Below are 70,821 nucleotides of genomic sequence, written 5' to 3'. Positions count from 1 at the left end.
TTTAACTAACCATTAAATTTTTTAAAATGGAATCACCTATTCATAATCTCTGTCAATTTTTATCTATATTGCATATTTGGTCTTTTCTAATTGATTTTAGGTTGTTGCCTGGAGGCCCAGATATTAATCCTTCATGTGTTATATATATTGGAGATATGTCCTCCCAACTTCTCACTTGTTTTCTTTGTTTATAAGTCTTTTATTGTACAAAAGTTTTAATTTATAACTTGTCACATCTGTCAACTATTTTCTTTATGATCTTCAGGTATTATGTTTTGCTTAGAAAGGCCTTTCTCAGCCCTACATGACATACTTTTCTATTTTCATGTGATATTTTAAAGTTGTTGTTCACCTCTGGCATTTGACATACCTGGAATTAATTTTGGTTGGTGGCACGAATCTATTATTAATTTGCTGTTGGAACATGTTAATGATGTGGACGGACAAAAGCAAAGAAAATTCCAAACAGCAAAGAAATATTTAGCTTTGAAATCATGTGATTATATATTTTTATTTTGGAAGGTCGCTTTTAAGACATATTTCTAGAGGCACCTGGGTGGCTCAGTAGGTTAAGCATGTCTGGGACTCTGGCTCTCAGCTCAGGTCTTGATCTCAGTGCTGTGAGTTCAAGTCCTGTGTTGGGCTCCACACTGGGTGTGGAGCCTACTTAAAAAAATTTCTAAAATGTTTGTGATAATAAATATAAACAATGCAGAAATACATAATGTAAAAACTGAAGGTCCCTCAAGCTTTCCCATCCAATCCTCCTTTGGGTGAATTGAATTTTTTATGACAAGCATGTCTCACAAAAGTAGGACATACATTTGTTGGCTATTTGTATCTCTTCTATGAATTATGTCTTTGTATCTTTTATCTGTTCTTTTTTTCTATTGGGTTATCTTTTTTGTATTGATTTACAGGCAATCTTTGTATATTAAGGCATTAGCTCGTTGATTATTATATATGGTCCAAATATTTTGGACATTACAGTCTGTAATGATTATCTGTTTCAGCATTTATTATCAATTTTTGTTTCATTCATTCATTCATTTCTGCAGGGATGAACAATATAATGAAAAAGAGCACTGAACCAGGAATAAAAACAGTGGGGTTTGTGACTTGACACATCCACAAACTACCTGTGTAACTCTGTGTAAGTCACTCAAGAGCAGTGCCTCAGTCTTCTCTCTTGCAAGATAAAGATAGTGCATTAAGCTCAGGATCCCTAACTTCTGTGATTTTTATTATTCAGCTGCTGTATTTACAATGGCCTTATTTTCTGGACAGGGGTATGGCAGATTCACATCCTGAATATGTTGTGCCCAAGTCCGTAGTAGTGATTCTGATTCCCCAGCAGATACACTGACCAGAAAACTGGGAAGTGGGGTGAATAATAGCTAAAGAGCAGAAAGGCACTGACATGGTGGGTACAGTCCCCCAGAGATGACATGGAAGGGCTGGAGAAGCAGAACATGAGGCTTGGCATCTTAGACAAGTCATATTTTCTATGTTGGCCTCAGATTTGCATCTGGAAAGTGAGAATGGGGAAGAACAGGAGACTAGGGGCTTCTGAGCTCCTTTCCAGCTCTGCTCTTCTGTGATGGCCCACAGAAGTCACAGATGGGTGCTTCTGTGGCTGCTGGGTCGGCTCTTTGTCTGGTCACCCCCCCCTCCTGCAGGAGGTGACTTCTCCCTCTCCGTCTCCCTCCCTAACACACTGTGCACAGCAGCTTTTGCGTTAACAGCATTGATCTGGCAGTTAGTGCCCCGTCTCTGTCTGAGCAACTTGAGAACAAGACTTCTCAATAACTTCTTAAAAACTTAATAAAAAACATTTTAATCCCTCCCCTTCCCTATTATTGATACATGTTCGTTGTAGAAAAAACAGTTCATAAAATAGGTAAAGTATCCTAATCATGGGAAACATCGGCTGTTAGCATTTTGTCATCATTCCTGGTTTCTTCTATGTGTTCTTTCTTTGTAAACTGTATACACAATTTTGTATTCTGAGTTTTTCACTTAAGGCACAATTATTTCCTTATTTTGTTAAACGTTCTCCATAAGCATCATTTATGATCACTATATATCAGTAGGGCAGGACATTTTATTGTTCAAAAATGTCTTCCCATGTGTATGCCATTTTTGTCCCCCAGACAACAGTGGAGAAGAACTCGTGTGTTTCTCTCTATTGTGGAGGATGGAAGTGAAGCTCATAGCAATTGGCAGGACTTCCCTGGGTCGTGGAGGTGGCCAGCTGCAAGGAGGAGCTATTCTGTAGCTGACATCTGCTTGGGACAATTCACTGTGTTTTCACACTTACCCTGGTCCCTTCTTCCAGTAATTCTGTCAAGGAGGTGGCTAGGAATGACTGTCCTCTTTACTGAGATCAAAGAGGCTCAGAGAGTTGAGTGACTCATCCAAGGACACAGAGCATCAGTGATAGGGCCAGAACTGGAATCCTCCTTTCCTTATTCCAGATTTGGTACTCTCGTGTCCCCAGTTGAGGACTCTTCCCACTAAAGTCCCAGTGCGACAGGAAATTTTAGTGATGCTGGTTGGCAGCAAGATTTCAGAAAAGAGAGGTCAGGGTTGTTGCTGGAGGGAAAGCCAATCCTCTAATCAATCCAGACATCATTTATTTATAACTGTAGAGGCTCGAAAAAGGTGCATGTCAGCAGAGGAGGAGCAGGGGAGAAGCAACAGAACTCATCCCAGAAGGGGCCAGAGGGGTCCTGATGCAGGGAGGGCTGGGCCAGAGGAGGCTGGGCCTGGGGAGGCTGGGCCTGGGGAGGCTGGGAGAGGAGAGAGGACAGAACTTGTTATGGGGGTTCCTCCTGGCTCGGGTCCTGGCAGAAAGTGCCTCTCGTGGGCCGATGGGATGGGCCTTGGAGAATCCTCCTTCCTCTGTCCTTCTGCATTAGGTTCTTTAAAAGAAATGTGCTTTCGTCACTTTTCTCTCCCAGCCCTTGACTCCTCTGGACAGAAATAGCCAGAAAGAAACTGCTCTGTTGGCCAGAGCAAATGGTGGGTTTGGTGTTTCTCCAGAAAGAACTGGTCTCAGCTTGATTTTTCCAGAGCTGACCTGTCTGGTCTGATTTTCCATCAGCATTGAGACTGCTCCGTTCTCTGGCTTAGGACCTCAGGCATGAGGGCTGGGAGGTTGTCCCTTCTCAGCCCAGTCCCTCATCCTGGGGCAGCAGATGAGCCACAGTGAGAGGTAATGGTGGGGGATGGAGAGTGCTGCCCTGGGAGTCATGAAAACTGGGTGTTTACCCAGCTTGGTCACTGCATACTGAGTGCTTTGGGGTGGATTAGCTTCTTGGATAAGCCCTCAGTTTCTTCATCTCAAAGATAGGGTGGTTGTAGTAGATGACATCCAGGGCCCATGGGGCTCTGGTGTCCCTTGGGATTCATTTAGAGATCGTATAGCTCAGAGGACAAGAGTGTGGATCCTGCAGACAGAGCTAGACTGCCTGGGCTGCGTCCAGCTCCACCACTGGCTATCCATTGCTGCTGATTGGTTAAGAGCAAGTCACTCAACCTCTTCTGCCTCTCTTTCCTCACCTATCCACTGGGGCCAGTGGATAACTTGCTGCCTTATTGGGATGATTAAACGGGTTAATTTGGTGAAGCCCTTGGAACAGTGTGTGGTACACAGTAAGTGCTTTTGAAATAAAAATGTATTACGGTTAAGTTCGAGGGAAGGTGGGACTGGATGCCGGATAAACCTCCTCCCTCCCAGAAGACACACAGCTTGGCCGTGCTCACACTAGCAGGTATTGTTTCTTCCTCCTGGAGCACAGCTGAGACTCCATGGATGTGTCAGGACTTATCAGTGGCTCTGCACAGCCAACTTCTTCCCAGCACCCAACCCATCATGCCAGTAACTAACTCAGATGCTTTCAAAAAGCCTGCTTCCTACATTATTTTATTGAATCCTCTCTCAACCCAGGGAGTCACTTGGTGGGGATCCCTCCAAGCTCACAGGTAAAAAACAGAGGCTCACAGAAGTGCACAACTAGGGATGGTGGGGCCGGAACCCACCTTGTCCTGTTTGCCTATGTAGTACTGGTCTGGGGGGAGGGCCTTCTGCCAGCTGGGGGAATCTGTGCTTGAGGTCACCTTGTAGAGCACAAAGTAGCTGAGGCTGGGAGGGCGGATGGCCATGTGCCTGGCCAGTGGACCTGATTTTTACTGATCATATAAAAAAAGTGTACAGACTTACCATGCTTCTGGAACTCACTCCCTTATTGTTGAACATTTAAACTATTTTCAATTTTCAGATATCATTATGTACCTATTAAAGTAGTAAAAAATAATTCTTTCAGAACCTTAGAAGCAGTTACATGTATCTTGCTGATGGCTCCAAAAATTGGTCCAATTTTTCAAGAGAACAATCCAGTAATATTTAAGAGCTATAAAATTATTTCTACCCTTTGACCCGATAATTCCACTTCTGAGAATATACTCTAAGGAAACAGCTTAAAAGAGAAAAAAAAAAAGAAAGAAAGTAATTTGTAGTTAGTTGCTCTTAGAAATGCTATTTATAAAAATTGGAAGCAACCCAAATGCCCAGCCATCACGGTTTGGCTTAAAACCCATGGTGTATTTACATTCTAGAATATGATAGAGCTTTTAAAAATGACAAATATGGGAACCATGTCAAGGCACAGACAAGTACACACATACAAAATAATGATAAGTGGAAAAGGGGGTAAATATGTATGTTTATATGCATTTTCTAATGACAACTACACAAAACATAGGCCAATATTTGTTCAATGAATTGATAAAGGTTAGATGCAAGTTGGCATTGCTTTTAATATTCATTAAATGGTTTAAGCTCACAGTAAAAATAAAATGAGTCCTTTTATACTCATAGATGAATAGGACCAGCTACATAATTTGCAGGGCTCACGGCTAAATGAACATGTGGGGCGCTTTGTTCAAAAATGGAGATTTCAAGATGGTGGCAGCAGAGCTTTAAACCAAGTGTGGGTCCTTTCAAGCCTTGGGTCCCGTGTAACTGCACTGTAAGCCTGTGAAGCTGGCCCTGGCTGGAGCTGTCGATCCAATCTACTCACTTCGCCAATGAGAAAAATGAGTTTCTGAAATTCAGCTTTGCAGAGAAAACCTCAGAAGCACCAACAGTCCAAAGCCCCTTGGAGCTTGGATTTAGTGCAGAGGTTACTGAACACCAGAAGGGTGTGGTCTAGAGAGGATGTGGTCACAGAACTCTGGCCATTTGTCTTTTGGCCTTGCTGCTCTAGCTGGACAGTCCATGGTGCTTCGTTCACCTGCCCATCCATTCATTTATCAAGCATTTATTCACCAGTCATGTGTCCTGGATGCTGTGCTGACTGATAGGGACACAGAGGACAAAGACGTGAGAGCTAGGGTTTACTTGCAAAGACAAAGGAGATACCTGATTAGTGGATTATACTTGGTAAATGCTATGGTAGGTTTGGACTAGTGGTTTAGACATCGTGGGAGGGTTGTGGGGGGCCAGGGCTCCTCCAGAGGAGCTGACTGATGCCTGAGTCTTGAGGAAGGAGTGCCTTGCTAAGGAAGGTGAAGGGTACCTGCCTACCTAGGGAAATACATACTCTGCAAAGCCCAGGTGAGGATGGAATGTTTGGGAACTGCCAGTAATGGCTTTGGGAGCACTGTCCTCTGATCCATTAATATGAAGACAAGTCAACTAAAGCCCTAATGTCTTTACCTGAAGACAAGCTACGAATTTCCCATTCTGTGTTTATTTAGCAGACTTTGTTACTTTGCAGACCATCGTCCCAGCCTACAGAATCTTTTAAGATGGACCCTGACATCGTTTCTGGCTTTATGCCACCTCAGGTTGGATCAACATGCTATGCATTTCCTTATCCAGGTGGTCAGTGGGCATACTGATGAGGACAGAGCCAACACCTGGGACCCAGAGCAGCTTCCATAGCCGGCCTCCATTGGAGACTTCAGTAAGTTGTCCCTAGGACTTTATGAGAGGCTCTGCTGAATGTCCTCCTGACATCGCAGCATAGTGGTTTTCTGACCCATCACGAAGAAATCTTGCAAGATGGGCAGTGTTGTTTTTGGAGAGCCTGCTTGCTTTCTCGTGGGGGCACTGCTTGCCATTCTGAAAGCTCACAGACAGACTAGCTGTGGACACTCATTCCCCACCCCCCAGAAATTTCTGCTGTGATCTACTCCTGAGAACTGGGTTGTCCATAGTGAGCTTAGAAACAGAAAAATACAGACAGAGCTCCTTCCCTTCTCTCCGCCCCCCCCCCCAACTCTCCCAACATACACACCATCCTGGACACACATCTAATCCCTGGCTCAAAGGTCAGTACTATTAGATGCCTGCCCCTAGTGTGGGGAGCCCTGTGTGTCATGTCCTTGATTATGACTATGACATGTCCTATGACTAGGACTGACTTCTCCATACGATGCTGGTACAAATGCCCAGGGAAGCTGGAACCAGACAATGACCACAGGACTGTTCAATTGATTTTCTCTTAGAACCTTCAAATATTGTCCTTTACCACCCAGCTGAGTTTGTTCTTGCTACTCAGTTTTAGGAATTAATCATCTTTTGTATTTACATGTAAATGGTTGGTAGTAAAAGAAAATATTTGAGAAAAAAGTTACCCTATTCATATTACCAAAAAGAATCATCATTAACAATCTGTGATAACCATTTTGGTCATGTCTTTATGCATATATGGAGAGAGAGAAGTAGATGAATGGGCACTTAGGTAGTTAGAGAAATAATTTGGCCAAGATGAAATCATACTGTGCAGGGCATTTTTACTAAACATGTATTAAATTTAATTTAACTGAAATGTTTAATAGCACAATAAGAAACTCAATGAACTGACACAGGATTTCTGGACATCAGATCAATTATTTTCCCCCCAAGAAACATTAGTTCCTAAAAGAGCCTTCAAAATTAAGAGCAAATACCATAAATATTAGGAGAGTAAAGTAAGTTCTAAACAAAATTTCAATTTGAGACACTATCCAGTGACTCTGTTATGAGAAATATGAAAATTAGCACATTACTCTTCTCCCCTCGCTCTCCCACAACGCAAGGTGCTTATTAAATGCCCTGCTTTCCTATTGTCCAAGTAGTAACACTTACTTTCTGTTCTATAACTGCAATTTCTAGTTCCTTAATCTATGGACCGTGGACTACTATGGAATGCTCACTGCCACTTGTCGGTTTTTTAACCACAAATGTTCTCACTTCAGATTATTTTGATTCACTATTTGGTTGAGTAGATTTATTGTCAAGTAGTTTTTCTGAGGAAGGGTTCTTATTGTGCATGTGGGATGGTGTCTGTCTGCTGACTTTATACTCGAAGTTATGTATTTCTTTTCTCAGAATGTTGTAGGCATTACTTCCCTGTCTTGAAGATTGAGTGTTGCTAAGGTGAAGTCAGGCGTCTCCTCTTGATTAGCTAAAAGGCTCTGCAAAGTTAACATAACCTAAACAGAACTCATCAAACTGTTCCTCCACCAGTATTTCCCAGTACGGTACACAGCACCACTGGTCACCCAGTGGTCCAGGCAACACCCTTCCTTTGGGGTCATTCTCTGGTACCTCATTTTCAGTCCTGAAGCAAAAAAGGTGACTCTACATCCACAATATATCCAGATTCTGACCACTTCACATTTCCTCCACTGCTTCCATCCTGGTGTAAGTCAACCACAAATCTCCCTTGCACTATTTTACTTAGATCTTAACTGACTTCTTGCTTCTACTCTATCCTGTCCTATCCTCTCCTATCCCGTTCCATCCTGTCCCATCCTGTCCCATCCCATTTTAGTTATGTGTATTTTATTTTTTATTCTGTTAATGTGGCTTTCACACCTGTGGTGTTTTTATTTGTTTCTTTCATTTCTTTCCTCAACTCTGTCAACTTAGTTTTTCTTTTTCTCTTTTTTAAAAGAGTTTATTTATTTATTTGAGAAAGAGCGTACACACTAGCGGGGGGGGGGGCGGGTGTGAGGAGGGGCAGAGGGACAAGCAGACTCCCTACTGAGTGAGGAGCCTGACTGCAACTCAGGGCTCCATCCCAGGACCCTGAGGTCATGACTTGAGCTGAAGTCAGACACTTAACCGAATGAGACACCCAGGCGCCCCAACTTAGTTTTTCTTTTATTACTTATAATCCCCATTTTTATTTTTCCAAGCATTTTATTAGATTTTGTTTTTTAAGTTTACACACAGTAAAATTCACTCTTTGTGATGTACAGTTCTATGGGTTTTGGCAAACACATAGAGCTGTATGTCCACCACTATGTCAAGATACAGAATAGTTCCATCACCCCAAATAATTCCCATGTGTTGTCCTTTTGTAGTCAACTCCCCTCACCCCCACCTCTAATCCCTGGAAACCACTGATCCGTTCTCCAACCCCTTGGCTTTGCCCTTTCCACTAAAATCATATAAATAAAGGTGTATGTTATATAGTCTTTTGGGTCTGGCTTCTTTCACTTAGCGAAATGCATTTGGATTTATCCACATCATTGTGTATATATAGAGTTAATTACATCTTGTTGCTAAATAGTACTCTGTTTAGATGTACCCGTTTGTTCATCCAATAACTGGTTGAAGGATGTTTGAGGTGTTCCCAGTTTTTATTATGAATAAAGCGGCTATAAACATTCACATAGTGGTTTTTACGTTAATATACGTTTTCATTTCTTGGTTCAATAGCTAGGAGTAGGATTGGAAGGTTATACATAAAGTATATGTGTGGCTTCATAAGACACTACTAAGCTGTTCTCTAAAGGGGTGGTAACAATTTGCAGCCAGTGATGTATGGGAGTCCAGTTATTCCACATTTCTAGTACTTGCTATTGTTAGGATTTTTTATTTTAGCAATTCTAACAGGCATGTAGTGGTATCTATACAAACCACACATAGTGTGGTTTTAATTTGCATTTATTTTATGATTAATAATGTTTCCAACCTTTTCATGTGCTGATTTTCCATCTGTATACCTTTTCTTTTTCTTCATGAAGCCCAATATTTTCAAACCTATTCATTCATTTATTGTTTATTGAAGTATGATTAACATACCATGTTATGTTAGTTTCAGATGTGCAACATAGTGATTCAACAATTCTATTCATTACTCAGTCATAAAAAAAGAATGAAATCTTGCCATTTGTAGCAACATGGATGGAGCTAGAGGGTATCATGCTAGATGAAATAAGTCAGACAGAGAAAGACAAATATCATACAATTTCCCTCTATGCAGAATCTAAAAAACAAAAGAAACCAACAAAGTAACAAAAAAAATCCATATGCCTTTTTAAGTAAAACATCTGTTCAAATCTCTTGCTTATTTCAGGAGGAGGTTGTTTGTGTTTTCTCACTATTGGGTTTTGAAAGTTCTTTATGTATACTGGATATAAGTCCTTTGTTTGTTCAGACACATCATTTGCAAATATTTTCTTCCAGCCTATGAATTGTCTTTTCATTCTCCTTTCAGTCTCCCTCACAGAGCAAATGTTTTTAATTCTGATGAGCCTCAATTTATCATTAAAAAAATAGATTCTGCTTGTGGGGCCATCTCTAAGAACTCTTTGCCTAACGCAAGATCATAAGGATTTTTCTCCCTGGTTTTCTCTTACAAGTTTATAATTTTGTGTTTTAGCTTTAAGTCTGTGATACATTTCAAATTAGTTTTTGCATATGCTGTGAGTGTTTGGAGAGTGTTGCCTGGGACTGGGATAGCAGTCCCTTCCCGGGGCATGGGGCTTTTTCTAGGGGTCCGAGGATGGAAAGAGAGAAGAAACCAGGTCTTCATGCCCAGCATTCTGAAAGGTGAGAATACGATACGACATCTGGTGCTAGGACATGGTCTCCAGAAAACTTCAGGGAAGACCGCCTTTGAACGGGCATGAGACGAGGACTCTAGAAACTGTACATCTGGGAAAGCTGCTGGGGTAAGGGATCTGGTGGCAAGGAAGATCTGGGCTTTTAGAGGGAAAACATTTAAAAAAATAACAGCAAAAATGTACTGACTGTCTTGTATCGAACAGTTATTCTGTGCCAGGTACTTTTTGTACATATTTTCTCACGCATATAGCCACCAGGCAAGGAGGCAGTTATTCCTCTGTACAGATGAGGGAACCAAAGTTCAGAGAAGTTAAGTTATCTGTTCAGGGACACACAGTTATTGAGCAGAAGGGTGAGATTTCAAGCCTGGGCTGGACACTGAAGCGGGGGCTCTGTCTTCTCCAAAAAGCTATCTCCTGTGACTCAGGGCTCAGGGAACACTGGATGGAAGTAGATGAAGGGCAAAGGAGGGAGGAAGGCTGGAGGTTGATCAAAGGTAGATTTCCATGAGGCCAAAGGACAATTGACTCTTGAACTGGGGCCGAGAGAATCCATGGAGTTGTTCTCCCCCTGAGGTTTTCTGAAACAGAGCTTATAACTTCTCATCCATGGAGGAAGTGGAGGCTGGCCGAGGACTGGACAAATGAGCCTGGTGGCCTCTGAAGGAAGATTTCATTGACTTGGCCCTGACGGAGCCATCCGTGTGTGCTGTCCTGGATGCTTCCTCTCAAGGCTGACTTGGCATTTTTCGACCAGTCTCAGCCTGGGAAGCTGTCTGGATGACTAGGTGATGAAAAACCAAATTCCTGCCTGCCAGATGGGTACCTCTATCTCCCTCTGGCATCTCACGTGGAGCACTACCAACAGAGATCATGACACATCATTGGCTGTGTGTCACTGCGAGGGATACCTAGGTGGTCTGGCAGGGAGCAGGAGGTGTCCATCCTGGGAGAGTGGGACCTGGGAGAGGTGGCCCTGGCAAAGGGCAGCGATTCTGGACCATTCTGTTGTTCTGTGGAATGGTTTTCTTCTCTCTGCCAAATATGGGGACTCTCTGGCCTAGGTCACTGAGCTATTCCTGGAAGGTAGGCAGCATGCCAGTGTTCCAGGCGGGCACTGTTCTCGCTCTGTAAATAAATGCAGTGGAGCCTCGGCCCAGCACCCCCAGGGACTGGCAGCACAGTGTGCCTCTAAGCAGGGCTCCCAGAGAGGTGAGGTTCAGAGAAACAGAGACCTGGAGTCCACCCATGGTCAACTACTAAGTAGTCCCAGCTGGGGGTTCCACCGCCCTCATTCAGCCCCTTGTTGGCCCCTCACGGACAGCAGTGGTCAAGGAAGGGTCTGGATGCAGTCCTGGCACCTGGCCTTGGGCTCTTGAGTCTGGAGGTGAGGCTCTGGGTGAGTAGTGTCTATGTGAACCTGGCCAGCCCAGGCTTGACTGGAGGGACAGGTGGACAGCTGGAGAGTAACTGGAACCATCTCTAAGAGAGTGCGTCTCTCCTTAGCCTGGAAAGACACAAGCTAAGAGGATGAGAGTCGAGTCAATAAACTCAGGAAGAGTCTGAGCAGTGTGAACAGAGACTTCACCGTGTAATCTAGAATACTGGATTGAGAGGTGGTACCCAGTGCTGAGGTGAGGGCCAGCCCAGCTCCCCCGTATTAGCGGGGCAAGTTACATAAGTGCTCCGAGCCTCAATTTCCTCAGCTGTAAAAGTCCAGGGTTGTTGGGGGGAGTATTTGACGTAGGTGAAGTGCTCAGCATAGTGTCTAGCACACACGGTAAGTGCTCAAAATGGGGAGCAATCTTCATTATCAACATCATCAGGCATTTTTATTAGTGTGTTTGGAGTTACACTACTTCAGTTGGAGGCTACGTCCAACATTTAGTTATTACGTGGTCCTGGTCAAGTTCCTTGACCACTCTGAGCCTGGGCTTCCTAATCTCTACAACAGGGCTAATAATAATAATAATGATAATACTTTTCAGAAAATTGTTGGGGTAACTAAATGACTTAATATAAAAGCAGCTGGTACAAGATAGGCTCCAAATACATTGGATTAGAATGAGGATACCCTCATCAATCTTAAAGTCTGTTTAGGACCCTCTCCCCAAAGAAGTACAATGTTACATGGCAGGCTGTGTAAAAAATCTCACCTCATGAGATTTATCACCCCAGGAGATGATGCAGACTAAGGACTGAGTCAGGAGCATTTCAGATGCAGGTGAAGAAATCCAACCCAAATTAGCTCGAAAAACAGGGAAGACTAGGGGATTGAGCTGGGCTTCAGGCACCACTGGATCCAGGCACTTCGACAATGGCATCAGCATACTGTCTGTCCTCCTGGAGCCCTTTCCATGGTGTTGACTTTTTTCTTAGGCAGGTTTTCTCCTCGTGGTGGCAAAGCTACCTGCTGTGGGTGCTGGGTGGGCTTGCTTCAGAGGAAAGAGCTACACTGCTTCGCCCTGAGCAAGCATCACACTCCTCAAAATGACTGTTTGGGTCACATGAGCACCCCTGAACCACTGACCGGATTGGGGCTGGATCACATGCCCAGCCCTGTGGCAAGGCCTGAGGGCCCTTTGTTTGGCAGCCGCACTGGAATCCATGGAGGGGGCACCATTCCCATAAAGCAAAGAAGTGCGCAGTTACCAGAAGAAGAGAGAGGGCTGGCTGGGCAGGCAGATACAATCAGTGCTGATTAGAGTTAAAAGTATGCTCTAGGTAAATCCCTGGATGACCTAATGCATCATCCTAATGGGCTGGGAAGGGAAGCGGGAGTGCTCACAGATCTCACTCTATGGGCCCCTCCGTGTCCTAGCGGGGAAGAAAGCACGGACTGGGCCGCCACGGGGCTCTTTGTCCTCTACACACAGCCAGTCCCCAGCTTGCCCAGAGCACAGCCACACCCTCACCCTTGCCTGCAAGGCAGCCTTGGAGGGCTGACGGCTCCCCTTGAGCTTAGGTGGTTCAGGTGGCATGAGGGGCTGAAGGCTGCAAATTCATACCTTGCTCAGACGCATGCTGGGCGGGGCTAGAGTGAAATACAGACGTGGCCCTGGACTTGGGGAATCAGAGGCCAAGGGGCCGATGCCATCCCAGAGGCATGACCTTGAACACACTGCCACCCTGGGCATCCTCCTCTGCCCAGTGAGGGGCTGGGCTGCGTGGTCTCTGACGTCTTTCCCGGTGCTGACATTCTGGGAATCTATGAATGTTATTAAATTCATGAATCGGCTTCTTTGCCTGGAACAAGTCGGCTTAAAATACATGCAAATTGCACTAAGTATAGCTGTTTCCTTGCTGAGGAGGCAGTCTGGCATATTTACATAGTTTGAAATTGGCTGCGGGATGCACGGGGTGGGAGCAGAACAGGCTCTGAGGCTGGGCTCTTAATGCGAGCGGAGCTCTGGACCGTTCCCAGCCTGGAGTCCTGAGGCCTGTCGTTAGCAGGGAGGGGGAAGGGAGCCGCTCTTACTGGAGCCTAGATGCGCCAGGATCCATTCTGGGTGCTCGTTCTCTATGATCTTATTGAATCCTCACAGCCACCCTTGAGAGGGAGTATTACTGTTCCCATTTAGTCAATGAGAACGCCAAAAACTCTAGCCTGCCCAAGGTCACGTAGAGAGTAAATGTGGACGTTAGAACCCAGGTCTGGCCCACTCCAAAGCCCACATACTCTCTACCACACTGGGCCAAGCAAGCCTTCCTCTTCACATGCCCAGCTCAGCCAGATTCCCTGCACTTCGGCCGTGCTCTTGTGGGCCGGTGCTGAGATTCTTCATTCATTCATTCGATCAACACATGGCCGGCACCTGCTGGGTGCTAAGCTCTGTTCTAGTGATTCTGCGGTAAACAAGACAGACAGGGAGCTTACCTTCTAGTGGGAGTGTCAGGAAATAAACGGAGGAATACATAAATGAAACGAATTGCAGATTGTGACGGATGCTAAGAAGATAACAGACAGAGTGTGGACACCAAGAATGCCAGGAGCCCAGTATGAATGGGGGCTGCATAGAAAGGACCTGCCTGAGAAGGTGTCATTGAAGCTGAGAACAGAACGAGGCCCGTGGTGAAGGCTGAGCCAGCGGCTCTGGGATCCAGTCTCAGTACCGGTCAGCTGTGTCACCTTGGGCAAGTCGCTTACTCTTTCCGAGCTTCTGGCTCTCATCTGTGAAAAGGAAGTGAGAGAGGGAGACCGTGAGAATTGTAACAGTGGGTATAAAACACCCACCCCACTGCCCGGCGTGGAAAAGGCACCCATTGTTACTGTGATTGTCACTGTACTTTCCGATCCGGGCCTGGATCACTCTTGGCACTGAGGTTGTGGGATTGAAGCCCTCTGGCTAACCCCAAAGACCATCAAACCTGGTAGGCAGATACCGGGACCAGGCCGGGAATTGGGGTCCCAGTTCCAGGCCTGGCTCTAATACCTGCTGCTTGGTGACCTTGACAGGTCAGGGAACACACGAGGTCTCCGTGAGTCCCCTTCCTGCCTCCCAGGATGGTTGTGGCACATCAGGGTATAAAAGTGCTTTGAGCAGCTCTGCCTCAATCCAGCTCTCTTATCCAACCAGCTGCATGACCTTGACAAGTTTCTGTGTCTCCGCACCCTGGTTTTCTCACATCTGCCAAGGGGTACAAGAATACCTACCTTGGGGTCACTGTGAGGTGCAGATGAGATGTAGAATGTGACAGTATGGGGGCCCCTCCCTTATCCATGGTTTTGCTCTCTGTGGTTTTATTTTTTTTAATTTTTTAAAAAAGATTTTATTTATTTGACAGAGAGAGAGGGAACACAAGCAGGGGTAGTGGGAGAGGGAGAAGCAGGCTCTCCGCCAAGAAGGGAGCCCGATGCGGGACTCGATCCCAGGACCCCAAGATCACGACCTGAGCCAAAAGTGGAAGCTTAACTGACTGAGCCACCCAGGCGCCCAGCTCTCCATGGTTTTAGTTACCCTTGGTCAACCGTGGTCTGTAAGCAGGTAATCCTCCTGACATACCTTAAGAAGGTCAGTAGTAGCCCTCACTTCATCTCATCATGTCAGCATTTTGTCATCCCACAGCATCACAAGAAAGATGACGACAGCCCAATACAGTATTTTGAGAGAGAGAGAGAGAGAGAGAGAGACCACATTCACATAACTTTTACTACACTATTTTGTTATAGTTCTATTTTATTACTGGTGATGGTGGTTAATCTCTTACTGCGCCTAATTTATGAATTAAACTTTATCACAGGTGCGTACGTATAGGAAAAAATGGTATATGTAGGGTTCGGTACTATCGGCAGTTTCAGGCATCCACTGGGGGTCTTGGAACGCATCCCCCGTGGATAAGGGGGGACCACTGTACTCTGAGTGCTGTGCAGCCTAGCTTGAGCTAGGGTCACACTCACCCCCACCTCCCAGAGAGAGGGCACGTTGGCCAGGGGCTAAATTGGAGCTACTCTTTTTTTTTTTTTTTTTTTAAGATTTTATTTATTTGACAGAGAGAGACACAGTGAGAGAGGGAACACAAGCAGGGAGAGTGGGAGAGGGAGAAGCAGGCTTCCCGCAGAACAGGGAGTCCGATGTGAGGCTCAATCCCAGGACCCTGGGATCATGACCCGAGCTGAAGGCAGACGCTTAACGACTGAGCCACCCAGATGCCCCTAAATTGGAGCTACTCTTGGCGGTGAGGGCAGGGACTGAGTCTCACCAGAGAGAGCGAGCAAGTTCTCCATAGATGTGCAAATGACTGGTTGAAGTCAGTGTCCTATGTCGTTCAACCTGAGGAAAAGGGGACTTAGGTCTGTACCTGTCTCCGTACAACTGGAAGGAAGAGAGGAAATCTAGCAGTCTCACCGCGCCCCCCCCCCCCGCCCCGCTGTGAGCCAGTGAACCCTCACAACATTTCACAGAGAAGATGGCTCAGGTTCAGAGAGGTTAAGCAACTCGCCCAGAATCACGCAGCCTGTAAATGATGTGAATCTAGTTCTGTCTGACTCCCAAAAGCAGATCCTGTTTTGTAGAGCCTGAAGCTTATTCAATTTTGGTGGGGGGACAGGAGATGAGGGAGATAGAGGAGGGGAATCTTGAAGACAGACATTTTATAAGAACACAACATTTGGTAAGAAAGTAAATGTTGGTCTAGAATGAAAAGAAAAGAAGGGGCCTTGGGAGGGCTCATGCAAGTGAGGGCCCTTGAAGCTTCTCCATAAACTCAGAAAACATCATGAGCCTACAGTTGCTCATAGAAATCCCTAAGGATCAACACTCTGGGCCTAGAGGAAATCACCTCATTGAAGCGCTTCATTTTCCAGGAGAAGGAACTGAGGTGAACTAACGAGCTTTCACACCTGAAACCCCCACCACGGAAGTGTGGTGCGTCACGGAGAAAACACAGCTCACAGCATTGGACATATCTGGGTCTGAGGCCCCGTGCAACACTTGCCTAGCGACGGGAACCTCTTTGATCCTTTGTTTCTCCATCTGTTTAAACAGGACACTAATACCTACCTTATACGTATGACAGGTGATGAACCTCCAGTTCAGATGAGCTGCTGCATGTGGAAGAGTAGTATAAAGAGATGAAGGACCCAGGGACCCAGGGCACATCTCAGCTGCACTGTAAGGGGGTCCTGGAGCAATGAGCACTGCAGCTGTCATCTGGGAGGGGTGGGTAATATGGGCTCACTGCTGACCTGCTGGCTCCATCAGCTCAGCGGAGACCCTGGAGGAAGGAGTGGGGAAGAAAGGAATGTTGCTGGAGGGAATAGCTGGAGGAGAGGGGGTCCCTCGGGGAAGCTCCTGAGCAATCTGAGGGTGATCTGGGGAGACGCATAGGAGGGTGGGGGGGAGGAAGGTCCCATGGGTCTCTTGATAAATGATGGGTCATGGAAATAGCACTGGACTGGGAGTCAGGCTCCCTGGGCTCTTGGTTTTATCAACCACTCACTTGGTGCTTTTGAACGAGTCCCTTCCTGTGTCTGATCTCCAAGGTCCACGCTTGCCCTGATTTTCTATTTCTTCATGGCTGAGGCAGCTCACCTAAGCCCCAAGCATAGTTTTATATCTGGGTAGAAACAAAAGATGTGTTATTTTGGGGGGAGCTCTGGAGGGAGGCAGCTGTGGGCCTGGTAGGGGGGTTCTGGCTAGAAAATCTCCATGTATATCCACCCCTGGGGGGCCCCATGGACAGTGTGTGGCCCCATTTTAGAGATGTGGAAAGACACCAGTGTCTCAGTAAGCCCATTTGGAGAATAGCAAGGAGGAGCTAGGGAGGGACCCAAGGTCAGCACCTCATCCTACAGAATGGAGCCTTTCTGATGCCAGGAAGAAGAGCTGAGCTTCTCCACGCCCCAGGTATGACTGTATCCGGGCCCCTAAGCAGTGTTTGAAATCTATTATGTTGTCTTACTTCCGGGTCTCCCGGGAGGAAGCCTATGCCCTCAGGGGTGCAGCCTTCTCTGGAATCCCCACAGTGCTTTCCTAGTCTTGGTAGATTCCGGACTAGCTCTCAGCATTCTACCACCCCACCCTGCACCCCAGCCTGGGCCCCAGGAGGCGGGTCCACTACTCGTGATCTTCCTCCTTTCCCAGGAGCCCTAGCTGTTCAAGCCCCAACAGGCTCTGTGCCCTAAATCCCATGGCCTAGGACTGGCCTGGCCTGCACTCTTCCCAGAGTCTGGGTGGCCAGTGGCAGAGCCAGCCAGGCCTGCTGGATGGGACCCAGGGAGTGGGGAAGGAGTGGGGAAGTGGAGTGGCGAGTGAGGCTAACTCCCTCTGACAAGCCCAGGAGCTGCGCCCCAGGAGCTGGCCAAGCTGAGGCCCCGGGACACTCCTGCTGGCAGAGCAGCCGGTCAGATTGATCTCATAATTAAATCAGGGCCAGGCCTGGCTGACCGTCTGGGCTCCGACCCTACTTGGGCTCTGGCCCTTGGCTTCCAGGACGGGCCAGGGTTTGCCTCTGAGGAGGCGGAGGGTTTATGGTTGGGTGGAGATGGGCCATGGGGCATCTTAGGAGAGGGCTGCTGTGATTCTATCTGTGGCTCAAGAAGGCCCCTCAACAGTGCCAGGTCGTCCATAGCTAGGACTGGGGGGCGGGCTGGGCTAGAAGGTACAGACCCTGAGATGAACACTTTGGAAAGTGGTGTCTTGATCAGCTTGTATGGATTTCTCCATCACAAGAGAGGGCAGCTCTGTGATGCCAGATGCTCAGGCCAAAAGCTTGGAGTCATCCTGGATGCCTTTGTTTTTCTCAGCCCACCAGCAAATCCTGTTGGCTCCATCTTCCTACATAGGACACCCATGTTAGCTCCAGAATCCACTTGCTTCTCCCCAGCCCCTCTGCTGCCACAGCCCTCCATGCTGCCAGCCTCTCTTGCCTGCTTTATCATAGGAACCTTCTTGCTGGTCCTCCTGTCTCCATCCTTGCCCGCTATGGACTATTCTACACATAGCAGCTGGTGTGATCACAGAAAAGCATGTCTAATCAATTCCCTTCTCTGCTGAAAAGCCTCCTGTGGCTTCCAGGATGGAATCCAGAGTCCTCTCTGGAGCTACAAGGACTTACAGGATCTGCAAACCCCCACGTAATCCCCATTCCCAAACTTCCCCAGGTTTCATTTGCTGCCACCTTCCCCTGCCCATTCAACCCTGGCCTCCAAGGCAGGCTCTCTCCCTCCTGGAGCACTCTGGCCCTGCGGTGCCCTGAGCCTGGAATGTTCTTCCCACAGCAGTTTGCACGACCACCTCCTTGGCTTCCTTGAGGTCTCTGCTTATATACCACCTTATCCAAGAGACCCTCCCTGCCCACCCAGCACACAAAAGCCCCCTACCATCACTCTCTATCTCCTCAAGCCCCACGAGAGCAGATGTTACTGTTTGGTTTATCGATGTATATTCCCAGACTAGCAAGGAAGGGGGTTCAGTTCTTTGCATTCCTCATAAAATCAAGGGAGGTGTTGGAACAGGATAGGGGTTTCATTCATGCTGCCTGACTCTGTGTGTGTCTCCCTTGCCAAATGCTATGGCTCTTGACTTCTTTTGAAGAAAAAATGTGATGCATTTGTCTTGATTGACGGTTGACAGACCAGCATTCCAATTACTGATTTGCTGTGTAGCCTTAAGCAAAACGCTGTCCCTGTCTGGGCCTCAATCTTCTCATCTATAAAATGAAGGAGTCGGTCTAGTCCTTGTCTAGATCTGACAATCCAGGATTTTATTACCCTCAACCTCCCCACCCCTCGCCTCACTCTTGTGCACTTTTGCATCCAGCTGGGGTCCTTGGCAAGTTACCATCCTTTCAATGCCTTGGTTTCCTCTTCTGTAAACAAAAATGCCTGCCGGGCTGGCTACCCCATACATGTATCATGAGGCTCATAGGTGAGAAATTGCTGTGGGGTCTGGGTCATGAATGAGAGGGAGACTTAGCAGCATGGGCTTAGGAGCCACATGGCCCAGGTTCACATCCTGTCACCGCAAGTCACGAAAGGTTCCCTTGTCTATAAAATGGGGATAATTAGTGTCTAACACATAGTGTAGTCACAGGGATTAAATGAGTTAATATATGTAAAGTGCTTAGAACAGGGCCTGGCACAGAGTAGGTGCCATATAAACATTTGCTTTTATTACCCATTCGTGGAATCATTCCTTCCTTCTGCAATTATTTCTCAAGAGCTTCTTCATATGCTATTCCTGGTTCAAGGTTCATGTGCTTCCCTTCCCCAATTGAATTTTTTCCTCCCCCTTTCCCTTCTGAGGGGAGGGGCGGTCTTACCCTGAAGTCTTTTTGGCACAAGGAGGGCATCTTATTTCCCTTGGACTCCCAGAGCCTCACACGGTACGTGGCACATAGTGGTGCTCTGCAAACACTCACTGAGGGGACGAGCAGTGAGGAGGCCCCAGCACTGGGCAGCATCTGTTAAATCCTGGTTACCTGTCAGGCTCCCTGAGAACAACAGCAGTTCCATGGGGTGGGTTCTATCACCCCCCCTTGTCGATGAGCAAGTTGGGACTCCGCAAGCCCAGTTACCCAGACAGAAACCAGTGCTGGGATTCCGAGGCTGACCTGCCAGTCCAGTGCTCAGGCTCCTTGCCTCCTGGAGCACTTCTTCCCCCAGAGTGGAAGGTGCTACTCAGTGAGCGCTTACTGTGTACCAGGCACTGTGCCAAGTGCCTTCCAATACACATTTCATCCTCACGGCTGCCCTTGAAGAGCAGTATCCCCTGACCCCCATCTCTGCTTTATAAATGAGAAGCTGGGGTCAGGCTGAGGCAGGGAAGAGAGAGGCTGGGGGAGGGGTACAGAACCCCCTAGACTTCGTCCTTTCTCTAGATCAGGAGCTGAGGCTCAAGGGAAGAAAGCTTTTTCAGGAACTTTTAATATAGCAATTGCTCATCCACACCTCGCAGCCTCGTGAATCTCGTTGACAAAAACACCTGAAGAGGGTGATCGGATTCCATCGCACCTCGTAATCCCTAGACTTCCGGACTCTTCCTCAAGATGCTTCATTCCTATATTTTCCTGGAGGCTCCCCCAGACCAGAGGGCTCAGGGGACAGAGTTGCTGTCCTTGGTGGTTTTTGCTGCAATGTCTTTGTAAGACCCAGCTGGAGTTGACCACACCAGGGGGGGTGTGGTGTCATGGCGAGGGCACTAGACTTGGTTTCAGTGGCTTCCAGCTCTCTTGGATCTGTCCTATTGGGTCCTTTCGAGCTTGGGCAATTACTTTGCCTCTCTGAGCCTCAATTTCCTCATCTGAAAATTGAGAAAGTGACAAAGACCTCACAACTGTTGTAAGGATTAAATGCGATAAGGCAGGCAGATTCTCCAGCATGATGCCTGTGCATGGGTGCCTTACATTTTGGTCAAATCTGAATTGTTTATTCAGTCAGCATGTTTACTGAATATCCACTTTGCCTAAGGAACCCTTCTTTGTCTTGATTTGATAGAGTTCAAGGTCAAGGGCTTAGGTTAAGCTAAGAATGATCAATGCAGGTCCTAGGACTTTGTGAGGATTTGTCTGACTGTGTGTGTGTGTGTGTGTGTGTGTGTGTGTGTGTATAACCCAACCCTGACTCCAAGGCCCAGCATCTTATTTTTTAAAATTTTTTTATTTATTTCAATTCAATGTAATTAACATATAGTGTATATTATTTTCAGGAGTAGAATTTAATGATTCATCAGTTGCATATAGCACCCAGAGCTCATTACATCAAGTGCCCTCCTTAATGCCCATCACCTAGTTACCCCATCTCCCACGCCCACCCCTCCAACAACCCTCAGTTTATTTCCTATGATTAAGATTCTCTTACGGTTTTCTTCCCTCTCTGATTTTGTCTTATTTTTCCTTCCTTTCCCCTATGTTCATCTGTTTTGTTTCTTAAATTCCACATATGAGTGAGAGCATATGATATTTGTCTTTGTCTAACTGACTTATTTCACTTAGCATAATACCATCTAGTTCTATCCAGGTCATTGCAAATGGTAAGAGTTCATTTTTAAAAAATTTTTTTATTGTTATGTTAATCACCATACATTACATCATTAGTTTTAGATGTAGTGTTCCATGATTCATTGTTTGTGCATAACACCCAGTGCTCCATGCAGAACGTGCCCTCTTTAATACCCATCACCAGGCTAACCCATCCTCCCCCACCCAGAACCCTCAGTTTGTTTTTCAGAGTCCATCATCTCTCATGGTTTGTCTCCCCCTCCGATTTCCCCCCCTTCATTCTTCCCCTCCTGCTATCTTCTTCTTTTTTTTTTTCTTAACATATATTGCATTATTTGTTTCAGAGGTACAGATCTGAGATTCAACAGTCTTGCACAATTCACAGCGCTTACCAGAGCACATACCCTCCCCAGTGTCTATCACCCAGTCACCCCATCCCTCCCACCCCACCCCCCACTCCAGCAACCCTCAGTTTGTTTCCTGAGATTAAGAATTCCTCATATCAGTGAGGTCATATGATACATGTCTTTCTCTGTTTGACTTATTTCGCTCAGCATAATACCCTCCAGTTCCATCCACGTCGTTGCAAATGGCAAGATCTCATTCCTTTTGATGGCTGCATAATATTCCATTGTATATATATACCACATCTTCTTTATCCATTCATCTGTCAGTGGACATCAGGGCTCTTTCCTTATTTTGGCTATTGTGGACATTGCTGCTATGAACATTGGGGTGCAGGTGTCCCTTCAAATCACTATGTTTGTATCCTTTGGATAAATACCTAATAGAGCAATTGCTGGGTTGTAAGGTAGCTCTATTTTCAACTTCTTGAGCAACCTCCACACTGTTTTCCAGAGTGGCTGCACCAGCTTGCATTCCCACCAACAGTGCAAGAAGGTTCCCCTTTCTCCACATCCTCGCCGACATCCGTTGTCTCTTGACTTGTTAATTTTAGCCATTCTGACTCATGTGAGGTGGTATCTCATTGTGGTTTTGATTTGTATTTCCCTGATTCAGAGTGACGCTGAGCATTTTTTCATGTGTTTGTTAAGGACCGGCATTTTCTAAGGCACTAAGATCTCTTCAGTCTTGGAATTTGGGAAGCCTGTAGGAACCATTTAGATTCTAGTCCCTTGGGAAATGGGAAGGGTTTGGCCTGGGGGCTGCTGTGGGGCCGGGCAGGCTTTAGAGGGCAACTTCTCTGGGACCTGTGGAAGTGTGTGCAGTGGACAAGGCATTAGGAGATGCAGGGCACCCTGACCCTGCACCATTTGCCTCCAGTGATTCAGACCACCTGTATGTAAAGACCAGTCTGACCCCAGAAGTGGAGATTAGAGGTCTCTTGTAGGGCCAGAGAGAAATATAGAAGTAAGGGAGTCCTAAACATGGCCATATCTTTGCTGTCCCAATGACATGGATATCTTGGCCACCGTTGTGATGATGTGATGCAAATAGTCATTGATTCAATGAATATTTATTGTGCCTGGCACTGTCTCAGATGCTGGGGATTCAGAGATTAACGAGACACTTAAAGATGCCTGGTTTAGGCTGGGAGAGAGAAGGCACCACAAGCCACCTACACAGAATGGCTGTGGTTTTGCTTCTCACATGGTTGTTGGTAGCTCCCCAAATGATCAGTGAAATAGTGTATATCTTCATCAGAAAAGACATGGGAAGAAGCTGATTTTCCTTGGTACAGAAAGCCATGCAGGTGGGAGATTTCCCTTCTAACTTTGCTACAAATCATTAAGCACAGAGTTCTGGCTAGTGGTCAGGATGGAATAGGTACCAAGCCAAAAAGCCTTGATTTTTTTTTGATAAGCTGATCACTTGTGGATGTGTTGCTTACTGACCTATATGAGGTGCGGGCGTGAGGGGTGGCCTCAGGGAACAAAAGGGAGAGAAAATCAGAGCTGACAGATTCAGAAATGTCCAGGCCTCCTCTGGTCAAAGAGAGGCAGACTTGCCTCATTTGCATATCATTTAAATAGCACTGATTTCATATCAGAATATGAGGTCTTTTCCCCACTGCTGTGCTAATCCAGCTAGGGAAAGAAACTTCAGGTCTGAGGCCCAAGCACCGCTAGAAAGAGATGTCCTGGGAGTGGGGTCTGGTCTAGCTCTGTGTCAGGCACTCACTCACTGTGGGTAAAGTTTTGTCTTCCCCTGGAAGGCCCATAAGAGCAGAGTATCCTAGGGGCACCTGGGTGGCTCAGTCGTTAAGTGTCTACCTTCGGCTCAGGTCACGATCCCAAGGTCCTGGGATCGAGTCCCGCATCGGGCTCCCTGCTCCGTAGGAAGCCTGCTTCTCCCTCTCCCATTCCCCCTGCTTGAGTTCCCTTTCTCGCTGTGTCTCTCTCTGTCAAATAAATAAATAAAATCTTTAAAAAAAAAAAAAAAGAGCAGAGTATCCTAAGCACCAAGTGCAAAAATATTTTTTGAATAAATGAGTTTTTCCTGAACAAGTGACAGTGACTTTGGGACAATTACTTTGCCTTCCTGGGCATTGGGGAGAAGATGTGGGATGTAAGTCTGACTAATGGTTTTGACTTTTGGGGCCCTCGGCAGCTGTGGACACTGTCCATGGAAAAATGACCACACCACAATGTGTCATACTAGACCTTCTGAAGTCAGTTCGTGTATCTCTTAGCCCAGATTGGGAACCCCTGGACCAGAAGAGGTTGAAAATCCTTTGCCTTTTACATCTCAGATTCCTAAGCATCCTGGCCCACTTGGGTCTCTCAGGCATGGGAATCTAAGAGAGAAGACATATTCACTATATTTTTGGGGTTCCTACTATGTTCCAGGTGCTCATTTAATCCTCACAGATAAGGTAGGCATCATGGTTCCTTTTATAGAGATGAAGAACCTGAGGCTCAAAGAGAGTGAAATGGTTTCCTCAGAGCTGGGATTCAAACCCAAGCCTCTGGCCCCAGGACGAGGTGGGCTCGCACCCCACCCGATTAAGTGCCTCTCTTCATTGGGAGGCACCAGCTGGGCAAAGCCCAGAGCCCCAGCCTTTGTGGTGCACCGTGCACAGGGCAGGCGCCCCAGGCCAGGCAGGGAAGGGTCCAGTGTGCTCAAGTCTACAGTTGAACTAGCGGAGCCATCCCTGCCACAAATAGAAAAAGGAAGGGGGACCCTGGTGTTGTAGCTTCCACACATGCCCACTCCCTTTCACTTCTCCCGTTGACATATCTACCTAACAAAATCTAAATAGCCGGAGTCAGACAAAACTCTCTCCAGCTCCCATCCCCCCCCCCCCTTAAAGGCAGGAGTTCTATGTCTCGCAGAAGAAAGTGGCAGGAGGGACCGGACCTTGGGAGCCCGATTCAGTTTCCCATTTCTTTGGGGGCCAGGGGACCTATTAGGCACTATCAGTCTGCTTGGGGCTGTTCTGATGGGTCTAGAGCTCTTCTGGGTACTTCCCAGTTCCCGCTCCATGCTGGAAGAAATGCCCACTGCAGCAGCTGCGGTCCCAAACAGCTCTCATCTCTTTATCACCCTCTCCCTTGTCACTGTAGGACCTGCTGCCCGGAAACAGCACCTTCTGCAGGTGAGATCAGGGTGGGGGGACCAGTTGCTTCAGTTGCTCGGTTTCCTAGAGGCAGAGTATGGCAGACCATGAAGGGGACATCATTAACAAGAGACTAAGGGCAGGGTGGAATGTGCTTGCTGGCGGCCGAGGGCAAGGACTTCTCTGTTGTAATACCCCACACCACGGCTATTTCTGAGCCATCTGAATGCTGGGGAATCCAGCGAGGGACTAGATTAGCCCTCAGAAGAAATCACACAGATGTGCCCCAGCAGTGTGTGTGTGTGTGTGTGTGTGTGTGTGTGTGTGTGAATATCACAGTCTTTTCCCAGGAGGTGCCACTGCGTCACTACATGGCTGGAGATCCAGGGCCCTCCTGGGGAGACAAAGGTAGAAGGTCCTCCTCACTTGAGTGCTGAGAGTATGGTTGGTCCAGACCCCTGGGCACCAGCAGGAATGGGCAGAGGTGGGTGCAACTGGAGTTAAATGAGTCCCAGGGGTCTGACTGCCTTTGGTCTTCAAACCAGGTCCCCCCTTCCCCACACATCTCCCCAGTTCCACAGAAGATGCAAGAAGCACTGATCTAATGTGGGATGGGAGCTCAGGCTCACCCACCCATTGTCCCATCCACATTCTCTGCTTCGTGTGCACTGGGCCCTCGGGCAAGGGCAGGTGGGCATAGGGCCAAGGTGGCCCCAGGTGCAACCAGGGGAGCCCTCTCCCGTCCTGCCCTGGTCTCTGGCTGGGCCCTCCCAGCCGCAGAAACTGGAGTGAGGGTGAGGTGAGCTCAGGTGCACGTTGTAGGGACGATAATCCAGTCAAGCAAGCAAGAAGGTGGAGACCATCTGTGTCTGTCAAAAATTTTATTTTATTTCTTCATTTCACACAGAATGATGTTAAAATAAATCCTCAGTAATATATATATTTATATACCTATTTACTTGTGTTGATATTTACAAAAAACTGTAGAGCTCTATGAAGTCTATGTACACCCATGATCAGGTGGACAGGCGATGTTCACTGAGGCATGTATGTACACACATATGTATAACCTATGTACAAATATCAGACCCTACTGACACAGGAACTCTGAGCTGCAGAAGTCCTGGGTGGGGCAGTGTTGGTGGGGCCAAAAGCTTCCAGAATATGTCAGCAAGAATGATAACACCTACACACCCTGTGCAATGCACTTACAGCTGGTGTCTCAATTTTCACGGAGCAAACAAATAGTTAAATGCCTCCCCGACTCTCATGAGTCTTCCCCCGCAAGTCCTGCTCCGCCTTCAGCTCCCATTGGTCTCCAGCCTCTTATCACCATGGAGACCACGGTTCCCTTTCGGCATCATCCTTACGAAGCTTTACCATCAGCCTTGGAGTTCCTTCTCCTATTGATCCCAGGGAGGCTTATTTATCTGTCTCAGCTTTTCGAGTTTTCAGCAATTATTAGAGACAGGACACGGGAGGGCAGCTGCGGAGTCATGCATGGGCGGCAAGGAAGCCGGCGCAAGCCCTAATTAGAGTCTGTGCTGCATGAGCCTAAGTGAGCGGCCATTCCCACATTTTATATATATGTGTGTAATATATAAAATCTCCAGAGACATATCAGCACATAAGCACACAGGTCTAGAGAAGAAAACAGCATCCCGCACTCATGAGCTTTACAGGTGCGTCCCTGCTGAAAAGTGGAGAATCCTCTTTGATGGCTGGCACCATTAATTCCGACTGTTCCAAGATTACCCTTAGTGGAGAGAGGGGTGCAGGGATGCAGAAACCCAGGCAGAGGCCAATTTGGCCAGGGCACTGTTTGCTCAGCAGGCTGGAGCTCGATCATGGGACTTTCCAGCTTCCTGGGGCCCTTCAAATGAGGGAATCATCCAAGCACGACAACAAAAGGAAACTGGGTCGCCGGATCCCACGTGAAGGCGGAACTGGGGCAAGCACAGAGCATGTTCAGACCCTCTGGAGCTGACACTCACCCTCGCCAACACCAGCTGGGACAGTCTTGCTCTTCTCCCCCATGTCCTAACCTGCAGCTCTTTGCTCCTTTCTAGCCCTACCTGGCAGGGCACGGTCCTTGCCCTGCACTTCACAAGTGAAAAAGGCAGTTATGTCAGCAGCCGATGTGGAAAGTGCATGGTAGCAAAGTGGGCCCCTGAATATTCCCTTCCTCCCAGCCCTACCTCTCGCTCTCTCCAGCAGCCTTTGTACAAACAAGGCAGCCAGTGTCCAGGGAATCCTTTTTAGGGAGAAGCAGGGCTTCCGAGCCTCTCCCGAGGGCTGAGAAGAGACACAGGACTGAGTCCTCTGGGTAGCTACCGAAGGTCCAACACACAGCCGCACCTACACTGCCCTCAATTATCTAGATGATGCAGCAGCTGTCCACATTATTATGTAACCACACCTGCCCTGTGCATCCGTCACTGGAATGATGCAGGGAGTTCTCAGCTGCAAACTCATCTGGAACATATCTGACTATTTTAGGAGTGCAGAGGAGCAAAGAGTCATATCTGTTTCCACGCCGAGGTTCATGCAGTGTAAGAAGCAGTCATCCAGACAGGCTGCCTTGGCTGCCCCAGTTTGCCCGCTGGTCATGCTAAGTCAGGGTGATGGGCTTCTTCCACTGGGTCATAGCCAGATTGGCTAGATTGGAGGGCTGCCACGGGTGGTGGGAGGTGGGAGGCACCCCTGCATGCCCCAATTACCCCAGAGAGCAGTGAGGAATCCCTCCCACCCTCGTCCAGGTAGACTGTGCACAGTCACATGCAGGACATGAGGTTGGAGCTTTCTCCCATAGGTCTAACATGCTGCTGGGTAGATGGAGAGTGAGAGCGTGGTTCAGCTCAGAGCTAGCTGTTTCTCCAAAGAGGCCAGGGACTTATAGCTGCTCTCCTGCCCAGACCTGCAAGCTACATTCGGTCAGGACAACAACAGGGTGGGTTTGTTGCTTCCGTTGGTTATCACCCATCTCGCCTTCCACAGGGCAGAGGTGTTCTTTAGTTCTTCATCAAAAATGTTATGTGTAGATCTCCTGAAATTCAAGTCTAGGACACCACCCATGAGAAAGCCTAACAGAACAGTCCTGGGCCACGCGATGTCCTTGAGCTTTCCACCCCACCCCCACGCTACCCCCCAATCCAAAAGTTTGGAATAACTTTTTTTTGGCTTCAGTGATGAGGTTACAGCCAACCAGGGCAGACAGAACAAAGGATAAAGCACCTGGCCCTTAGATCAGACTTCCCTTTTATCCCTGAGTCAGGCAGCCACCTGGGAGGGAGAGGAGAGAGGTAATCCTGGAGCCCAATCATTTGTTATGAAAGAATTGCCTTCTAGAGAGGTTCCCACATAGCAGTAAGAGAGCTGAACTGGAGAAGTGGTTAAGAATGCAAGGGGATGGCATTTAAAAATTCAAATAAATGCAGTTTATTCCTCGGATTGCCAAATTTATTCCACATTAGTGAAGCTAAGGGGGTCGGTCACTGTATAATTTTTGAAACAACGGTATACATATATACATATACTATACATATATATATATATATACACAGATATATGTATATATGGAAAACCTCTGATAACACAGGACCAACGAACCCAAACCTCAGTTAACGCAAGCATTACGTTTTCTTACTATACTTTCCATAGAAAGAGGCAAATGACAGCAAGGGCATTATCTGGTGAGCCAGGACGTGCCCAAATGGCCAACTTCCGGTATGCCTTGTGGCCGGTGTACATTCAGCCTATCTCTTTGGTCTCCTCCGTCTGCACTTTCATATGATGAGCGCTGAGGTTTACAGTGTTGACCCTGAGCAATGCAAGGTCTTCTGTCGTCTTCAAACACTCTACTTGCTAAGGCAGGAAAGTTTATACTAACCTACTTAGGAAATGGGTTGCTTTTTTTTTTTTTTTTCTGATAGCAAATATTGAACCCAGACACAGTGTCCCATTCCCACTCAAACCACCATAATTGTAAAGCAATCAGGACTCTCCCTTCCCTGAGGATTTCCCCGTCAGTTAACAGTACAGTTTTGCTGTACACACGTGTATAGAGCAAGGTAGATAGAGAAGGAATGGACTAGGACCCTGGGGTTGCCAGCCTTTCTTGATTGTCCAGTCTGAATATCTAACCTTACAGATTTTTTTTCAGGAGAGGGGGATTCTTCTGAAGCCCCCAGTAACGTGTACAAATATTTGTGCAACTGCACACGGTAGTGGGGTGGTGGGGCTTTTGCTGCTCCAATGTCATGCCCTAACCATCCACTTTCCACCCCTGTAGACCTCTCCCCCCAGTAACTTGCTTCCCTCCACAGCTCTCATGGAGTTCCTTTTGGGGAAGCAAGCCAGCTTATTTTGAAGGACAGCCAGAGGGCCCTTCCCCAAATCTGCCCAGGCTACCGATCCCAGGTATGAACCTCCAGGCCACATTCCCCCAGCATCCACCTCCCTGGGGGGGTGGGGGGGAGGGAAACAAATGGATCAAGTAATGGCTTTTAGTGCATGGAAGTGATCTTCTGTAATGGCTCAGGATGCTTTATTCTTATCTATTGGTAAGTGCTTTCCTGCAGGGTTCCATTACACCCTGCCAGATTGACTGAGAGTCAACGAGATGGGCTGGCGTGAGGTCACCCAAACTCAAGGTTGCAGGGCCTACAGGTTGTGAGAATGCCCTGGCAGACAGGGGTAGGCGGGAGGGAGAGAGGGACTGAGGTGCACACAGGGACAGAGAGCCGTGCACGTGGGAAAGAGAGCGACAAAGAAAGCCTTCTCTCGGACCTTCCTCGTGTATACGTGCATGCGTTGCACCTCTGCAGAGGTTTACCTTCCCAAGGAGGGTCAGAGCCCCTGAGGACAGGGGTCGTGTGAACACGCGGGAAGAAGAGGGAGCCACAGACAGAGAGCTAATGCCCTGAAGCCAAGGGCATTATCTGATAATCCAGGTACTATCACTTTTCAGTCCTGAGAACATGGTTTTGAAATAGCTATTGCTAAAGAAAACAGTCACTATTTAGTTTATTGCACGTTTCCTCGTTAAAAATACTCAAACACAAACTAGGAGAGATGGAGTTGAGCTTTGGTGGGAAGGGAAGCAGAAAGAAGAGAAAAGTGAACTAGATCGGTTTGCGGAAGAGACCCATCCCAGCTTGTAGAGGATCCTTCCCCTCCCCCTAACCCTGCTTGCTGCTTTGATGAGGAAACGGGGCTGGTCTCAACAAGGGCGGACTCTGATGATACAGATGATGGTCCTGCTAGCCATGTGGACACCTCCCAGCATCCAGCACCCTGCTAGCCGGCTCAGGTGGCTAATGATGTTAGAGGTTAAGGTCATGCGTTCAAACCTGGCAATGGACACTTTGCCGAGGCTGGGGGACCTCCGCTGTGTAGCCAAGGAGCAGCCCAGGCATTACAGCCTATGTGGACCAGCCTCTCAGACCAGGCCGCCATCACCCACATGGAGGTTGTTACGATAATGGCCCCTAGGAGAGCCAGAGCTGGAGCAGAGCTCACCATCCTCACTCCTGGGTAAACCATTCAAAGCCCCGTGCTCCTCCTGCCTGCCGTGAGACTATGGTGCCACCCTCACATGCAATTTGCAAACTGTCCTACCATCTCCTTTGGGGAAAAGTCAGCCTCCACCTCTTCTTTCCTCCCCTACTATGGGCCGCACTAAACCCCCAGCCTGAGACTCTTCAGAGGGCACTCCCTCTCTCAACATGGGTTAGCACTGATATTTTAGGCAGACTCTGAGGAAGTAAGTTGGCCAAAGTCCTCACTATGAAGGAGTGAGAGATCCAGGGACAGCAGATAGGACAAGCCAGTCCTGCAAGCCTCCCCACCTGAGACAGCCACATGAGCACTCAGGCCAACAAAGCTCTCATGGAGTCCTTTCCACATCCAGCCAATGGAGTCTGGAGGCACACTCCCTGGGGGCTCCTTTCAAAAGGCTAACCTCCTGGTGACATGCCTATTCCATCCTCAGAAGCCCAGCTGAGAGGGACAGAGGGAAGCAGAGAGGGAGGCAGACAGTGTGTCTGAAACCATGGAAGCTTCAGGAAGCACAGAGCCTTAATTATGTCCTCAGCTAAGTTTCAGCTCCTGTAAAGTTTATGCTGCAATTGGACCCTCTCTTCCTGATCATCTCCCCACCTTTCCTGGACTTCTTTCTCTTTAGCCTCCTGAAAACTCTAACATAATTGAAAGTTTGAGCTCATGGAGACACCTGCTGAACCTGAAGGGAAAATTGCTCCCTGGACTTGGGAGTGCGCGAAAGGCCCGGCGTCTTGCCCTGAACGTGCACACTGGACCCCACACGTCCTTCTCTGCTGCTGGTGCTTCCTCTGTGGAGACTGGGAGCTGTGGCCATCGTTAGGAGGGACACACCTGGGAGGGCCACAGGAGTAAAGACAGACATGACTGAGCCAATGCCTGACTTCAATTCTCAATTTCCTTCTGAGGTGACGCCTTGGCCAACAAGCACCCAGCTACCAGTGGGAAGAAGCAGCTCTGTGCGCCATTCAAAGAGGAATCTTATGAAGCATTTAAATCTGGCCTTAGAATACAGGATAAAAATCAGGCCTTCTAAAAATTTGTTGCTTGCTTGTGTGGCATTAGGTTCCCGTCCTCAATCGTGTTTTTCGTAAGCTGAATTAGTGAGCGTTTCCTCAAGGCGCAGCAAATTGATGGGAGGCAGGGCATCCAGGTGGAGACCCGGCAAAGGAGTGGAGCATGCCTGGGATTGGACCCCCATAAAGGGGACTCAGGAGTTGACCCCACTGGGCTTATGCCCAAGAGCAAGTGAGATGCCACAAGCAAGGAAAGGGGGCTCATTTTAAGAGACAAGTCTACGTGTGGTCTCGACTTTTTCTGACTCGCCCCTGAAAAAGCCATTGAGGATGGAAGAGCAGTGAAGTCTGAGGACTGACAGAATGTTGGGGGCATCTTCACTCTGGTTTTGGGCTCAGGACCCTGCAGTTTCTTGAGCCATCACTGCTTTCAAGAGAACGGAGCTGAATCTAGAGATCCCGGGGTTGGGAGCAGGGGAGCCTGGGCAAGGGGGTTGTCTATGTGGACTTGCTCCAAAGGCTAGGGCATGGCAAGGAGGTGTGTGTTAATAGGCTACTGGCTGTCCCAGGTCCTTCCACACTCACATTTCTCATGGGAGGAAGGTGAATAAGTAGAAGCCCTATGAGATTCCCAGTCTTAATCCAAGATCTGCTTAACAACGGTGGTGGCTCATCTTTTTGCTTTAAACCTCGGGGGTTACTTCTCTGAAATCTGGAAGTGGGAGAAAGAGAAGAGGGTAGAGGAAGAGGCTTCTTGAAGGCTATTGGGGGAGTACAGATGCAGGCTAGGGAAAGGTGATGAAATCTCATCTTTTATTTGTGCCTACTGATTTATAGCTTTGGGGGCAGAGAGATAGAGCTGAGTATAGGTGTACCTTCCATGTGAATTATGTGTGTATGTGCTTGGGTGTGTGTGCTGTACGTTGTGTGCCTCATACAAGTAAATGCATTGTGTGTATAAACTGAGTTTGTGTGTATTTGGTGGGCAGAAACAATATAAAATATGCTTGGTGTACTGTGTATACATACCCATTGCGTTCATGTGGTTTTTACGCATTTTGCATCTGAGTTGTGGTCGTGTCCTTGTATGTGGTATGCGTAGATCTTCTGTGTTATGTTCTGCATTGGTAAGTATGTTCTAGGTCTGTGCTGAATATGCCTATTTTGGATACAGGTGTAGTTACATATCATCTGTGTATGCCCTTTTCACTAATTGACCTCTGTGCGTTTTGTATTTGTGTGGGTCGACAGTGTATCTATTTTGCGGTGGGTGTGTAGCACTGTGCCTGCACCTGTGGATATTTTATAGTCCCCGGTCAAGGCCAACGGGATAGGAGATCTCCCCTCTGACCGAGGCCTTGGGTATGGGTTGTTTTACCATCTGTTTCCCAAGGTCTGCGCCCTTCCCACCCCATGTCTTGGAAATTCAGCACCACCTCCCATGAAGGAGAGGAAGAGAAGCATAGAGGCCTCACGCTGGGCATGGGGCGTCCTGCAGATCCCTGGGGATGTGGGTGACCAGGAACTAGTGAGCACCCTGGGCCTAGCACCCTGAGCTGGTGCCCCACCCCCTAAGGTAACTGTAGGTGCTAAATAGCCAACAGTGAGGCTAGGGCTGGAGCCGAGGTTGGGCGACCCGACCACACAACTCACTGTGTTTGGGAAATACAAGCTATTATGTCGAAAGGTGAGGAAGCCCAGTCTGGGAGGCGGAAGCTTCCCCACCTCAACCCATTCCAGGGCCAGCCTGAACTCCGCCCTTAGGTGAAGTGCTCATTCCCTCTCAATCTGTCCCAGGGCAGGGAATGATTATTTAAGCAGCTCTGGTTGCCAGTGCAATGGGGAGAGAGTTTGAGCCGGGCCATCGAAATGATGCCGTGGATCATCTAACGTCTCCATCCCTTGGCCCGGGACTTCCGGAGTTTCCACACCTAGGAAGCTCCCTTCAAGTCTAGACCTGTGGCACTGGGTCCCTGGTTTCAAGCAGGAGATCCATTCTGGCTCTTTATGGAAAGGGTCATTAAAGTGACTGATGCAGAGCCAAATGACAAGAAAAACCGAAGAGGGCGGGCAAAGATGAGAAGGGAGATGATGAACATGATGGGCTGTAGAGAAGAGGCCTGGGGCGGGTGTGGCCCAGGGCAGCGGGAGCCGTGAGGGCCACGGGCCCTTGTGTACTCGGTGAGACAAGCTTCAGCCACGGGGAACTGAAGCTGCAGCACATGGAGGGCAGAGAGACAATTCTAACATCTAAGAATCCATGAAGACTGGAGTCTCTGGGGCAATGGCAGCAAACCCGGTCCCAGTGGGGTTATCAGTGAGACAACCAACCCACCAAGCAGTGGATTTGCTCCTGAACCTGAACTCCAGAGAATGAATATATATATATATATATATATATATATATATATATGTATGTATATATATAAGTGTGTGCATGTGTGCATATATACATATACACACACATATGTATGTATGTATATAATACATAATATATACATACATACGCTAGTGCACATAGTCAAACACATGCATAAATTGCCCTGTGTCAGAAATATTGCATAAGCTTATACAAGGTTCAAATGCAATTTCTTCTATAGCTAGCTAAGTAGAGGAACTCGTAAAAGAGATACTCAATATATATTTATATACACTGGATCCACAAATCTGCCTGTCCTCGGGACCAGGTGCCCTGGTCAGCTATCGAGTTATGCCCATGACTAAGTTCAATCGTAAGGTGCAGTTATGTGAGGTGTTCAGGGCGCTGCTTTCCCTGCTCCCTTTCCGGGCTTTGCAAAAGGTCTGTGCCCCGACGTGGAAGAACGGGGATGGGGTGGGCTGGAGAGCCGGAAGTTGTGGTTCCCCGTTCCAAATAGTCTCTTCTTTTTTTTTTTTTTTTCTTTTCTCCTGAGGGCTTTTGTCCTTTGATGGGGAAAAAAAACCAAAACAAACCAAACAAACCCCTAGCTCCGTGCCACTCCGGGGCTATTGATACTCTAAATATGAATACTGTGTAGGCTACTAGGAAAATAGGTTATCTCCTGTGTTTTAACTACTGAGATTCATGCAACACACACCCATGCAGGTCTATCGCATCACTGGAAACTGCGCTGTGGTGTCAGGGCCACCAGCACCGCGCTAGGAAAGCAGGTGTCTGCAAACTCCAGCGTAACGCAGAAGTCGGGCGTGTTTTGTAACCCCGAAGCCTGCGAAAATGGTGAGGTCCGAAGCTGAGAGGTCCCTTGGTTCATTAGCTTCTCCCCATTGGCCTAAGGGTGAACGTGCTACTGCACAACTCGCCTTCGGTCATCCTGACTGTCCCTCCCCCTGGGGTTCCCCCACATCCACACTGCAGAGAAAAACCAAAAGCAGCCTTTTCCGTTATGAAACACAAGCCTCTGGAGCACCCACTAGGCAACTGCAATTCACACAAACCCCAGCCCGTGACACAGAAAGTAATTCCAATACGCAGGACTGTGTGTTCTTTTCAATGCAAAAATGGGAAATGACCTTTTGAATAACTCCCGGTGCTTTCAAGCTAAGCCACCACGGTTTTCCTCTGTGAAGGGGGAGGTGGGCTCATATGGGACCAGGGGCTTGGGGGCCCGGAGGCTTGGGAGGGGTGGGGTGCGTCTCCCCGGGTGTTGTGCGTGTTTAATTCGGGAGGGAAGGTGGTACGGATGGGGCGGGTTATGTATTTGATAGGAGGTGGCCCCAATGTGTCTTCCTGAAATTCTGGCTCCATGGATGACTCCCCTGTTTAGAACCCCCTAGGCCAGTGATGAAGATTTGCATGAAAGCCAGGGATAGATATTCTGTGTTCTAAATCAAAAATCAAAAGATCAAAAGTCACTTGCACTATTTGCTTTCCATGCAGAACCAGATACACACTGTAGAACACACTGACTACAATGCAGGCTATTTATGCAGTATCTGCAGTAGTCCATGGAGCTGCGGGTAGGTTAATAGGTTTCAATCAGACATCAGTTAACATTTTGGTAATATTCACATAGTTTGTATTAGCCAAAGTGCAGTTGGCCGTTTTCAAGTTTTCCTCTCTAAAGTCCTCGTTACTGTTGTTTACCCCCTCCTGGATCTCCATGTAATCAGACTTACTAATGGTAGAGGCACTTCTACTTTTCTTCAGGTCAGGGGAGGATGGGATCTTTGGACAGCTCGTCACTTGCAGGTACTGGGCCTGCTCCTCTCCCTCTGTCTCCCGGTGGTAGAAGTAGTTGAAGTTGGACACTATGACAGGGACCGGTAAGGCAATGGTTAACACACCTGCGATTGCACATAGGGAACCCACGATCTTTCCCCCAATGGTAGTTGGAACCATGTCTCCATAGCCTACAGTTGTCATGGAGACGACTGCCCACCAGAAGGCATCCGGGATGCTGGGGAACTGGGACTCTCGCTCATCGGCCTCTGCGAAATAGACAGCACTAGAGAAAAGGATGACCCCGATGAAGAGGAAGAATATCAGGAGGCCCAATTCTCTCATGCTGGCTTTGAGGGTCTGACCTAGAATCTGGAGACCTTTGGAGTGTCTAGACAACTTGAAAATCCTAAAGACTCTTACCAACCGGATGACACGGAGGATGGCCAGCGACATGGCCTGCTGGCCCTGCTGGGCATCCTCTGGCTTCTCAGCCAGCTCCGTCCCCAGGGTGATGAAGTAGGGGATGATGGCCACGATGTCAATGATGTTCATGATGTTGGTGAAGAAGCCAGCTTTGCTGGGACAGGCAAAGAACCTCACCAAGAATTCGAATGAGAACCAGATGATGCAGAGGGTCTCCACAATGAAGAAAGGGTCAGTGAAGGAAGTCGACTGCTGGTACCCTATCGTGCTGTTGGAGTAGGTGTGGAAGGTCATCCCGCTGCCGTGCATGTCCTCGTTCTCATCCCGGAAGATGGGCAGGGTCTCCAGGCAGAAGCTGACAATCGAGATCAGGATCACCATGACAGATACGATAGCAATAATCCTGGCAGGCCCTGAGCTCTCTGGGTATTCAAAGAGAAGCCACACCTGCCTCTGAAACTCATTTTCGGGCAGAGGACGCTCTTCCTCTTTGATGTAGCCTTCGTCTTCCCGAAACATCTCCATTGCTTCTTCTCCCAGCTCATAAAACCGAATTTCTTCGGAGAAGATGTCCAAGGGCACGTTCACGGGCCGCCTCAAGCGGCCCCCAGACTGGTAGTAGTACAAAATGGCGTCAAAGCTGGGCCGGTTCCGGTCGAAAAAGTACTCGTTTCGGAGGGGGTCAAAGTACCTCATCCGCTTCTTTGGGTCCCCTAAGAGGGTCTCTGGAAACTGAGCTAAGGTCTTGAGTTGGGTCTCAAAGCGCAGCCCCGAGATGTTGATTACCACTCTCTCACAGCACTCGTGGTCAGCCTCGGGGTCGTACGTGTCCTGCGGGGGCCCGGGGAGGGCGGCAGCCTCATCCGCTGGCTCTCCGGTGGCCACTGTCATAATTGGGGCTGAGAGAAGGGCCTCACACTATGCCTTCCAGCTGCCTGGTGGCAGGGAGCTCAGGGTGCTGCTTCCGGCCCCAGGAAACACAGAAGCATTGGCCTGGGGTCCTGCAGGAGAGCCCCGAGGGCTCGCTGAGGACCAGAGACACAGCCTCCCTTGGCTGAAAGACAGAGGCAGTTAAGGCCGTGAGACCACTCAGCACTGGCAGCCCGACCTGGGTTGCTGCTCCTTGTCTCCTATCTTTGAGCCAAGAGCTCAGAAACATCACCACCACCACCACCACCACCACCACCACCAAAAAGCAAAACTTACCTTCACCTTGTAACCTGGCTGGGGATCAGAGGCAAGCAGGTGGCAGTCTCTCAAGAACGGTCCAGATTGCCCTGCGCTGGAGGAAGGTGACTGGTACAGGCCCCCTCTGCACCACACGGGCTTCAAGGAGCACAGCCCCATACTAGAGGCTGAAAGGGAGCCCTCTCCCAGGCACTGAACTAATGTCTTGCAAATACCTGCCCCCAGGGAGGTATTCACAGTGGTGGATCTTGGGCTTGGGTCTCCCTCACTGCCCCCACTCCAGTGACTCGACATATGGCTGTTATTAAAAATAGATTGATTTACCTGGCAAGGCAGGAACCTGAAGCTCTCTTCCTTGAAGAACTGATCAGATACCGTGGGAATCCTAGATACACAAATAGGCAGCCCGATACACAAATCACGTCTTCTCACTTGAGCGAGAAATAATGGTGAGTCATTCTGGGCAGGAGGGCAGGCTCCAGGTCCTGGAGGTGAGCTCCAGAACTGCGCTGGCCTGGAGGGCCAGTGGAGGGTCTGGCCAGGGGAACGCGGGGCTCGAGGATGCAGAACTTGGGTCTGGAGCCTTTGGAAGGAAAGTGGCAAGATGCGAAGTCCTCCTGGCTGTCCTCAGGAGGTGTGACCTTGCCTGGAAAAAACAGCAGCAAGGTGGAACCAGGGCTTTTGGGTGGCAGGTGCCAAGATTTAGGAGGGCTCTGGTGGCTTTCCTTCCATGCCCACCTTCCATGCTGGTGTCACACCTGAGGACTACCCCTCAGCCTCCCCGCCTCCTCTGGGCAGGCTTCCATCAGCTGGAAGCTTTTTCTCCCAGGGAAGGAGCCTTCAGGCTGGGCTGGGCCCGCCTCCTCGGGGGCCTGCCAGGGCTGAGCCACATCTCCCTCGGTCCTCAGCTGCCATCAGGAGGGACTCTAGGCAAAGCCCTCCAGCCCCCAGGTCAGGACGCTGCAACTCCCAAGGGGAGGGCTTCCTTCACTGCAGACCGACTCTAAGCTCTGACCCCGGCAAGGTCCCGGAGGAGGAAGAACCCCTTCCCCCCACCCCCCACCTCCCCGACGCACACGCCTTCAGAGCCCATCTAGGGAGACTCCTCACACAGAAAGGTCGACTCTCCAAAAGCTGGCTGGCTTGCTCCCAAGACTTACTCTCCCTCGGGGATCCCTGGGGTGGAGGCTTCCCTCTGAGCAGGGTGGCATGTGATTTGGGCAGGCGCTCGACCACCGATTTCTCCCCCAAGAGAAAAGCCCTCACATCTCCTCGGCAGGGAGCGCAGAATGAACGCCCGGCCAGCCTGGCTGCCAGGCGGCTTGGCAGCAGCGAGAGGGGGAGCCTGGAGGAAGCCGGCTTCCGGGCTGGCCCCCTGCCGGCCCAATCCCGCCGGCCCCGGGGCAGGGAGGGGTCCGGGCCCTCTCCCCATCGCCCCGACTCCGGCCGGGATTCCGCCAGGCGCGCTCCGCGCTCGGTTCCGCGCTCGGTTCCGCGCCGGCGGACCGGACCCACCAGCAGCTGGCCGCCGCGGCGAGCGCCGCCTTAACCCCTTCCTGCCCGGCCGCTGCGGGCCCGAGCGCAGCCCGGCTCTCTCGCCCCTGGGGTCCATCTCCACCCGAAAACCCGGGAGCCCGAACTCTGGGGGTAGGGAGGAGGGTGCTGCCCCCAGAGCTCCGCTTCCTCCTAAGCGCGGGGGCTCCGCCGCAGCGCACGGCCCCGGGGAAGCGGAAAAGCCCCGCTCCGCCGCAAAGCCGTTTTGGTTCGGAGCCGGAGAGGGGAATGCAGGCCGGCGTCCCAAGTGATTCGGGTCCTACCAACCGGCGCTATTCACCAGACCCGGTTCTGCCCGTCAGCTGCACTTCCCATCACCAGCCAGCGCCTCGCTGCGCCCTCCGCCCGCGCCGTGCGCAGCCCAAGGGTCCCGAGCCCATTCCGTGCCCTCTCCTTCCGCAGGGCGCCAGCCCCCCTCGCCCGGCCCGGACTCAGCCCGAGCCCGCCGCGCTGCAGGCTGCGCCGCCCGGTGCCCCGCAGCCCCTCCGCGCGCCGCAGCCCGGGCAGGGGAAGCGGCACGAGCAGCCCCTACGCCCCGACACCGATTTACCCTTCCCGCTGGGCACCCGGGGCCTCCATGTTCCTGGGTGACCGCGAGCGCCGGTGGAACGGCGGCGGCGGGCGGCGGCGGTAGGGGTGCGGGCGGCCAGCCGGGAGCCGGCTCTGCAGTCCCGCGGGCGGCGCGTACGGAGCGCCCGGCCGCCGCCCGCAGCCGCACCGCGCCGCACCGCGCCACGCAGCGCCGCACCTGGCCCGGCTGCGAACTCGAATTAAAGGGGCCGGCGGGGACCAGAGACGAGCAGGTGGCCGCTGAGTTGGCCCCCCGGGGCTCGGCCCCCACCCTACGAGGAGGACACCCATGCTGTGGCAGAGCCCAGCTTACTAACCAGAACCTCGTGGAGAGCTCAGCTGGGTGCCGCTGGGGCCGGGGAACCGGGGACAGAAGTTGAGGGGCGGTCGTGAGAGGCTCCTGCCAACATAATGAAGTAGGCGAGGAGGAAACAATCGATAGCAGCTATCCCAGGCCCGAGGAGGGATCCAACCCCGCGGGAGATGGGTTGCTATTATTACGATGCTGCCAGACAGAATCTGCAGACCCCCTCTAGCGCCGGCTCGCCCTCTCCTCCAGCTCTGCCTCCCCAGCTCTCTCTTACCCAGCCAAAGCCCTGGCTTCGCACGGGAATGCAGCAGGTACTGCCCGCAGTGCTCGCTGCTAGGTTTCCTGCCAAGGAGCCCCAGGAACGGGCAGAACTGCAGAGCCGGCCCTCTTGGCTCCCTCCCCCCAGGGCCGGGCGGGGAGGGCTCCGGCCCTGCAGTAGCCCCAGGCCCGCTACTCACAAAACCGGTCTCCTCACAGACCTTAACGGAGCCCACTGGCCCACCGGGCTGGGAAATTGGGAGTGCGGCTCTTGGTGCCCTTGCACCCAGGCACGGGGGGCGGGCAGAGGAGGATGCCCTTTGCTTTGGGAAGTAAGTGTATGGGAAGCCCAGCCTGCCCTCTGCTCAGGTGGTGGATCTGAGAGGGTCCAGGGTGCTCTTGGGAGCCACGTGACAGCCCCATGCCCCTGGGAGTTCTGGTCTCAGTTCCAAACAGTGATTCCTTGAGCCCAGAGTGCCCCAGACACAGAGCCTAGGTGCAGAGGGGCTCCAGTCCCAGGGAGGCTCCTGCTGGGCCCTCCTTGCTGAGAGCCTTCCTCTCTAGGCCTGTAGCTTGTGATGGAAGTTCTGAGAACCTACAAGGTCTGGCTCTGTGGAATTCCAGAATTTCGTCAGGGTAGTCTGCTAGGTATGGTTTAAGACTGGGGGCCTAGCCAGAGCAGTCCAGGAGGGCAATGACCTTAGTGAGCTCTGAGGATGATAGATGATTATAAAGCAGGACTGGTTTGGTCTGGAGCTTCTAGAAGCTAGCCTCTCAGTGTCCCAGCCTGAGCGTGGCCTGGGTGTTTTGAAGCCAGCCAGGCTGGGACTGAAATCCCTGCCAGGTACTAGGTGAATGAATTCAGGTTTCTGGACCTCAGTGTCCTCATCAGCAAAATGAGGATACCTCATGGCTGTTGCGAGGGTTAAGTTGCTCATGGGAAGAGTTTAGCCCCTGGCAGACACCCCACAAATGATGGTTTCTCCACTGGCTTCCCTGTGAAAGTCTCCGTGACTCCCAGCCTCGAGCTTAGCTTGTGGCTGCTTCTCTAAGAGCCCGATCAGCAGGTTTGGCTGGCCCATTCTCTCTGACTCCCAGTGTACCCCACTCCTCACTTGCCCTGAGGTTTCAGCCATTCCTACGCCTTCAGCAAACTGTCCCCCAGTCCCTGCTCCACACTCCTTCTGGAAGCCTCCGCTGCCCAGCGCTGCAAGGCTCTGTTTCTCCTTCTGGCTACATCGGGTCCTCATGTCAATGGAAGCACAACGGATGTCCATTAGATAAAACCTCTACGTTTTCCTTGCCCTCCTTTGTTGAAATGAAAGCCGTGGACCGAGAAAAGCTCTTGGGGGAGAATGAATAATCGTGCTAATTGGTAACATGGGCCTACCATGTGCTAAGCACCCCCAGTGCAGTGGGAGGCTAGATCCTCACAGCTCTGTGAGCCAGTTTCTTCATAGGTACCATTTCAGGGGAAAGGAAACTGAGGCAGAGACAGGGGAAGCAATCAGCCTGAGGTCACTAAGCGGTGGCTCTGAGACATGAATCAGGTGTCTGTGACTCTAGGACAGACACCCTTGGCCCCCACACCACGCTGCTCGGGTTCAGCGAGCAGCCCTCCAATTTTATTTCCGTCTTTGGGATCTTCCTCTGACCCCTGACTCCTGTCCCAACTGATTGGCCTCAAGGGAATGTCATCCTCCTTCCCCCCCTTTAAAGCCTGATTTAAGTGTCAACAATGACTAGAGAGAAATTAAGAAAAGAAGGAAAGAAAGAAAAAGAAACGTAACACTGTTGTGCTAGGGCTCAGGGTGTGGGTCCCGCCCTGAGAGGTCTGTCTTGGTTTGGACGTGCTGTGTGAGAAAAAGAACATGGACCCAATTCCCACCTCTGACACTTGCTAGCTGTGTAAACTTGGCCAAGTTATTTAAACCCTCTGAGCCTCGGTTTCTAATTCGGTGCGTGGGACAGCGGAACTCCTCACAGGGCGATCGGGATTAAATGAGTTATAGTGGGCAGCCAGCTAGCTTAACCTAGCTAGCTGTTTCATCACGGTTAGCTCCCTCCAGCCCTAAAGAGGTCACCAGTTCTTATTTTTGGCCACGAAAGAACAGCTGGAGTGCCCTCTTGATCCCTCCCTGGGGGCAGATCAAACCCCTAATGGCCACTCCTTTGCCCTTCAGTCAGGTTTCCTGCTTGGGGGCCGTGCCTTGCCTTCCGTGGGGTGAGCTGCCAGTGATCTGAAGTTGTCGCTTCCTGAGCTCTGTGACTACAGTCACTGAAAGGAAGAGTTTATGACAGGGTGCATCCATGCCCCCCCAACTCCCAGCCCCCAACACACACACACACCGAGGCACTGCAGGTACAAGAGGGAGGGTCTCTTCATTTCTGCCACCACAATTCATGAGCATAGAGGACTCCATCAGGTGTCACTCCCAGAGCAGTGGCTCTCCTTCCTTGCATGACTGTCACCTCCGCTGATGCTTGGTCCACCACCAACCCACTGGGCCCGCTGTGGCAGCACCGCTCCCTCTGGTCCACAGGAAGCAGGTCAGGGAGGCGTGGAATGTGGGTCCAAGCACCGGGCTGACAGCTGTCCATAGGTCGTTTGATGGAATCCCTGGCACCACCTTGGGGGAAAGATGCCATGATCTCTATTTTATAGATGAAGATACTCACAAAGGACAAGTCGCTGTCCAGGGTAATTTAGCTGGTAAGTGGTGAGGCTGGGATGGAACTCAAGAGGTCTGACTCCACAAATCACTGTTCCATTCTGTTGCCCACTTCGACCGGTAGCCGGGTGCCAGCCCTCTGGGCTCGCTTCCTGGTCTTAGGATCATGGCTTCAGTCCAGCGGACCTTCCAGACCTGTAGGGCGTGCTGTCGAGTTTGTCCAACCTGATGGGAGGTCTTGTTTTAGAAGCTGGGTGGTGGTGGAGTCAAGACTCGGGCCCTGGAAGTCTCCACCCTGTGCCCTTGCCTGGAGCAGCTCTACTGATGCTTGTCACATCTGCAGGGCCCGGGGCTGAGCATCCGTCCCCCTGGGGCTTTCGTCTTAGCATGCAGAGCTGTGTGACCCAAAGTCACTCGCTCAACCTTTCTGTGCCTCGGTCTATTTGTAAGATGGGAAGGATAGCATTTGTCCCCTGGCTCCCCTTGCTTCGTAGGGTTTAAAAAGAGAGTGGAAGGAGGGAAGGGAGGGAAGAAGGAAGGAAACTAACATTCACTGTTAGTGTGTATTAAAATCTCATCTGTTAGCATCGAAGAGGAGAGTTCATGTGAATGCACTTGGAAAAGTGGGAAGCCTGGTGAGTGAGGAAGAGTGTGACCTTTTGTTGCTGCTGTCATGATTGTGCCCTGCCAGTGTGCATCATGTCTGATGTCCAAGGACTTCCCCTGGAGTGGAATGAGCATTATCCCAGCCCCCTACTTACCTGAGGGCCGCCTCCTGCAGGAAGCCTCCCAAGATTAACTCCTGCTGCCTCCAAGGAACTCCTCTGTGGAGGTCTGGGCCTTGGCTCCTGTACTGCAAGTCTTGGCCAAAAAAAAAAAAGGCCATTAAGGAATGATTGAAGGGGGTGGACTTTTCCTTCCCTTTTGGAGCCACTATTCTGGGTCAGGCACCATGCTGGTCGTCTCACCCTTTCGCCCATGCCGATAACAGCCAAAGGCAGAATGGGACAGCGCTTGAAGTACAACCCCTGGTGCCGGTGGGTCTAGGGCCCAACCCCAAGCCTGCCATGTTTTAGCTCCTGGACTCAGTTCCTCACCATAAACTCTCACTGGGTGGCTGGGATGTAAAGCATCTAGAACAGGGCTTATCCCATAGCACATGCTAAGTGTTGCTTTCGGCAGACCATCCTTGGCATTGTTGCCATGTTTTCTCTTTTAGGAATGAAAGTGGAGAGGTTTATGGTGGGCTGTGACAGGGACGCCTTTGGTGTTCCAAACCACATCCCCTGGACCACCTGTAATTTCAGCTGCCTGTGGAGGGCAGTTCCAAGCACGCTGGCGGTGTCCCCTTCAATCACTGTGTCTTTCGGCTTTTCTGACTCAGGACTCCTTCTGAAGCCGTGGTGGCTTGCTCAGGCTGCCTGCAGTGGCCTGGATATTGGCGGGGTGGGGGTGGGGGTGCACCTCTGAATGTCCCAGCCTGCCGTCTGTAAGAGGGACGATTCATACTGTACAGCGGGCTCCTTGGATGGCTCCCATCTCTACGGAGCCCCGGTGGCTCAGAGGTAATCAGCTCAATCACGTGAGCCAGCTGGCCTGGGTCAGGTCAAGGTCCTGAGCAAAGGTTTCCCAGCTCCTTGCGCTTGTGTTCCAGGCAGCTGAGCTGGCTCCCGGCCCTGCCCACGGCTGGCTCCCTGGGTGCTCTGTCTTCAGCCCAGGCCTGTCTCCAGAGCTGCAGACTCATCAGCCTCACTTTCCAGGACTGCGTCTCCCTAATATTCCCCTGGTTGGGAGAAAGACCACCTTTTTCCCTGTTGCCGAAACCAGAAACTCGGGAGCCCTATCAGCTCTCTTTGCTTCCCCCACCCCGACATCCCCTGCACTCAGTCCATCCCTTGGCCATGGCAACTGTTCACTTCTCTCTGATTCCCTCTCCCTCCCCTGCTACCCTGGTTTCAGCCACCAGCAGGCGGGGTCTGAGCCACTTATGTTCAGACTAGCTCCCCCTGGTCCTTTCTCCCCATGGTTGCCATAGTGATCTTACTAAAGTGTAAATCCAATCATGCCACTTACGTCTTAACTCCTCCTTGGCTCCCTATTGCTGTGACCCGGACTACATGTTCTAAAAGGCAAGCAGAGCCCTTCATGATCTGGTGTTCCCCCCACCCCCATGTTGTCCCCATCTTAAAAGTCTATACTGGCATCAAACTAAACTGCCCTGACAGCTCTACCTGGCTTCAAACAGACATATTAAATCAAGTCCTAAAGTCAGACAGACCTGGGGTTGAGTCCTGGCTCTGCTGCTTGCCACTCACGTGACCTCAAGGTGGGGTATTTTTCCTCTCTGAGCTCCAATCTGTAAAATGGGACTAATGCCTAATGCTTGTTCTGAGGACCAAATGAGACAATGTGCACAGAGATTTTATCTTAGTGCCTCACCTGCAGGATGGGCTCAAGAAATAGGAGCTTCCAAATAGTTCTAGGTCTTCCTGCTTTGGCTAGCAGCCTCTCACCCAGAACACCCTGGTTCCCTAACCCCCATCACCCCAATGACTACTTTTTAAAAGACTTATTTTTAAAGACTTATTTATTTATTTGAGAGAAAGAGAGCATGAAGGGGTGGGGGGAAAGGAGGGGCAGAGGGGGAGTGAAAGAGAATTCTCAAGCAGACTCCCTGCTGAGCGTGGAGCTCAATCTCAAGACCCTAAGATCATGACCTGAGCTGAAATCAAGAGTCAGCCCCCCAACTGACCAAGCCACCCAGGTGCCCCCCAGTGACTCCTTTTCTAATATTTAACTCATGTCACATCCTCCATGAAGCCTTTCTGGAACCCCTCCCTGGTCTCCACCCATCAATGCAAAGCCTGCACGCTGCCCAGGGCACAGACCCATCATACTGAGTTCTGGAGGCCCGTCTCTGTCCCCATGCTATCTTCCACTGGGCAGGAAGCCTCCTGAGGGCAGGTGCATGTGTCTTCTGCCTGCATCTGTGTGTCTGGTCCAGACCAGGCATAGAGCAACGGCCCCAGCAGTGTTTGTGAACCGGTGAACGTTGGCAGATGCACCGACTCTGCTGCGCCCCACAGCTTAACAATCCCCAGACGGGGCATCTCCGGAAGGCCCCTGCTTCTGAAGAACTCGTTCTCTTGGGGCACTGCTGGGGTAATTGCTCTTGGGGCCTTGCCGTTCTCTGAAAATGACTCTAACTTTCAAGTGGGCCTCACACTGAGGTCCCCGGAGAAGAGCCCTTTGACCCAGGTGTGGCCCGATCAGCCCAGAGCGGCGGGGGGTGGGGAGGGCTGGGGTGGGGGCTCGCACTGCTTTTGCTGCACGAACGCAGCCTGGCACACACTGAATCCTTAGTGTCCACGTCCCGTGGCTGGTCCGTCTGGGCCTGACTGTTACTCTGACCCCATGTCCTCCTTCTCACCTCTGTACTGCCTTAGTCCATGGACCAGGGGAATAGAGCAGACAAGCGAGAAGCAACTTAATAGGGAGAATCCACCGGCCTGGCAGTTGCAGCCCCAGCTCTGCCATTACCTGGGTGACCTTGGGTTTGTGACCATGGGTAAGTCAATTCCCTTCTTTGAGCCTCAACCTCCTCATCTGTAAAATGGGAAAGACAACATGATATATATGACCCCCTTCTTGAGCTAGGACTAGTTCTTCAACCTCATCCCAGCTAAGGAATGGGAGCCCCATGTAAACAAATGGATATATCTCATTAACTAGTATCATAAGTGCTCCTAGGATAACTGTTTTTGCTGAGAGGACATTGAGGCTCAGAGAGGCGTGTGACCTGATCAAGGTCACAAGGCTCATTCTAGATAGGATTCACGCCCAGGCCCCTCTGACCCCCAAGTCAGCAGCCCCCATCACATCTCACTTCCTGCTTAAAAAGGGAGGAAGGAATTTTGGAGATGCTAAATCACTTTGAAATGAGTCCTGAAAAAATTCAAAACAGTGCAAACTTGATGCTCAGCGCATCTTAATGATGTTCTCTGAATCCAAGAAGGGTCATTACAAGGGGAACTCAGGGATTCTTCAGCTCTGAGGCCCTACGGAGAGAAAATGGGCTGACCCTGCAGCAAGAGAGATTGGGTAGATGGAGGATAACGACAGGCCTTATGGGACGTTTGACAGACCAAGGGACCCAAGGAAATCATAAAGAACAAGGCGGGGGCCTGACTGCCACACAGTCAGGTGTAGCCTTCCCCCTAAAACTAAGGAGGTAGAGTCGGGGGAGTGAAAGATTGGAGAGGAGAGTATCAGGTGGCAAATATGTGTTTGTTGAATGGAATGAGCTCTGGTCTCGAGAGGCAGCAGGGCCTTGTCCAGGGAGCTCAGATCTGAGGTTCTGGATGACTCAGCCTCTCTGCCCCAGCTTTGAATTAGGGACAAGGGAAAACAGAGAATAGAGGTGATGAAGCCATCTTGGCAACTTTCCTGGTGTTGCAGAGCCAGATGCACCCGGAAGAATGAAGGGAAGTGGACAAAGGCCTAGGGAGGTGAGGGATGGCTAGACAGAGGGACAGGGAGTTGGAAACGGTGTTTTTCCCTGCCCCTGCAAACTCCCAGCCCTGGCTTGGCTTGCCTTCTGGTCTCTGGAAATTCTGGAATCATCCAACAGTGCCTCTCAGTGGCCACGTGGGAGAGGTGCAGAGAGATGCTCAGGAAAGCCGAAATTAGACGGGAGAAAGGAAAAGTACTAAGGCTCCCAGAAAAATAGAAAGCTCTGTGTTTCTTCCTCCCTTGAGGATGTGGCGCAGGACTCCCCACAGGTCTCTAGTTCTAGGCAGAGCTGTCCTGTAATGGTCCACACACCCCGAAGGACTTCCTTTCTTCTCTCAACTCTGGCACTTAGAAGCTGCCGGGTTAAACCAGTGCTCCCCTAATCCAGAGGTCCCCAGGCCCCCCTGGGCATGGACCTGAAGACACAAGGTGTCTGCAGCCCTTCCCCCAGGCCCCCCTTTCTCGGGTGATGAGGGGATGAGAATGGAGCTGCCAGCTGGCCCTCCCCCTGCGTTGATCTGGTCATGGTCAAGGTCATGGTTGTAGTGAGGTTAGCACGATGGGTCTCTGGGGCAGCAGTGGAGGGGGCTGGAAGTCACTTCACAATGGACTGCATACCATTTCTCTTCCAGCTGCACCTTCTTTGTGGTTCATGAGCTTTTAGGAAAGAAGCAGAGCTCTTCCTCTAAGAAAGGTGGGTCCCCAGAGTTAGATCGTAAAGAAGGTGGCATGGTTCCTAAGAAAAACACAATAGAATCTGGGGGTAAAACCCTTCTGCCCAGGATTATGTTAAGTATAATACTGAACAGAGGTGGGTACTATTTTCATTCCCATTCTACAAATACAGAAACCGAAGCTTGGTAAGGTTGAGTTACTGGCGGACGGCCACATAACCAGTAAACAGGTGCGAGAGACTGGAGATGGTCTGTGGTCTGTCTGACTCACCAGCCCCAGCTCTAAACCAGGCACAAGCTCCAGGACCACGGGGGACACGACTTGTAGGCTTGACTTGTGGGAGGTGCTCAACAAACATTAGTGAAAGTAGATCCTTCAAGTTGTCAGCAAGTGACTCTGACTCAGGGCAGAATGAATTGGCTGCAGTTGAAGAATAAAGTATGAAAGTGCCTAAGACAAGGCAAGCCTTCATAAAAGACGGGGTATTGGAGAGGTGTCCTCATGAAGAATGTCCAAAGGCCTTGAACGGGTGTTGAGGCGAGGGTTGGGGCTTTCTGCATGGGGACATCTGCACACCTCACCCCTGCATTCACTCCCTGCAGAAACGCTCTCCGGACCAGCCTGTCTCAAACAGGCACCCCTGCCCTGCCCCTTATCATGCTGTAGTTCTCTCCATAGCATTTATCTCTACCTGTCAATTAGCTATTTACACATCCATTTATTGTCTTATTCCCTGCTGCTAGAATACAAATTCTATGAAGAGGGATTTTGAGGATTTTGCTCTTTCTTGTATGCCCAGTGCTTGGGATGCTGAGGCTCATCAATATATCTTTGTTAAATAAATGCCTAAATGGATGAGTAGATTCCAGGATAAGGGGACAAGAGGGACAGAACACGGAAGCAGTGTTGCCTGGTCCAGGAATACCGAGTCATACAATAGGACTGGAGGGAGCAGCGTGGAAGGACACGGGGAGACAGGAAAGGTCATTCGGGAAGATTGGGGAAGGCCTCGAATGCCATGCTGAGGAGTTTGATTTATCTTGTCCTATAGATGAGAGTGAACTTTTGAGGGTTTTGTGTAGGAGAGTGACAGGATCCAGCTAGATTTTAGAAAGATAACTTAGGAATGTAATATAATTCGTAATGAAATTTGTCATGAAGATGTAGTGTGGGGGCTGATCTGAGAGCAAAAGCAGGAACCCAGTGAGGAGGAGGTGTTGACAGGGAGGAAGGGCGACAGGAGGAAGGGACTGAGCGGTGGTCAGGGTAGTAAAGAGAAAAAATCAATGGGGAGCCACTATGGGGGAGTCAACAGGACTCGGTGGTCGGTGAGATGGAGAGGGGGAGGGAGAGCGGCGAGGCCTTTGGCCAAGCGAGAGTCTCAGAATGGTGGCACGTGTGTGTGCCCCTGTACGTGTGAGCTCATGTGGGTGTTGGGGGATGAAGCTCATGGCAAGGGGTGGTCTGGCAGACATGGGCATTGCAGGGCTGCTATGGCTGGCCGGTCCTTGGCAACTAGGCAGGCCACAATGCTGGCCTGATGCTCAGGGGAGAGGCCAGGGGCTGGGGATGGTGTATTTGGAGCTGTGGGGGTTGGGGGGGGGAGAAAGAGATCCTCCAGGATGAGAATGTAGATGGAATGAGAAGAGAAGAACACCCACATTATGGGGAAAGGAAGAGAGAGGAGGGGGAGGACCCATGGAGCCGTGGTCAGTGGGGCAGGGGGAAGGCCTGAGAGCCGTGACCCAGACAGCTACGTCTGGGCTGGGGCCTCCCTGACATGCTCACCTCCCCCACGGACACGACTTCCACGGCATCTGAGCCCTATGGCCCTCTCCTTGGTTCCCACACAGAAGCGTAAGACATAGCAGGGTCTGACACCACCGGGGCCCTAGTTCGGGTCAACTTTTGTGCCACATTAGGGCCAACACTTCTACTTCAGGAGGAAGAAATCATTTATTAGTGGCATCTGTGGAGCTAAACATAATGCATGTTAAAAAACTGGAAAAATCTCATTAGAGTTTTCTCCAAAGTAGCCCTATCCTTCCCATTCATCTGTTTGGAAGAGCGGACTGCAGTCTAGAGATGGGACCCAGTGTCCAGATGTGGGTTTTGGGGAAGGGGGGCCAGAGGAGTTTTGAACAGGGTTCGTGACCTGGAAATACCTGAGCTCATGATGGACAAAGGGCGGCGGGCAGTGCCGGGCACTATGCCTTCAAGGAGATGTGGTGGCCGCCTCCTTCACATGGCTCGCTGACTGGCAGGGGAGACAGACTTGCAGACATCAGGAGATGGGTGCAAAGATGCCATGGGAGCCCGACTCACTCTGCCAGGTGGCTGTGGGGGTGGAGACACAGAGAGGACTCGGACTTGGCCTTGGAACGTATGGTCTTGCCTCCTCCCTGCTGGGGTTCACAGTCCACACTCTCATAGTAGGATGGGCTCAGCCACATGAAGAGAGACCTGCCAGCTTGCATAAAAGGGTTTTCTGATCTTCTAATTATTTTTTGGAGGGTCTGAGGAGCCCAGAATCTCAAGGTTTACTCTGACTTTGCCATTTAGTTGAGGCGTGGCCCTGGAAGATCAGCGATGCCCTTTGCTCTTTCTGTTTGGAATAACTGCTCTGGATGGACTTTCCTACTGGGAGGTGGGATGGAGGAGGTGTGGCCCTCCAATGGGAAAGAGACCCAGGGGGGTTTATGAAAGAGACATAACAAGAGGAGGAAAAGGATAGAGAGCCCTGCTCAGGTGCACTTGACGTCATTACCTAGATTGCCAATAGGCAACTCAATTCCCAAATGGAATTCTCCTTTCTGCTCCCTTGCCCCCAAACCTGACCCTCCCCCATGTCATTACCATTGCTCACTCAGTTGTTCAGGCCCAAACCCTGGAGACAGCCTTTTACTAAGCCATCAGCGAATCCTATTGTCTCTACCTTCAAAATGTATTCAGACTCTGATGTCTTGGCTCCTCCAAGGAGCGAGGCAGGTACCAGATACTTCTATCTCTCACCTGGGCTCCCAACAAATCTCTCTGCTTCTACCTGTGCTTGCAGAGAAGCCAGAGTGAATTTTTTAAAAATGTAAATGAGGTTGTGTCATGCCTTTGTTCAGAATCCAATGGTTGTTTACTGGCCTTAGAACTAAACCTACAGCTCTTCTGTGGCCTGGAAGGCTCTGCACCATCTGTGCCCTGGATACCTTTCTGACCTCATTTCCAACCACCTCCCGTGTGCACTTGGCTGGGCCAGCTGCCTCTTTGCCTATCCCCAACCCCAGCAAGCATATCCCTGTTGCAGGGCCTGTGCATTGGCTGTTCCCACTCCCTGGAAGACTCTTACTCCAAACATTCTCAGGACTTGCTTCCTTTATGGGGTCTCTGCTTACATGTGATTTCCTAGGAGGAGCCTGGCACATATTGAAGGTATAAATGAATGAATGAATGACTGATAATACCTGTATTAGCCCGGTGCCTGGCACATAGGAAGGGCTTAATAACCGGCATAGAATAATAGCCTGGCCTAAGCTCTCTAGTCTTGGCTGTGAAATCCGCTCCCACCCCCAGCGGTTCCACGGGACCTACACAGAGGTGGAAATCAGCTCAGCAGAAAGGACCAGATGCATGTACTGTGCATAGCCACCAGAGGGCGCCACACGCATCGGCAACTGCACACTGCGGCACAGGCTGCGTCTGCCGCAGCCTGGGGCCGTTAGAGCCACCCTGCCCAAACCCCGCAAGCTTCCCCAAAACGGGAGAAATGGGAGGTAGACATTCTGAACCAGCACCTGGCTCCCTGCATACCTGCTAGCCGAGGGCTTCTTAAAAAGAGGCAGGTGAGATTTTGAAGGTTAAAAATATTTTTCCCCCCACTTATTTATTTTATTTGTTTTGAATCAAGATTTCTTTTATTGGCAAGTGGTTTACCATGGTTACCTTTAGGGGTGAGGTTTATGATGGGAAGGAGGCCCGATGGGACTTTTGGGTTTTATTCCACTTATTTGTCAAACTCCAAACCCCAATACCTCCAGTTACCTGAGGTCCTGTTACTGACATCAATCCTCCCACTCCCCATTCTGCAAATAATGTCCAGAAACTGGAACTTTAGTGTAGTTAAGTAACACAAACGCCTCTGCCCGACAAACCCATTTAAGCACCTACCCCTCCAGGAGCAGCATTCCCAGCCTCTCCAGGCTTTGACTTGGGTCTAACGCCCTAGGAGGCCACTGTTTTCGTGCACTCATCTCCCATAGCAAGTGCTGCTCTGAACTGTAGTTGTGTGACTTTCTCGAGAGGGGAGGGAGAGAGGGGGGTAGATAGAGAAAGAGCGAAGAAGGAGAGAGACAGGGAGAGGGAGAGAGAGGTTAAGCACTCACTTGGTGAGTACCCAGGGCCAGGAGGCTATCAGACTTCCTGGCCCCCAGACCAAATTTGACTCACAACCTGTCCTCATACTTACCATCTCTCCTCCGGACTCCTCCCTTCCCCTCTGGGTGAATCCTGTGCAGGCAGGTGAGCCCTCAGTACAGCGGTGTCTTAGTGGTACCTCCCCACTTCTTGGGCACATCCAGCATGCTGGAAACCCACTGCTCACTTCCCCCAATCCCATCCCGGTCCTCAGGTGTGTTTTGGAGCACTGGGATTGGTGGAATGTCTTCCTGATGGTAAGCAAACTCTCTCTCCCAAGCACAGCTGCCCATGATCTCGCCTGCCTGTCCTGCTGCTCCTTCTCAGGGGCCGAAACTTGTGTCACTGAGAATAGGGTCTTTACTTAGCAGAAGGCCAGAGAGTGGGAGTGGGCAGGCATGACAGGGCAGGGAGTGAGGTGGTGAACTCCTGGTCTCGCCAAACAACAACCTGAGGTGAGGATGTGGGTGGGAGTTGAATAGGGGATCAGGGCCAAGTAATACCTGAAGTGGGCTTAATCAGGCTCCCAGGTACTCCCACCCTTTATAGCTCTGTTTTTTGGTCATTCCCACTGAAAACTCCTTTTAAAATATCCTCCCCACCCACCCCCAGGAACCCCATGTGTGGGATCATTTTGCCTGCAAAACAAACTGCTTTTATTATGTAATGATGAGTGTGCCTATCCACTGTAAGCAATGTGAACATTTATAACAACCAACATAGCTTCTGGGTAGCATGAGAGGCTGCTGACTGCCTCGCTCAAGTGTGAGAATTCAGTCCAAAGTAAAGCCACTTGACATTCTGTTTTGCCTGGGCAGCCTTGTTACAAGTAAAGGTGTGACTTTTCCTCAGGGTTTTTGAAATTCTAAAATAACTAGAGTGCTGCAATATTATCCCCTTGGACACCAAGTCTCTAGAGATTCCTAAGTGTGGACCCTGGCTTTGGCATCTGACATGTTTTGTCCTTCAAAGTCCTACTCCTTGGAATGCTGTTCTTTGGTGGATGAATACGGGTACATTAGCTAATTTTTCACAAGCTTCCATAAAAAAGTGGATTAGTGGACTAATTTTAACTCTAGCCCTCCCAGGTAGCATAATGCTTTAGCTCAATAAAATACAAGTGTCTTTGGAACATAAAAGTATAAGTTCATTAAAAACAACAACTGGTAAGATTTCCAGCTATGGCAAATCCTCTCATCCAAAAATAATGTTAAACCAGACAAAATTGTCAAAAACAATCATTTCAGGGCTCTGAAAATTGATCAAATACAAAATAACACATTGAAAAATGTTTATTCATAAAAAAAATTGTTGCACTCCTGGTCAGAACAATGGGAGTCTGTGGTGTTCTTGTTCAGATCTGCCCTCCTACCTCCAAGCCTGGGAGAGGCAGAGCTACCAGAGTGTGGCTGGCTAGGAAAACCAACAGTGTCATTGCTGGAGGAAGCTCTCTTGATTTGGAGGGGAGGGCAAAAGTCCCATGTTCAGTGGAGTTTTCAGTAAAAGTAGCAAATGTGGAATGAAACAAATGGGAAAGCCTACAGCCCTGTTTGCTTGAAGATTCATGCTGCTTGGGGTGGGCAGCAGACCAGTAGAGTACTCAGAAATTTAACAGGAAAATCTGGAAATAAGATAGTCACAGAGGGACTAGATAAACACTCCACACATCTCTGTCTGACTGGGAGGCTGTGCTCACGCACAGGCAGGTTCTGGGAGGATCCAGTGGGAAATAAAAGCTGACTTAAGAACCTGCCTGAGCTTTGAATTTGCTCCTCAGCCCACACTCAGATCCATAGGTAAGGGGTAGAAGCTTTACTGGCTCAGGTGCTTGAGTACAGTCTCTGACCAATCATTGGCTGATCATTAAGCTATGCAGACCAAGGTAGTCCTTCTAAAGACAGGCAAAAAAAAAAAAAAAAAAAAAAGGAATGGGGCGGGGGGAAACTGAGCAGACCCATCAGTGAGGCACATTGCAGAGAGACAAATAACCACAAACTAAACCCAGACAAGTTACTCAAAAGACAAAACCAAACCAAACCAAAACAGTAAAAAATTCTCAGAGGAAAAAAATCAGAACCCAGAGTTGCTACAAAATATTACCTAAGAATTTCCAGTTTCAACAAATTATAAGACATTCAAAGAAATAGGAAAATGTGCTCCATACTCAGGAAAAAAAGCAGTTAAAATGGTCCTCCGTGGGCCCAGATTTTGGATTTAGCAGAAAAGATTTCAAAGTAGCTATTATAGATGTTTAAAAAATTAAGCATGTTTAAAGAATTAAAGGAAAATATTATAAAAATGGTTCAAGTAGGGAATCTAAATAAATAAATAGAAACTTTAAAAAAGGACCACAGGTTTCACTAAAAAGGCTTAACAGCATATTTGAGATGTCCGAAAAATGGTTAACATGAAAAAAGATCAGTAGAAATCATCCACTATAAGGAACAAAGAAAAAAAAAAAGGAAGCAAAGTCGACAGAGGACTATGATATCTTCGGGACAATAGCAAGTGTGCCCCCAAAATATGTAATGAGACTCTCAGAAGGAAAGGAAAGAGAGAAAAAAGCAGAAAAAAATGTGTGAACAGAAAGTTGCTGAAAACCTCTCAAATTTGATAAGAAACATTAATCTATAGATCAGACAAGCTCAACAAACCCCAAACAGGGTAAACACAAAGAGATCCACACCTAGGCACATGATAATCAAACTTTTTTTTTTTTTTTAAGATTTTATTTATTTATTTGAGAGAGAGAGAGAATGAAAGAGAGAGCATGAGGGGGGGAGGGTCAGAGGGAGAAGCAGACTCCCCGCCGAGCAGGGAGCCTGATGTGGGACTCGATCCCGGGACTCCAGGATCATGACCTGAGCCGAAGGCAGTCGCTTAACCAACTGAGCCACCCAGGCGCCCGATAATCAAACTTTTGACAGCTAAAATGAAGAGAAAATTTTGAAAGCAGCAGGAGAAAAATGCTTCATCACGTACAGGGGAGAAAGCATGTGGTCAAAAACTGACTTCTCCCAAGAAGCAGTGGAGGCTCCAAGGCAGTGGAATGATACATTCAAAGTACGGGGCAAGGGGAGTCAAACAGGAATTCTACATCCACTCAAACATCCTTCAAAAATGAAGTCAAATATAACTAAGAATATTATTTTAAAAGAATAATACAAAAAAGATAAATTAAAAAAGAAAAGCCTAATGCATCCAAATTTGTGGGATGCCATAAAAGCAGTAGTTAGGGGGAAATTAATGGCATCATATGCCAATATTAGAAAAGATCTCAAATCATTGCCCTGAGTTTCCACCTTAAGAAACTAAAAAAAAGGGGGAACCAGTGAAGCTCAAAATAAGCAAAAGGAAGGGAAAAAAGAGTAGGGTGGAAATGAATAAAATAGAAAATAGTAAACAGTAGTGAAAATATACACCCTCTCACTCATAATTAAGAGGAATTGCATATTAATACTACACTGAGACATCATTTTTTTTCACATCAATTCGGCAGGAATTCAAGTTTGACTATGTACTTGGTTTTCTGGGCTCTGAAGAAATAGGGACTCTCATCAGTAGGTTGTTGATAGGAGTGTTAATTGGTTCGACCCCCCATGGAGGGCAATTTGGCAATAGTTTTCAAAATTACAAATGCATTTACCCATTGAGCCAGTAATCCCATCCTAGGAATTTATCCTACAAGTATACCCGCATATATCATCAGAATGATGATGAATGACATGGTTTCTCCATGTAGAATGACTGTGATAGTAAGACTGGACATAGCCAAAGTGCCCATCACTAGGGGCTTGGTAAAACGGATGGTGGTATATCCACATATGGAATACTCACTACTGTAAAAAGAAAATGAGTAACTTTATGTTTGGATATAGAAAAAAAAAAGCTCTGGATATATTATAAAGTGAAAAAAACCAAGGGGAAAACAGAATATTTAGTATGCTACCATTTGAATATAAAAGTCAGAGGAATAAAAATATACATTTGTATTTGTTCATATCTGAACAAAGAAATACTAGAAGGATATAAAATAAATTAAACTAAGTGGTTACCTCTAGGGGTTATAAAATAGGGTGGTCAGGGCAGAGTGAGAATGAGACTTTCCAATGTGTATCTTTATTATTTTGATTTTGATCTATGTGAAACATTACCCTTCAAAACAACAACAACAAAAACCCCTATTTTTAAAGGTCACCGTTAGTGGATGTTAAAAAATACATACACACAAACACTTTGAGATGCCATTCCCATAGTCCAAAGGATCAGGTACGAACTCCTAAACCTGCACTCAAGAATCTCAGTTTCTTTCTCTCCACCTCAGCCTTGCCCAGACCTCAGGCTCCAGCCACACTAGTCGGTCCTGAGTCCCTGAGAACACCATGCGCTCTGGGGCCTGAATCTTGTTCCTTCGACCTCCCTGCATGGAGTACCATTCCCTTCCTCTCAAGCAATAGTGTCTTGGGCCCTCTTGCTGCTTTCCTGGGGGGCTTTAATAATAATAAGAATGTAACAAGGATGACGATGATGGTGATGATGATGATGATGGCAGTGGTTATAACCACTCTTTCCCAGGAACCTTCTGTGTTGGCACTGTGGTAGGTGTTCTTTTGCATCTCTTTTAATCTTCCCACCAAAGAAGGAGAAATTGCTGTGTCACACACAGGAAACTCAAGCCAGAGATGGCCCCACAGAGTGACCTGAACCTTAATCTTAATGTCTGGGGTCACATGGGCCTGGGCTAGACTGCCAGCTCAGTTCCTTCCTGGCTCTGTGATTTTGGAAAGCTACATCATCTACAGAAGCTTTAATTTAATCATCAGTGAAATGGTCTTAATAAGAAGTTCCTACTTGAAGAAGTTGTTAAGGATTGGATGAGACACTGGGAAGAAAACATTCCACACATTGCTTGGCACATAGTAAGTGTTTGGTTAATGTCCAGTCACAGAGTTTGTAGTTGCAGACTCCAGCTACTACCCCATGTTGAAGTCTCCCTCCCTTGATATGTGAAGTCTTAACCACCTGAGCCTCCTGGTATCACCAACACCATGCCAGCTAATGTCACGTTATCTCTACCCATTTCCATGTGTCCTTATCAGTTGGATTGTAAGTGCTCAGGACCAGGACTAGCCCTGCATTTCTCTGTATGGACACTCCATGATCGAACCTGGCACTTAACAGAGATGCTCATTGAAAGTTTGATGATTAATTAAATCTGAAGAAAGACTGTAAGCAAGGGGACAAAAGGTGGGAGAAGAAAACTAAAATAAAACTAGAGACATCTTAAAGACTAGTTTAATTTTAGAAAACACTGGTGCCAGATTTGGTCAGGAGGAAGTGAGAGGCAGGAACCCTATGAGGTGGACAGGAAGCGAAATAGCAAGGAGAGAAATGGGGAAAAGAGGTATTGAAAGTAGTCCTATGCATTGAGGAAACATTTATATTTAGAGGGGCTGCTCTTGGGCAATGTTGAGTTTCCCCTTTTCTTGAATTCAATAAGATATTGATGATTGAAATGAGATTCAAAAGCCACTGCTATTCCCAAGTGCCTTACCCAATGAAGCCTTATTGTTTCCAGATTATGGTGGTGGTTGATGGGGCTTTTCACTGATCACAGGCTGCTCGTGTGCCCTGATGGTCAGGAGAAGGCAGTGTGCAGCTGGGAATGTTAGTGGGTGTGGGTCATGCAAGGCCAAGAAGCAATCCCCAACTCTGTCCTCCACCCTGGGCATGTCCTGACTCTAGCAAAATAGATGAGGAGGAGTGAAGTGCTTTCCTCTTCTTCCATGTTCACCCTCAGAAATCCCACTCATCTTTTAAGGTTTGCTGCAAAGGATCCTTCTAGATGTCAGAACATCTAAATCTTCTAGATGTCAGAGCTGACCTGGCCATCCTCCACGTTCCACAGCACTGGTTTCTACTCTGTGATGGGGTTCACCCCAGACTGTTTCATGTGAGAGGAATGAGAAAGAAAAATTCTTCACCCTAGTCTGTGAACACCTTGAGGGCAAGGATCTTTCTTCTTCATCCTTATACTGCCTCAGGGGCCTCATCCAATGCCTGGCACCTGGTGCCTGACATATAACAGATGCCCTGTACATTTTTATTGGTCAAGTTCTCTCTTTAGAGGGCTGGAAAAGAGCAGATGATGTAAAGGGCAGGGAGCCCAGATTAGATGCCCCACCACAGTGTCCCTGTGACACCCTGGACATCCCGCATCTTTTCAGCAATCATACAAGATTCTCTTGTATGTTTTAGACCCACATCCCCTAACCAGATCCTTGAGAGCAGAGATGGACTGACTTGGGCTCAAAGCAGGCACAAAGTGAGTGCAGAATGATTGTTAAATGGTGGAAACAACTTCGCAATGTCGTCCATTGACTTAGAGCCTGGCAGAGCTATTTCCTCTAAGAGTCATGGCTTTGCACTTCAAACCCAGGAGCGAGTCCCTGGTGGCAGGACCTCACCTGCTCTCCTCAAACTCCCATCTGATTTCATTCATCTTCCAGACCAGATCCATGAGGATCTGCAAGAGTGGTTCCCAAACTTGTGCATTAGAATCTCCTGGGGGAGGTTTAAAAATTCCTGGTATCCAAGCTGCATTTCAGATCAACTAAATCAGAATGTTTGCGATGGGTAAGAGCCTGGCATCAGTGATTTTTAAAGATTCCCAGGTGATCCCAAGGGCCTCTAAGTTTTGGAACCACTTGTTTGGGAGATATTCCAATAAACTGGAAAGGTTAATTAAGGACACCCATACCTCTGACACAACATAAATGGGGTAACCATCCTAGGACATTTATCAAAGAGCAAAGAATCTGCTGTGACAGCCAGAATTTACAGATCACTGGAGAAATAGGCTCAGGTAGGCACCTCAGCATGGTTGCTCTCTTTTTCCTGTGTGCTTATTCAGTCTTGTGATTGTTTCTTGCCATGTTTTTGCCCTCACTTGACCTTGAGCAACTGGAGAGCGGGACCCATGTCTTCATAAGCACACCAAGTGCCTGACCCGCAGTGGATGAGTGATGTGTTTGTGTAATAATCATGTCCGTGAGTTCATTCATTAACTCATTGACTAATTCATTCATTTATGCAGGCACGCAGTCAACAAATGATAATAATGGCAGACAGAAGGTATAGCATGGGCAGAGAAGAGGATTTAATTAGGAAGAGAGAGAGAAAAAATATAGATTCTATGAGGAGATAGAATCAAAAGTAGGGGAGTAAAAGCCAAAGAAGAAAGGAGAAAAGAGTATTCATTCATGTAATGCAGCAATATGTAAGTCAGGCTGGAAGAAGCTTACTTTTTTTTTTTTTTAATTTTATTATGTTATGTTAGTCATCATACAATACATCATTGGTTTTTGATGTGGTGATCCACGATCCATTGTTTTCGTATAACACCCAGTGCTCCATGCAGTACGTGCCCTCGTTAATACCCATCACCGGGCTAACCAATCCCCCCTCCCCCCTCCCCTCTAAAACCCTGTTTGTTTCTCAGAGTCCATAGTCTCTCAAGGTTCTCACATTTTTTAATCAAATGGACTCAAAAGTTAGTTACCATCTATAAGTACTCTGTACTTTTTCTCCTGTTTAGTCTATTAATCATAATAAAATCAATTAATTACTATGGTACTGTTTGCATAATGTCTTTTTCCTCCTCCAGGCTGTTAACTCCAGGAAGGCAGACCTTACGCATGGCACTCACCTCCATGTCCCCAGGGCCTAGCTCAGTATGACATACAGTGGTGCTCAGTAAATATTTACCAAGTGACTCAGCAGATTGCTCATGGCTTCAGTTCTTTCTTCTATTAAAAAAATCATAATATACTCATTTCAAGGTTGTTATAAGGAATAATTAAGATAATAATATATCTACGTACCTGGTGCATGGTAAGCATTCAACAATTGTTAATTCATTATTATTATTAGGAAAGAGAAATTGCCTACTCTGTGCCAGCCTCTGTGCTAAATAATGGCCAAAAAGAGACAACTGAAAGAGCAAAGGAATTGCACCTTTTAGAAAGAGTAAGGATTTGAGGACCCCAGTGTCACCACCTTGGCAGCACAAAGCCCACTGACTGCTGGGCCCAAAGCAGGCCAGAGATGGGTCCATGCCCTGCACAGGGTCTCTATCTGAAACACTGGAGAAGGAGGGGACTAACCCTCCTTTTGGGAGGGAGGGTTACAATCAATGTTTGGAAGATACAGTCAATGCTGTTTGGGAGTTACAATCAATGCTGTGGTATTGGCCTCTTCCCTTCAATTTTCAATCCCCAGATTCCAGCCTATTGCCCTGGGGTCACCTAAACACCTGTAGTGTCCTTATTCAGAATCCTTCCCAGAGCACCTTCCTTTCACCTTCATTCCACTACAGACCCCCATATTGCTTTTGTGAAGGCTCAGAAAACCCTGTTTGGTCCTTAAGATGTGTCTCCATCAAAGTTCACCACCTTATGCCTGTCACTCATCACTATGGCTCGTGAGGCATCTCCTGTCCTCTCTGCCTTTGCTCACATCATTCCTTGTCTGTTAACACCCACCCATCATGCTCATATTTGCTGCCCCTCTTTTTCTCTCACCTCCGTGAAGACCCAGCCCAAAGCTCACCTCTAGGAAGTCTTCTAGTTTGACACCAGATGAAAGCTCTGTTGAGTGCCCCATCAGCACTTCCTTTCTTGGTAAGTGCTTTCTGGGTTTCAGGTTTGGTGGTTTGACCTGTTTGCATGATACTTTACCAACAATCTCCAGGTGTTTCCTGTTATCCCAGTAGGGGAGGGCAAGAATAGGTGTTTCTCCTCAAAGGAAAACAAGTCCTGTTCCCCTCCTCTGGCCTGTGCCCTGCATTCATCAAGCCCTTAATCATCATGGATGAGTCGAAGGGAGAAAGAAGGAGGTCTGTGAATGGTGTGGGGGGGATGAGAGCAGAGGGTACCCTGGAGAGAAGCTTTGGGGAAACCATCCAGATCCCCTGTGAACCCGAGGCTCCTTGGTGAACAGGATGGGAAGGACACTATAGAAGCCAAAAGTCCCAGGGAAATTGGATTTTTATTCTTCTTGGAAGTCTAGTGCCTTCTGAGACTTACTAAGAAAACGTAATCTCCTCTTTCATTCATTCATTTTTTCAGATCAATGTGTTGAGCACTGACTGGTCTGTAGGTATTAGGAACACACAGATAAGACCCAGTGCCTGTCCTCAAAACCCTCAAAGCCTAATGGGGACACAGGCTAGTGAACAGCCAGTTACTGTGGAGCAGGAGAAGTGCCACGAGGGAAGAAGGTGCAGGGTGCTGTGGGAGCACAGAAAGGGAGGGGCTAGGGGAGGCCATGGAAAGTTCCAGAATCAGCGACTAGGAGTTGAGCACCAAAGGGCCAGTAGGAGCTAGTTAGCCATGGGAAGAATTAGGAAGAGGAATCAGCACTTGTGAAACCGTGAGGGGAGACAGTACGGAAGGTCCAGGGATCTATAAACAATTCATTATGGCCAGAGCATCCCGTGCAGGAAATCACGGAGAGGCGCATGGAGAGGGTAGCAGGAGCCAGATATCACAGAGTCAGTCTGGAAGGCTCTGCAAAGGCTATTTGGGCTTTTCGTTGGAGGAAGATAGCCTGGAGAGATTTTAAGCAGAAGAGCGACATGATTGGATTTTCCTGTTAAGGACATTCGCTCTGGCTGCTGAGAGACAGACGGGAGTGAGTAGTGCAGGGGGTGGGGAGGCCAGAGGGAAAGCTACTGCTTGTCCCCGCAGACACCATGTGGGCATGACATGGTAAGAGATACTGCAGCGGTGGGGTCACAGGCTCAGTGACCTGAGTGGACCTTGCAGAGTCTGAGGGGTCCATGGCAGGCCTGAGGGGTGAGTGCAGTGGGATTTAGAGATCTCCTGGAGCTCAGGAGACATCTGGGGCTGGATCCCCGGGGAGATCTGGAGTCTGCATGGATGAGGCCTCCAACATGGATGAGATGACACTAGGGGCAGGATTGCAGAAGAGAGGGAAGCAGGGACATTTAGGGACCTGGAGGAGAAAGAGGAGCTGCCAGGGAAATGGAGAAGGCAGGTCCAGAGATTTGGAAGGTAAGCTGGGAGCAGTGACGGTGGAGAAGTCCCAATAGAGGTAGGCGGCAAAGTCAAAAGCAGCTGAGCTCAGGCATTTGGAGTCAGCAACATGAAGGTGGTGGTTTCAGTGGGCAGTGTGGGGCAGAGGCCTAGGCCATGGGCCAAGGGGGGAGTGGGATATGAGGAGGCAGGGAAAAGGACTCAGAGCTACCCTTGGAAGAAATCTGAATATAAAAGAAAAATTAAAATGGTGGTGATAGAAGGGGATGTCAGAGTAAAGAAGAGTCTTGTTTGTTTGAGGCTTTTTGGTTTGGGATGGAAGAAATGTATGGAGGGAAATGGTTACAGAATGAGCAGTTAAGGATGCAGGAGACGTAAGGGAAGAGAATTCGCAGAGGGAGGATGGTGGAGCACAGGCGGAGGGAGAGCCATCAGGTAGGGCTTGGGGCACTTGTTTGATGAGAGAGAGGGAGGTGGGCTTTGCTGAGAGCCAGGCTGTGTGGAGTCTGGGCTCAGGAGCTGGAGCAGAAAGCTGTTCACTGAGGCAGACTGAGCTCTGTCCGGAGCATGGTGGGAGGGAAGGACGGGGCAGCACTCTTATCCTCATGGTTCTGCCACCTTTTCCATCAGGACTCTATAGTCTAGGGAAAGGAGTCAGGAAGGCACCGTCTCCATCCAGTTCCGGGGTGTGATTTGTTGGGGAGGGAGAGTGACAGCAGTACAATGAGGGTTCTTAGAGTTGAAAATTCAGCAAGAAAGTACTTAAAGCAATGATCAAGGGCTCTGGGCCACCTACTGGCCCGAGTGAAGAGAGGAGGAGGGGAATAGGCTGGGGGAAAAGAGAATGATCAAAGGTGGAGGTGTTGATAAGGTGTCCAAGCCAAGCAGAGGGAGTAGGGAGAACTTGAGGGCTGGGTGAGATGGGGTGTTGGAGTTTACAATTCCCAAGAAGCAGCAGGTCTCATCAAAGTCCTGGATGTGACCCTGGGTGGGGAGCCGAAGTGGAATCAGAATTTGGGATCCTGGAGTGGAAGAGGAGAGGTGCTGGATGGACAGAGCACAGGAGCCTGATGTCAAGATGATGCCCGGACTTGAGGGGAAGCCTTCGGGCCAGGAACCAAGGCTTTCCATGACTGGAGAGGGACAAGGTTGTTGACAGACACTGAAGGAGGAGGGGAAGCTGGTGTTGCAGCCAGGTCCCAGGAGCTTCACTAGAGCAGGGATTTTTATAGGAGGGCAGGGGGTAGTGGCTCTGAGAAGAGGGGCATGGGGGACAATGAACCATCGCTATCTGAAAGGGCTGCAGACTACATGGCCACAGGGGAGAGTGAGATTTCCTTAAGGTGAGGAGTGCAGGCGGTGCTGGATCTAGCCCCAGCCTCAGGCCAGCTGAGATGCAGTGGCTTGCCTGAGTACACACAGCTAGAAAGTGGCTGAGACAAAATTAAAATTAACCTAATGTGTGTATTCACTTACTTTTCCTACCTGCCCGAGCTGCCCATTTGTACAGCTGTTTTGATGCATTGCAAGCTTGGTCTGCAGGTCCTTTTATTCTGGCTGGATTTGTAATATGTGTTTACCATGTGACCTTGGGAAATGCATGACATGCTCTGTGGATCTCTGTACAATGAGGGGTTGAACCATGGGTTTTCAGCCATGTCATGTGGAGCCCCAGTGACTCAGTGGAGGAGGCTAAGGAGCCCCCAGGAGCAGGATTGCAGGGAGTCTGAATGGGGATGGGCTCCTGGCTCTATCCTGGTGTCCACCCGAGCAGCTACCCTTGGATCTGCCTGAATACTGTGGTTCTGCATGAGATTTTGTTTGGAGGGAGGATTCAGCTATCCAAAATAATGTTAAAATCTGTGGTCTCACTTGGCCCTTACCCTGCATGAGCCTTTCACTGTTGTGTGCTATAGGGCATGTCCTTGGTCATGCGTCTTTATCTGTGGGCCCTTGTCAGTTTGAGTGTTAAGGACTTGGTGGGCAACTGGACAGCTCCAGGACCTCTCTGCACCGAGCTCACTGAAAAACCAGTGCTCTTCTGTGGTGGTCGTGATGCCTTCCAGAAATCTGATTTTACTAAAGTAGTTATGATGGGCTGAGGGCTCGGGTGCTCCACAGTAACTTCGATGATGAATTACATCCTGAGTCTAGCAAGTGGGACAGACAGGTCCTGTAGCCAAGGGACAAAGCCTGGACCTGTTTTTCATCACCTCACACCAGTTGGAATCCCTTGTTGCCGGGCTGGCAGCTGTGAGGGATCACTTGGCCACCAGGAAACCTTCCCAGCTGGGACCTTTGTGAGAGTCTGTGCCAGAGAAATGACATCTGTGAGTCACTGCTCAGGGGAAAACCCAGCTGCTCTGCTCAGTCCCGGCCCCAGTGGCCATGGGAAGGGCCAGCAGGCAGAGCAAGAGTAGAAGATAGGCCACTTTGCTTTTCTCAGTTTTCACAGCAGCTTCCCAGATTTGCATTTCCCCATTTCAGAAGGGAAGTTGGGAGGTGGGACTAGAAGCAAAGAGGCCCCCACCCTGTGGCAGATGGGAAAGCCCACAGCTATTGAGTGTGGAGGGTTTGGGCTGAGCTATTGGAATTATTCCTCGGACCCACTGGGTTCTCACCGTTGACTCACCCCCTTTGTTTCTGACCACAGGTGGTGACAGCCAGGCTTTTAGACTGCACATGATATGCTCTGGGCAGTGAGTGTCAGGAAATGGGGGTGAATCTTAGGATGGGCATGCTGAATCATGTTAATGTCCCCCCAGATATCAGGATAGGGGAACTGGGAAGGAGGGTGAGGTTTGTTTTGCAACACAGAGGGATGGATTCTTGGTGCCATGTGCAGTCTTCTCTGGAAGGAAGGTCAGCGAGGTGTGGGCCTGATAGCTGTAGGTGTTAGCTTGCTAACCCTGGAGCAGTCCCTGCAGGGACTGGCGTGATCCTTTGGACCATGGTGGGAAGCGCTGGTGACTGGGGATGTCACTCCCCACAACAGTGGCAATCACCTTGGAGACTGAGAAGCCTTTCACGGGCGAGAGGGACCAGAGTCTCTTCACTTAACCTGAGGCAAATCCTCAGCTCCCAACAAGCCAAGTGGCCTTGGCTTCTATTCTTGGGCAAGTCTTTGTGGGGCAGGGAGCCTGCCTTGCTCTACATGGCACACATAGACCTCAAATATAGGGCTCAGTTCCAAGCGGTGGATTTGGGGAGTCCTCTGAGCAGGTGGGAACGTGCCTGGGCCATGCCTGGAGGAACAGCCAGCATGGCCAAGGTCCTGCAAACCAACCAGGAGGGGAATGCTTGAAGCTGTTGGGGATGTTTAGTCTAGAGAAGAGGACAGGAGAATAGTGTTTTGGAACCCTTGTTGCTCCAGATGGCAGAACTGAGGCCAGCAGATGGAAATAACAGGAAGAAAAGCTGCAAATCACCAGACATAGACCTATCTAATCATTATAACACAGTAAAGCCCAGGAGTTAAGACCCTGGGCTCAAAGGGCATGGTCACGAACCTACTCAGAGATGTGGTTATGAGATCCATTCAGTGTTGACCTGCACTGTGATTTAAAAAAAATGCATTGGTAATCAATACAAATTGGGAAATTATGCTTATAAATCTATATTTATAACCTCTCTTGAAAAACCTGAAGGGCTGATCACCCAGGGGCATATTCTGTCATGGAACAATAAACCCAAAGAAGGCAGTTGCACCCCAGTCCATGACAGGTGCCACCTCCTTCCACCTTTCTTACACCTGCATGGTTTCACTGATCCACAGGTGCCCAGCCCCTCAGTGGGACTGCAGTTTGCAACCCTGCTCTACTAAAGAGCTCAGGGTTTGAATCCTGGCTTTGCCACTTTTAAGCAATTGTGATCTTAGACAAGTGAGTCAACCTCTCCAAGGCACCATTTCCTTTTCTGAATATGGGAATCATAACAATACTCCCCTGGTGAGACATGGAGTTAGAGACATGGACAGTGACTAACACAGAGTGGGACACTTGGTGAGAGCTTGGCAACTCTTAGCTGCCTGGGAGTGTCCAGCAGTGGAGGGGACAGTCTCATAAAGCCTTAGGGTTCCATCACCAACACCAGGTCTGCAGAAGTCAAGGATTGGAGAAGAGGAAAGCCACCAAAGATCTCTGAAATAAATGGGTCATGCGCCAGTTCTCCTTGGGCCCTCCCCAATGGCCAAGTCAAATGTATTGGTTTAGGGCTGACCCCGATGCTCATTAAAATCAGATTTTGTCTGAAAGGAACTTTGAGGAGCAGGAAAAATGTGTTACCTTGGGACGCCTGGGTGTCTCAGTCGGTTAAGCGTCTGCCTTCGGCTCAGGTCATGATGTCAGGGTCCTGGGATCAGGCTCCTTGCTCAGCAGGGAGCCTGCTTCTCCCTCTGCTACTCCCCCTCCTCATTCCCTCTCTCTCTGACAAATAAAATCTTAAAAAAAAAAAAAAAAAAAGAATGTGTTACCTCGAGTACCTTGCACCTGCTTGGGAGGCTGTTGTATGTTCAGAGTGAGGTGGGGTTCCGGCCGTAGCTGCCACTTCCTTTCCTGCTGCAGGATTACTTTGTGTTCACTGGCAGCATTTCCTCCCTCAGTAGCTGGCATAGGCTCATCAGTCAGCTCTGCAGACTGAGCAGTCCCAGGGCAGCCAAACCCACCCCGATCGCTTAGCTCTGTGATAGAGCCTTCAGTACGTCAGGACCTGCCTGGGACCTGGGTCTCCCTCTGGGTGGGGCCTGAGCAGTATGGGTGCCCTTCAGGAGGTCTGATGAGAGAGATTTTGGTGGCTGGTTCCCATCAGGCCCTGAGAAGTTCCCTGCTGAAACAATGTGGGGTGACTGAAAGATTTGTTTCTGTGTCCTAAGCCTTCATGCATTTCCTGACTCTAGGAGCTTTATGTACTTGGGATGCTGAGCTAAGAGCAGACACATCCGTTCTCAGGGAGGTATCCAAGGAGAGGAGAGAGTGGATCAATACAGTTCATGAGTACAGAAGTATAAGGGAGACAGCCCATGTGTACCACATATGCTTGGGCAGAAGTTTGGGGGAGATGGGGAGGGACCACCAGGTCTGGAGTCCACAGGAAGTCAGCCTGTTGGGATCAGAGGATGGTGGCTACAGGCATGGGTGCCAAGGATGGCAGGTGAAGTGGGGTGAGTTGAATGAGTGGGGCATTCACTCTCTGAATCTCTTTCCCTCATTGCTTCTCCACTCCTCCATTCCTCTTCCCCTCTCCTCTTTGGCATTCACTGTGGCCCAACACCTACAGATTGTTACAGTCAGAGAGCATCTGTCAGGAACCTGCCAACTTGCCTCAGCCTTAGGTGGCATTTCATGTGCTTGGATCTCCCTTCCAGCTGGCCTGAAGAGAGCATGGAGCAGCAGGAGGCCACCTACAGAATCTTTAGGCCAAGCCCTGACCTGTGCCCAACTTATCCAGATGTCAGGGCTCAGGCTTTAGTTCCTGTGCTTGAGCTAATTGTTCTGTTTGGAGAAGCATTTCAGCCTCTGCTCTCTGGGATCCTGTTCCTGGGAAGCTGCCCCTCATTCAGCCTTGGCCTTTGCATTGGGCCTCTGTAGCTGCTGAGTTATCATTCTAAGCCATGTCTGATGGCCTCTGGCTTGAATCTGGAAAGCTGAAAATTTGTTCAGACAGTAGAGTGTAAATTAAATATTAGATCTGAGAGGGTTTCACATACTTCATAATGTGACCTCATTGGGATATTTATTTGCTGTTCTTCTGGTTCTCCCAAATTAATAATTGAGTAAAATCCTGTTTTGACATTCAGAGCCGATTTGCTTACATTCTGCTGAACGGCACCTGTTCTGTGAGAGAGTGGGTGTGTGTCAGGAGGCTGGGAGAAGTGGGGCAGACAACAGAAGCTTTAACAGAGATGCATGGCTTGAGCATTTTATACATAAAATTATAATTCGGCCCTAAAACTGAGGGTCACCTACTATATGACAAGCCCTGGATTAGACTCCAGTGGCAGAATAAAGTCATGGATGGTACCGTCTTCTCTTACGAAGTTTGTGTTGGGGAAATAATAGCAAATACACAAGCACCAGCGGAACAGCAGAATATCCCTCCTTCCATTGCACATACACTCACAATCAGCTACACATCTATACATATCTGGCCACACATGGGAAGACCTACCCAGGCTGTGGGTTTTGAGATTTTGACCATCAAAACCTACAAGTAAAATCTCCCCTTTTTGCATCTGCATTTCATTATAGCATTGTGGTCTGGGTGGGCTCTGGAGCCAGAGGGTCTGGGTGAGAATCTGGCTCCCTCCATACTAGCTGTTTGAATTTAGACACACCATATAACCTCTCTGTGCAGTTTCCTCATCTGTGAAATAGAGATTACAGCATCTACTTCACAGGATTGCTCAGAGGTTTAAAGAAGGGAAAACAGGTGCAAGCTTAAAACAGCACGAGAAAAAATGGGCAGTGCTCAGGCCATAGGGGGAAAAGGAGGCTCATTTTTAGGATGGGGACAATTAAGAGAATATTTGCCTGGTTTTAGGAGAGGAGACGGTCCTCGGAACTTCATGCTTTCCACAAAGCCACTGACCCAACTCAGTTCCACTTATCAAACATATATGAGAATCTCCCATGCATACATTATGTAGGGTTGTGGGAAAACAGAGATACTTGAGGCATGGAATCCACAGTCTACTTTAGGAGGTGAAACAAATAGACAGATAAAAACAAAGAATAGACCATGAAAAATACCACAAAAACTTAGGAAGACTCATTAAGTTGTGGGTAGGGAGGTTAGGAAAGACTTGTGTGTATTGGAGGGAAGGTGTTGCAGGTATTAAGAACAGCATGGATCAGAGGAGGCAGGAAATTTTGGCATGTCTTTGAGAACAGGGCAGAATCTAATTTGGTTGAAGCAAACTGGAATAAGAAGGGTTGGTTTGGGCTACCAATGGAGAGAGGAAATGCAAAGCCAGGGTGAGACTTGGCACTTTGTCAACAGGTAACAGAGGGCCATCGAACAGGGTAGTAATAAGAGATATTAGAGGTCGAATCTTTTTATATTTTAAAACTGATAGAATATAGTGGGTGAAGAAGATGAAAGAATCAAAGATTACAACATAATTTTCCACCTGGGTGACTGAGGGCATGGTGATATTTGCTAGAAATAGGGAAGTCAGGAGGCGCTGGTTCAGTAAAAGGCAGAAATTGCTCTGCTTGGACAGTTTGGGTTGGAAATGCTGGTGAGTCATCCCAGTGGCAATGACCTGCAGACTGTTGGAAATGGAGGCACCAAAGAGAGAGCCTAAGGATAGGGAGATGTATTTGGGAGCTATCTCCAAAGAGAGTCACACCATGGGAATGAATCATGGCCCAGGAAGGGACTGTAGGACAAGGAAAGAGGACTAAGGCTGGACCTTGGTGACAGAACACTGATGGGACAGGCAGATGAAGAGGAGCCATGAGGAAGACTAAAGAGTAATAATGCTAATGAGGAGAAGCAAGGCAGTTCAGTGTCATGGAAGCCAAAAAAAAAAAAAATGGAGAAGTCAAGAGGGTAAGACCCAAGAAAAGGCTTGTTGGAGGCCACCAGTGACCTCTGAGAGCCTCTACGTACGGTTCTGGGATGGTGCCATATTGACAGGGTCCAAATAATTGTTGGTTATTGAAAAAGAACAGACTATGTGAGGACCAAATGTTTAAGAATAAAAGAAAGTAAGGAGTGAGAGGGTAAGGTAGTGCAAGGAAGAGGCGGTTCAAAGGGTTATGAGAAACCTGAGAGGCTTTGTAGACTAAAGGAAGAGACGCACTGCTGAGCTCACCCTGTCCCGCCTACCTTTCTAATGCAGGACATTAAGATCAGAAAAGAGAACAAGAGAAGATGGCTGGATGGTTGCCAGACACCAGAAGATGAGGAAATTGAAGTGAGTGGGAGACGGCATATATAAACTCACCATTGAGAAAACAGAGATTAATTACAAAATAGAATTCCGGTTATGAACTGAATGCTGAATCAGTTAAAATATTTTAATATAAGCATTTATTCTTAAGGAACACAACTTAGATGATATCAAATATATTCAGAATGCTGGGCAGGCAAAGGGGAAACAATTCATGGTTCTTCAACCCCACTCTTGACCAGTGCTGTGACTTTCTGAGAGTTACTGACCCCTCTCTGTCTCAGATTTTCATCCGTGTAATAGGGATGGTAACACTTCACAAGGTTGTTGCATTGTTGTAAAGACTGGATGAAATATTCAGGAATCGGAATTTGTGAGAGCTATTCTGCTGGTGCTTTCCACGTTGTAAGCAGGTGCTCTGTAAATACTGGTTATCATTACAGTAAGCTTTTCTTGGCTATCTGTTAGTGCAGTCTTGGAGGGAGTAGTTGGGCAGTCAGGGCCCTGGGATTTAGCTGGACAGATGCTAACACTTGCCCTGGATAGATATATGCAGCTGATGTAGAGGTGAAAGATTGCGTGTGACTTCACAAAAGAGAAAAGGGAAAAGAAGGGGGAGATTAGGGAAATAACAGAAGTACGTGTGTGTGTGTGTGTGTGTGTGTGTGTGTGTGTGTGTGTGTGTGTGTGTAGGGAGAGATGACAAAATTAGGGAAAGGCAGCATTCCATGACGGGTAGAAATGGATTCCACTGCACC

General features: G+C 49.0%; 1 protein-coding gene and 1 long non-coding RNA gene across 10 annotated transcripts; both read right to left on the bottom strand.

The window, feature by feature from the left end:
• Positions 1-34,263: 34,263 nt before the first annotated feature.
• KCNA2 (potassium voltage-gated channel subfamily A member 2) lies at positions 34,264-39,995 on the bottom strand. Of its 8 annotated transcripts, none has more exons than XM_036076408.2 (4): positions 39,865-39,995; positions 37,481-37,802; positions 37,175-37,250; positions 34,264-37,022 (listed from the first exon to the last, which is right to left on the bottom strand). In XM_036076408.2, the coding sequence occupies exon 4, from the start codon at positions 36,857-36,859 to the stop codon at positions 35,360-35,362; it is 1,500 nt and encodes a 499-aa protein (XP_035932301.1). In that variant the 5' UTR covers positions 36,860-37,022; positions 37,175-37,250; positions 37,481-37,802; positions 39,865-39,995; the 3' UTR covers positions 34,264-35,359. The 8 variants fall into 8 exon arrangements, with proteins under 8 accessions (XP_035932301.1, XP_035932302.1, XP_035932299.1 ...); XM_036076409.2 differs by lacking the exon at positions 39,865-39,995 and adding an exon at positions 39,598-39,713; XM_036076406.2 differs by lacking the exon at positions 39,865-39,995 and adding an exon at positions 39,261-39,437.
• Positions 39,996-42,211: 2,216 nt separating this feature from the next.
• Positions 42,212-66,665, bottom strand: LOC118525631 (uncharacterized). 2 transcript variants are annotated; one of them, XR_004912258.2, is made up of 3 exons: positions 66,453-66,665; positions 43,282-43,381; positions 42,212-42,745 (listed from the first exon to the last, which is right to left on the bottom strand). It is a non-coding gene; the product is annotated as an uncharacterized LOC118525631 (long non-coding RNA). The 2 variants fall into 2 exon arrangements; XR_013447990.1 differs by lacking the exon at positions 66,453-66,665 and adding an exon at positions 43,816-45,071.
• Positions 66,666-70,821: the final 4,156 nt, after the last annotated feature.

The sequence above is a fragment of the Halichoerus grypus genome, chromosome 5, assembly GCF_964656455.1.
Source record: "Halichoerus grypus chromosome 5, mHalGry1.hap1.1, whole genome shotgun sequence".
NCBI lineage: Eukaryota > Metazoa > Chordata > Mammalia > Carnivora > Phocidae > Halichoerus > Halichoerus grypus.
Note: the sequence above shows the minus strand (reverse complement) of the source record. Positions and strands in the feature narration are given on the sequence as shown.

What these genes read in the sequence shown, in the direction of transcription:
- KCNA2 (XM_036076408.2), bottom strand. Translation starts at nt 36,859, where the DNA reads ATGACAGTGGCCACCGGAGAGCCAGCGGATGAGGCTGCCGCCCTCCCC.